General features: G+C 46.5%; 1 long non-coding RNA gene across 1 annotated transcript; it reads left to right on the top strand.

Annotated features, from left to right (window-relative positions):
- The first annotated feature begins 30,402 nt into the window (after positions 1-30,402).
- Positions 30,403-42,901, top strand: LOC119043299 (uncharacterized). Its single transcript, XR_005081386.2, has 4 exons — positions 30,403-30,528; positions 39,341-39,684; positions 41,611-41,728; positions 42,681-42,901. It is a non-coding gene; the product is annotated as an uncharacterized LOC119043299 (long non-coding RNA).
- Positions 42,902-72,089: the final 29,188 nt, after the last annotated feature.

The following is a 72,089-nucleotide window of genomic DNA, read 5'->3' on the forward strand; positions in this document are numbered from 1 at the left end:
CTTAGCAGAGCAGATTTCACAGGTTTATCTGGAAGCCTTTGTGAAGCCAGATTTTCCCCAGGGACACACTAGCAAGGCAAGGAGCTGCACCCCTTCCCATCAGGTATTCAGGCTTAAGGGGATTAGAGCCAGGAAGGGCTTCTCCCAGAGGGCATGGGAACTCGGGCTATGTCAAAGCCGGGGGTGGGGGGGTGGGGTGGTGGTGAGAGTCCATTGCTCTTTGTTACAGCCCCTCCAGTCCTTCCATGAAGGCCTCCCAAGTGGTCGTTTCTGGCCTAGGTTGCCCCTCCTCTGAGGGGTCTTACCTGTCAAGGACTTCCGACCATGCTTTGGGGACAGGGAGGAAACTGAGGCAGCATTTGCTGCTAGAGACAAGCTTTGTCTCCTGCGGCTCCCATTCCAGAGGTCACTGACTCATCCTTAGCCGCAGGGGGTAGAGTTACAATTCCTAGAACCAGGCAGAGCTGTCCCCAACAACTGGGTTCCAGTCCTCAGGTCTGTCATCCTCCAGCAGGCTAGAGTAAGCATCTGCTCATGCCTGTGATGAAGCTCAGGCTTCCTGAAGCTCCAACTGAAAAATGATAATCTGTTATTTCTGCTGAATTCTACTGGCCATGCAGTCACAAGCAAGGCCAGCCGACTTATGGACGAGGACGTGCTCTCTAGCTCTTTGGTGAGAGGAATGGCAAAGTCAGGTGGCCATGGCTGTGAATATGGGTATGTGTGTGTCACTCTACGATACCACCTGAATGAGGAATTCTCTGGTCGAAATCTGCTGTTACAATGTAATGGGTTGCTTGACCTTATCATCTGATTTCTCGTGAACTTTGCCTGCATCTGGCACTACTGGGATAACATCACACACGGTAAAGTGCTGCGGGGACAGAGCAAGCTGACGGCTCTGACCTTCAGCTCCCCTGCTGGTCCTGGTCTCATAGAGGGGATGCCTTGGGATTTTTAAAAATCCAGATTACTGACTAGCTTAAAAGAAAACCCACCCCGGTCCTTCCCATAGGGGAGTCTCTTGGGTTTTTCCCATAAGGTCTCCACACTCCCATGCCAGAACCCACCTTTTAAAAAATCTGGATGTAACTCAGGGCCCCGAACTCTGCTAGAAGGGCAGGCACATATCTGACCTTCCGCTCACATCCGGGATTCTCACGGGGATATTCAGTACTTCAACAGAGAGCATTTCAGGTGAGGCCTGTGCGGATACTCCTGGTCTCTCAAGCTCACTCCCCCGTCCCACCCTCCACGGAACACTCAGGGGGGTTTTCTTTCTTTTAGACTGAGTGGGGCTGATGGTGTTTGGAAGGAGCCAGGGTCTGCTGCCTTGACCCCAGCGGTGAAGTGGGGGTGATTGGAGCTTCCCGCACAGGGTGCTGTGAGGATCAGAGAAGTGACGCTCATCGTGAGCCCTTGAGAAGTCCTACCTCCTGTTTTATTCCTACGGCTCCCTGTTGACTGACTTGTCCTGGCTGCTCCCTGCTGCTCTCTGGGGAGGCTGGCTCACCTTCATGCCTCTCCTGTGCTTTGCTCCCTGGCATCTGGCTCGGGCTGCCCCACCACTTCTGCTCTTGGGGCTGAACTCCAGCCCAACACACAGGTCTGAGATCTTAGCTGCCCCTGGCCACTCCCTCGCACCTGCAGGGCCACCTCACACCTGGGAGGGGAAGTGCCTCACTCATTCCCATTGGGTCACCATGCGCTGTCCTGGGTGGGTTTGACCACCTGCTCCATGTTCTATTCCAGACTTGACCCCAGGGTGGGCCCTTAGAAAGATTCCTTGCCCCAAGGTGTCTCCTAATTAAAGAAAGAAAGACCTGCAAGTCATGTTTCTCTCATATAAATGTATTTGTTGAGGAAAATGATGACTCGGAAAGAGGCATTGTTCTTTGAAAACAGAGAGGAGGAAGTTCAGCAGAACCTCAGTGGCCACATCTGTGCCAGAGCTGGGGGACAAAAATGCCTCTGTGCATTCCACAGGCCCCACAGGTCCAAGAGCCACGGCCTGGGTGCTCAGGCAAGTGAGACCCCAAGCAAGCACCTCCTCCCTTGGACGTGGCTTCCTTCCCCCAGGACAGGAGAGCCAGGGCCCAATCATTGTATCTTAGTGCAGATAAGACTGCAGTCCCCTTAAATTTGTGAAGGAAATGGTAGGGTTTGGAGCAGGCCCAGGGAGGTACAGCCTGGCAGAAGGGGCGGTGGGAGGTGGGCGACGGGCCAGGCCCAGCCTCCTCCAGGGACACCCAGGTTTATGTGTTGGGAATGTATCTTTCCATCCAAACAGTGTCAACATTATTATGATCTGTGATACTAATGCTAGCTACGATGTGTTAATCACTAGCAGGTGCCAGGCAGTGTGCTCAGCCTTGTATACATGGCCTCATTTTATTTTCATACCTTCCCTATGAAGCAGTAATTACTATTTCCATTTTATAGTTTATAGGTCAGGTAACTTGCCTGCTGTTATGCCCTAATTAGTATAGCTAGCAGAACGAGGGATCAGACCCAGGATACGGGTTCAGGGTCCTTAATCCTGGTGGGATTTCCATGGCTCAGGCTCTGGGCTAGAAAGCCTGGAGCGCAGGGGTGAGGGAATACCCACCCACAACCCTAGAGATTGTCATTCAAGGCCTATTCTAACCATCATAACTAGGTAGCAATAGACAGCCATCGGAGTTTCAAACAGGGCTGGGGGGCAATCCAAAGAGGCTTCCTGGAGAAGCAGGCATTTAAGATGGACCATGAAGGAGAAGGTTTTCAACAGTAGAGAAGAATTCGAGGCAGACAGCATGCCTCTGTGGGATGCTAGGGGGGAAGATTGCAGAAGGCAGGTGTTGTTTAGCCACATGTTTCATGGTATATTTTGGTTGAAATGTGGCATGGAGAGAAGACTGGTGAGAGGCTGGAAAGCTAGATTGAGGCCACAGTGATGATAGAATTGAATGTCAGGACAAGGAACCAGGAACTGGGCAACAGAAAGGGCACAGCCACAGTTGGGAGGCTGTGAGCAGAGTCAACAAAAATTGGTTATAAGTTTGGAACTTCATTCTGTGCTGTAGAAAAATTGGAAAAAGAACAGATACTGACGATACCTAACCATAGTTGTTCAGATAGGACTGAGGAAACCTAAAATATTTTGAAGTTTTTTTTTGTTCTGTTTTTGTGAAGGAGCTGAGTATCCCTAGGCCAGAGATGTGAGCAAACCTCTCTACAGGGCAGGTTGGAAAGATAAGTGACCAACTCCTTTCTAACTCACTCAGACTTCCTACTTGCAAAACCTCCCCAAACTCTGCCAAGAAGACAGCTTCTCAGCCCACACTTACCAACTTAAAATGTTTACTCATGAACAAAAAGTCAGGTGCCCCAGGGTTTCTGGGTGGAGGGAGACAGCTCCTCTTGAAATGATTCAGTCTGGGCCTCCACTGGCCACATGGTCCCTTCATTTTCAGTAACAGTCACTGACACTGCTGATTTGCCTAGTGTCACCTGCAAATGCCCTGGTTCCTGATGCTGCTGTGGCCTCAGCTTAAGCTTCCAAGTCAGATTTGCAGCTGGGCCATTGCCTCAGCCACTTGGCCAGGGTGGTGGCAGGGAGGGGAGGCTGCTGACCGGGAGGAGGCCTTGGGCTCCACTCCTGCCTCAGTCATGACACTCACCGTGTGACCTTGGCCAGCCCCTTTCTCTGTCTGTGCAACTGTCTCCGCACCATGACCTGCGAGGGACTGCCCTTGCTCTGGACTTCCAGAAACACCCATTTCTGTTCCCACTTCAAAGGTCTTATCATCCGAGCACCCTTGCTATTAGTCAGTAAATATTTCCTTTGAAATGACTCACTTTTAAAAACATACCAACTGATGTCATTTTACCATTTCTATAAGTGATGCATCACTTGCTATAAATGGACATTGAAGTCTGCTATTCCAAGAGTAAATACACCACTGGAGACCAGTGCTGGTACCCTGCTGGGCCGCGAACGCACCACCTGGCAGCTCCTCAAACACCACGCACACTGGAAGCACCTGGGGAACGTCCTGATTCTGGGGGTCTGGGGCAGGGCCTGAGACTGCATTCCTAACAAGCTCCCCAGAGGTGCTGCTGGTCCAGAGTCCCCACTTTGAGGAACAAGTCCGTAGGGTTTTCTGGGCCTTATTCTATTCTCTGGGGTAAGGCAAGAAAGCCAACAAAAACACAGCAGCAACTCCTTCAGAAAACATTTGAAGTGAAATGCAGAGACCCACATCCAAACTTAGAAACAAAGGCTTAATATAAGGGGCAATCTAGAGAGATGTTATTTCTTTTCTCCCAAATGTATATTTACTTCATTTTTATGCAGTTAGAATTTTTGTTGACTCTGCTCACAGCCTTGCAACTTTGACTATCCTCCAAGCCTCCCTCCTCCAAACACTTAATTCAAAGACTTGAGCATAAAAAATAATTCCAGCTGGGCTCTTGATCATAAATCCTGCAGCCTTCCTCACAGCCTGGGCCAGACTGTTGTGGAGAGACAGAGCCAGGGCTCTGGCAAGTGAGGCTGTTGAGGGCTTTGCCTCTTCTGCCCTCCAGCAACACTCACAGTCAGAACCACACGCCAGCCACTGACTCACTGTGGCTCTGTGTGTTCATGTCATGTTTCCCAGATTGTCAGAGGCTCTAGTTGTAGATGGTGGGGATGCCTGGGGGAGGGAGGGGAGTGAGGCTGCTCCTCAGAGATGAGGACACCAGGGGCCCCTGACCAAGTGATATCTGAATCCAGGACAGGCAGCATTGACTTTGTAGGAGGTATGAAGGGGGCTGTTTGTGGTGGCTCTGTGGGGGCTTGGTGGACCACCCTTGCACTCCTTTTCTGAAGAAAATGGGCTCCAATTGAATGCAAAGGCACGTCCCCTTCAGAGTCATTCCTAGAGCCCAGATGACCTCCCTTCATGTCCAGCTGTTAGCAGGTCACTGAGGGCCTGCCGCCCAGGAAGTCTTGGTCTACTTGACAAAATCGAGTGCAATCTGCGTTGTGCATCTACTAGGCCCAGGTGCTCTAGGGAAGGAGAGGGAAGCCAGGGCTGAGGGAGACCAGGGACAATTGCTAGAGGAACATGAATGTTATGTGCCGAGCAGAGGCATGACTGGGGGCTTCCTGTCGGCCTCCTACCTCCTGCTCTCACTCAGCTCATCCTGCACTGAGCAGAGGAGAGACACAGTAGAATTCCATCTATCCTAAAAAACACAGGCAAGGATTGCCTTTCTTTCACTCTGTGAGCAGAGATGACAAGAGTTCATGTGCAGAGAAACTTCAATCTTTACGAAAAAAGAACATAATGTTCTCTCAAGTCAAGTCATTCTCTTAACAACTTGCCTGGGCTCCTTATTGTTGCACCATGAAGTAAAAATGTCATAAAGCCTATAGGGACTCATTCAGGATTTGAATCTGTCCTTGTCCGATTCCAGACCCCAAGTGTGTCCCTAAGTGATGGGCGAGGCTCCTACATCTGTGAGAGACCAAAATGTATGACTGCTTTCTGTGCTTGGCCAGTGGAACAGCTGTGTCAGAAGATCAGTTCTCCCATGAGGCTGGAGTATCTGGAGTGTTCTGCTTCAAGGAGGCAGGAGAGATGGGAAGAGGCACAAGAGGGGAAACCAGCCCGGGAATCACAAGCCCCTACTGCTGACTGTCCAGTGTGAGCCCCTCCATCTTCACGGAGCATTCATATCATGGCGATGGCTTCCATACTGAGTCCCTAGACCATGCTGAGTACCTGACACGCATTTTATCACCTTAGTTCTCCAACAACCCAGTGAGGTGGGTTTTGCTAATTCCAATGTTTAGAGAAGCAGACTGAACAAATAAACTCAAACATGTTTAGGGCTCAAGTTCCTGTTTTTGCTGCCAGGACCTGCTGTCTGTTTTATTTGAGGCTTAGGACAATCCTAGGAGGTAGACATCATTAGTCCCATTTTAGAGAAACTGAAGACAGAACTTGGAGAAGTTAAGTGACTTTGCCTAGTAGGCGAGTGGCCGAGTAAAGACCAAATGCCATTCTCTACATCTGACCAGGATTTCCCCTTGTATTTCATCAACAATTTTCAAGAGTCCATGGTTTATATGCTTTCTAAAGGGCTTGTCCTTATGATTGAAACTAGCCTGGACTGGGCATCAACAGGTCAGGGTCTCAGCCTGACTTTACCAGTAGTTGGCTTATGTGACGATGACTAGCCAGCTTCTCTGTATGGGCTGTGTTCACCTTCAGAGTTTCCTTCAGCATTAGAATTCTGCCCTTTCTTTACATTAAAAATATAATGCATATCTATTGTGAACATGATCAATAATACAGAAACATAAAAAGTAAAAACAAATAACAAAAAGCTAGGTCATCATCTTTTTCCTTGTAGAGGCAGCAATTGTTACTAGTTTGGTATTTCCTTCCAAATTTTGTGCTCTCTCTTTCTTTCTCTCCAAAAATAAACATACATAGGTTTATTATTCTACAATTTATCTTTTCACTTAAAATGTTTTAGTGATCTTCCCATGCTATCTTACAGATACGCTTTATTTTTTTTTAAATGATATACATTGGACATAATTCCTCATCAGTAGATCCTTCTCCTTCTTTAAAATTATAGTTTTCATAGTATGGACAAATATAATTAATTCATTTGAACACTTAAATTATTTCTATTTTTGATATTATAAACAATGTTTAAACAAGCACCTGTGTACATATCTCCTAACTAATGTGTGGACACATTTCTTTAACATACATTTTTAGAATTAGATCTGCCAGATCAGTCAACACACACACTTAAAACTTTGAAAGATGTGCCAAGTCACTCTCCAATGAGTCAGTTGACCTCCCCGTTCACAGTACCAGCCAGCAGCCTGAGGATGTTTGCGTTTGCCCCCTTTGGGCCTGAGTAGCATGTGCAGGTGTTCTAAGGTTCATATTTCACAGGAGACAGCAGAACCTCGGTGAGTGTCTCAGTGTCACACTGGAGCTGGGGGCAGTGCTGGAACCAAAGCCCCAGGCCTCAGACCCTGATTCCAAATGCTCTGCAGCCCTGGTCTGGGGGTTGTGGCGGAAAGAACTCTGACTCTGAGGTCAGAACTGCCGAGTTCAAATTCTTGCCATGCAGCCCGCCATTGCTGTGACTTTGGCCAAGATACTTAATCTTCCCAACTTCAGTTTCTTTCTCTATGAAATGAAGATGGCAACGCTATCAAGGAGGCTCTGTTGGGAGGGTTAAGTGAGAATGTATATAAGGGTCTGCCCCCTAAAAAGTGTTCTCTAACCTCTCCTCCCTTCTGCGGACTGAGAATTCTACTGCACTCTAGAACTCCTCTGCATTCTTCCAAGAAGGCAACTAAAAATTAGTGCTGAATATTGTTGAAAGGCTAGAATTTTGGAAGGTTTTGTATTTGTTTAGAAGTTACAAAAAGAGCTCTTTTCTGATGCACCAAGAACCAGAAGTATGGTCCTGAATGTTCAAGGGAATGTTCAAGCTCAAAGAGACTTCGAATTGTTTTTGATATAATTATGAAAGTGATTTTAGCAGAGGCTAAGTGGACTCTCAGCTTAAAACAGCTCTAGGGGCAAACACATTTCTCCGTGGGTTCACCAGTGGGTCATCCCCATTATTTGTAACCTTACAGTGCTTTGGGGTACAGGGTAATATGAGAAGTAACCGACTATTTCTGAAAAATGGCCACAATCATTCTCCTCACTGTGTTTGGGACTTTGGGGACTCCATTTCCACACTGGCTCAGAACTTGTTCATGTGACTTTCTTTGGACAATGGAACTTTAGCAAAGATGACAGAGACCTGAAAAGAACTGGAGCATTAGAGCTTGTCTTCCCCTGTAGTCACGGAGCACTGAGTCCACCATGCAAATAAGCCTGAGCTCACATTGTTCAAGAGACTGCAGGGAAGATAACTGAGCTTCCCCAGCCAACAAATCACCAGGTGTATGGGTGAGGCTCAGCCAGCACCAGCCAAACCATCAGCTGGCCACAGATCAGCCAAAATGGCCTAAGCCAAAATAACCTAGGCAACCTACAAAATTATAAGAAATGATTAATGTGCTTATTTAAAGCCATTACATTTGGGGATGGCTTATTTATAATCCAAGCTAACTGATGAAAATATTTATTGAATGGATATCTGGATGAACTAGTATCCCAGGGTTAGAAAAAACACCCTTGCTCTAGTGTACAAAAAATGTATCAGCACCATGGACAGAGGCGCAGGATCGCTGATGTCTTTGAGCCAAGCTCTGCATATGCCAAGCCCCGGGCTGTGATGAGAACAGTGGCTCAGGACACAGGGTGAGACAGAAGTATTAAAGAACATGCCCCTGATATGAGTGCTAGTGAGTCTTGCCAGACACGTATTAACTCAAGAACCCTCTCTCAGCCCCAGACGTAGTGCATGGTTGCTTACTCTATGAGAACATGTGAAAGGCTACAGGGCAGTTGCCAGAGCCTGGCCCCTGTTGTTTCTGTCGCCTACTGTGTGATGCACAACAGTATGAAGGAGCATGTGCAAGGCTAGTTCCATGTCTGAGGAGAGCTCCCAGTCTCAGACAAACCGGGAGTGTTGGTCAGTCAACTGTCTCCCTATGTTCAGGCAAATGGGAGGCTGGAGGAAGAGGACAGGGAAGGCAGGGGACTGAGCTGATGGCTGCCTGCCTAAGACTTTCTAGAAGATAATTTTCACTCAGTTTCCTAACTGCCTTCTCCAGCCTTTGCTCAAAGCCTGGCTTACCATTATTATCCTGGGGGAAGTCAGGGTTTGTGTCAAGGGAAACTTGGGTCTGTAATTTCATAATAACAATAATCTCTTGTTTTGTAACAGTGCCTATACTTTCTTAAATCCGCTCATAGTCACATATTATGTAATCTGGCTCAATCCTCACAACCCTATTGGAGAAAAGTAGAGGATACAAATATATTCCCATTATCCTGTCATTTCCTCCCCATTTATTCTCTAACTGTGTGAGCCAAGCTAGAGAGAAGCAGTCACAAGAGCAGAGACCAGAGTCCAGAATTCTGGATTCCCTATATCCTGAGAGTCTTTCTAACTACGTAAGTGCCCTTAGGATTCACAGGACATGAAATGGATTGTCTCGCCCTTATGTTAAAATTAGAGGTCAGGACTACAGTCTTTAAATCCTTTTAAACTCTGAATTTCTAGAAATCTATGAAGACTGAGGAGAGTGAGGCCCTTTGTTCGCTGTATGGGATGCAATTCGGGAATCCTCCCTAAACTGGTGCCCGCATCCCTGGTGTTTGTGCTGGCGGGACCTTTCAGAGTGAGCACAGATGGTAATTCCCACTTGCTGCACATTCAGGACAGTCTGGGTCTTATGGGCTGGATGGGGAGTTCAGGGGAGGGGATGCCCAGGTGATTCATAGGCTCATGTGACTCACCCACAGGAAGGGCAGGACCTTGGAGTTGACTGCATCCCAGGCCTCAGATGCACCCAGGCCTCTCCCCTCATCCCTGTGCCACTTCCCTCTGCACTGCAGTTTCAGTCACCCAGGCCAGCATTTCCCACAAGGCTTTACCCCCAGAAAGGAATGGGCTCTTTACTTATTTCAATTTGAAAATACTGACTCCTACAGCCAGACCAGTGGGAATGGTGTGATGGGTAGCATCCTACAGAGCTGCATGGCTGGAGTTGGGGTAGGAATATTTCCCCCAAAATGGGGAGTCATCATCAGGAGAGGAGAGATGGAGAGCAGATAAAGCAGGTGGCACTCACTGCAGGGCTTTCCTCTCCACTTTGGGGTTGAGGAGCAAATGCAGAGAGCTCAACCCCAGGGTCTAAGGTTTGATGATCAGGAAGCTGGAGCTGGGATTTGAACTGGACAGTCTGATTCTAAAGCCCATGATCTTTCCAATATAACTTCCTACCTATATTTCATTCTCACATATGGTGTCAGGGGTATGGAACACATGACTTCTTTGAGCCAGACCCAGCATAGGACTGTGGCAGGTGTGGGGACACATCCGTATCTAAGGGAGTTCTTAGTAAGGCAGCACTGTGCCTCACTAAGAGTTCTGGGCTGGGGATCCAGAGACGTGTGTATTAGTTTAGCTCTCCACTGCCTTGCTGGGTGACCTTGAAAAAGCCACTTTCTTCCTCTGGGTTTTACCATCTTCTCTGCCAAATAGAGATGACCATCCCTGAGTCCTTCCCATAGGCATTGAGAGGAACTAATGAGATAATTCTGTGAATGAGCTTTCAAAAGCTGAAAAGCCCACACAGATGTGAGGATAATTCTTATGATCCTGGGCCCCACAGGATTAGCTTAAATTTATGGCAACAGGTGGGATGAGGGCTAACAGAAATGTCCAGATGTCTAGCAGCCCTGCTCAAATAATGCCATGCAACCTGCTTTGCAGAGTGGCTCCCCGATTTATTTATTTATCAGAGCAACTCAGGCTTGGCTTCTTGACTCTTCCTTGAACTCCCGTCACCTCTCTCCCTGTTGCCCTGGGTCAGAGGCCAGGTTCCTTTTATGAGACTGCAAGGCTGGCCACACAGTTCATGCTTCCTCTTTTATTTTTTTCTCCCTCAGGCCAAGAAACAAGACACTGAACGTCTTTTTCTTGGGACTACCGCATCTTGCATACTTATTCATTTCCTGGGGGAGGAAGCACAGTCTGATTCCATGGGAGGCCATGAGGGGAATCACATGAAAAGAGGATTCTGTTGGCAGAAACTCTTAGAGACCCCTGGGTAAAGTGAAAATAACTGTTTTAGTTTCATAATGCAGGGCCCCTCAGAGCCTTTAATCCATTAATGAGTTTTATACATCATCAAGAAGGGGATATAACGGCCACATGTTTCTGCTTCTTCTTTTTTTTTCTTTTTTGTTTGACTTTTTCACTCTGACAGTATTTCTGGGATTCTCAAAGTTGTGCTGAACACACTTAGAGAAAGAGTGACCCAGTGTCATACCCTGATTTTACAGATGGGGACAGGGAAGACCAGACAGGGCAAGCCAAGACCTTGCCCTTTTCGCTTGCCCTCGGGCTCCTTCCCGAGCACCACCCCACTCACACCCACCCCAAGGAACTCTCTCTGATTCCAAGAGAGTCCACGTTGCTTTCCAGTTTGGAGGTCCTTGGAAAGCAGAGAATTATACTTCCCTGGTAAAATACCCAGGATAAGAGGGAGTGTGAGTTTGAATGTGGTCAGAAATACTGGGTGTGGGGAGAACATTTGATTTGCATCTTTACTGAGGACCAGACAAGAAGAAGTGAAGTAAGAAAACCCCAGGATAGGAACTGGGTTCTGCTCATGGGTCATAGGTTACCAATGGCTGTTTGTTCAACAACTACTTGGTGACAGCCTGACGTGGCCTCTGACAAGTTGAGAAGCAACCCAGGAGCTATACAAGGTGTGTGTTCTTAGGCCCACATGAGTAGTACTGGCGGTGAGGGCAGAGTGGTTTGCAATCAGGAGGGTGAGAATGATCGCAGCTTCCAGTATTGAGCACCCGGTGGGCTCCACGGATGACTAGAGCAGCTTTGCACATATTTAACCATCTCTTTCTCACCTCAACTCTGTGATGTAGGTGCTGTTACTATCGTTGCAATATTAGGATGAAAACAAAGCAAGAAAAAATTAAGGAGCTAGACCAGGGTTGTAGGGCTTATGAGTGGGAGAGCCAGAACGGATTTCTCCCCAGCAGGCAGCTGACTGCAGAGCCAGCACTTTTAAACCACAATGTTCTACTACTGCTATGGAGTATTAGAAGGTGTTGGGAAGTGCTTCTCTGATTGGCTATAAAAGCCATGGAGATGCTCCATGGATTATTGACATTAGACCTGGAATAAGTCTCATCAGTCATTTAGTCCACTCTTTTCATTATAAATGATAAAGAACAGGCTCAGGTAGGACATCAGTCTGACCAAGGTCAACAACTTCTGGCCATACTGGACTTAGTGGAATTCAACTTCCTGGCAACAGTGGGAACTGTGGTAGGCTCCTTTCCCTGGAGTCAAACCCCAGCCTTCTTGTCTCCCTCCCCACAGTATCTCTCAGCCTCACCTGGCCATACCTGCCCCATCTGGCATCCTGGATCCAGTGTTCATTGAGTCCCACACCCAAAAAATGGCCTCAGGGTCAGGCTGCCCCACCCCTGAAAAATAGAACTGACCCTTCCAACCCCATCTCCTCCATCCATGCCTATCTGTTGATTCGATTTTAAAAAGAAAAACAATGACAAGAACTGAAACACTTTAAAATGATTTTGAGATCAAATGACTTCCCACAAACACAATAAATTATTAAGATCCCTGCATCGATACCCTTTAGCCATTACGGGTTTTTCCAACTCAATAAACAAGATTTCAGGCTCTGTCCCTCCCACTTCCCTTCCTCAGTACAGGAGGACATGGACTGCTTCCAACACAGCCCATATTAAGCTGCGCAGGTTGGCGGATCTTTAATCTTGCCAAACACATGTTGAGAAGAATGAAACCAATTTTGTTTAGGAAACTAAGAGCTGAACTCAGCTGGAAATTAGCTATTTGGGTAATCTTGCCTCTTGTTCTGACCAAGGAGGCCATGAAGCTTTAAAGTGTAGCCCTTGAATGACCCAGACTCATTGGGTCCAAGGCGAAAGAGAGGGATGGAGGCCTCATTGGGAATTCCTGCTTCGAGTCCTTTTGATTCTCTCTTTTCAGCACAGAAAGCGGCTCCAATCCGGGCTGCTTATGGACCAAAGCTAATCTGGATGTAATTCCCCTACCAGCTCGCTTCACCCTTAGCGACACATAAATACAGATTAAAGAGTTATATAAATACAATTTTCTATTAATCAGTGCAAATCCAGCTACTGCAGGACATAGATTTCAGCTTTTATGTGAGGGATTTTCTTTTTTAAGTTCCATTTACAAAATGCAAGTCCTGTTCCTGTAATTTCTAATGCTAATGGCCATGGGGTGGCTGAGAGGTGTCACAGTTCCCAGGAATGTGCCCCACAGTGGCCCCAAGTCCTCAAGTTCTCAGCAGGAGACTTGGAACCACAGACAATACACATCTCTACACGGGGTGAAAAGAGTCTGGGCTTGGGGCCAGTCATTTCGGTTTCAATTCTGACCTGGTGCTTGACTGGCTGTGTGGCCTAGGACATGTTATCTAACCTTTCTGAGCTGCAATTTCTTCATTTTTAAGAAAACGATGAGACCTAGCTTTGGGGGTGTGCTACAGATTAAAGACTGTGTTTGAAATTGTGTGGTGTGCAGAAGGGATTGGCCTGAAATATTTGAAGTGATCAAAAGCAAGGAACTATAACTAAGACTACTTCACCCAGCAAGGTCATCATTTAAAATTAAAGGAGAAATAAAAAGCTTCCCAGACAAGAAAAAGCTAAAGTTTGCTGCCACCAAGCTAGAATCACAGGAAATGTTAAATGGACGTTTTTAAGAAGAAGAAAGAAAAAAAGAGACACATAAAATATATAATGGCAATAAATACATACATATTAATAATTACTTTAAATATAAATGAGTTAAATGCTCCAACCTAAAAACACAGGGTAGCTAAGTAGGTAAGAAAACAAGGCCTGCCCTGACTGGAGTAGCTCAGTGGATTGAGTGTGGGCCTGTGAACCAGAGGATCATGGTTCAATTCCCAGTCAGGGCACATGCCTGAGTTGCAGGCCAGTACCTAGCAGGGGATGCATGAGAGGCAACCATACATTGTTATTTCTCTCCCTCTCTCCTTTCCCTCTAAAGATAGCCAAATAAAATCTTAAAAAAAAAATAAGACCCATATATATGCTGTCTACAAGAGATCTACTTCAAATAGAAAGACACACACAGACTGCAAGTAAAAAGATGGAAAAAGATATTTCATGCAAATAGAAATGGAAAAAAACTTGGGGTAGCAATACATATATTAGACAATATAGACTTTTTGAAAAAGGCTATAATAAGAGACAAAGAAACACATTACATAATAATAAATGAATCAATGCAACAAGAGGATATAACCTTTGCAAACATTTATGCACCCAATATAAGAGTACCTAAATATATACAGCAAATATTGATGGACACAGAGAGAGAGATCAACAGTAATACAGTTTTAGTAGGGGACTTAATAACCCATTAAAATCAATGGATAGAGATTCCAGACAGAAAATCAAAAAGAAAACAGGAGTCCTAAATGACACACTAGGCCAGATAGATTCAATTGATATCTTCAGAGCATTTCACCCCAGTGCATCAGAATATACATTCTTTTCAAGTGCACATAAAACATTTTCTAGGCTAGACCACATGTCAGGCCACAAAACATGTCTCAATAAATTTAAAAAGATTGATATTATATGAAGCATCTTCTCTAACCACAATTACAAGAACAAAACTGAAAAACACACAAACACATTTAATAACACAAAATAACATGTTTGTAAACAATGAATGGGTTAAAAATGAGATAAAAAAAGCCTAAAGCTATCTTGAGACAAATAAAAATGAAAACACAGCAACCCCAAATTCATGAGATGCAGGAAGAGCAGTCCTAAGAGGTAAATTCATAGCATTACAGGCCTACCTCAAGAAACAAGAAAATTCTCAAATAAACAATCTAACCTTACACTTAAAGGAACTAGAAAAATAAAAACAAACAAAGCCCAGAGTGAATAGAAGAAAGAAAAGAATAAATATCAAAGCAAAAATAGTCTAAAATAACATAATACAAAGAGATTAATAAAACCAAAAATTGATTCCTTGAAAACATAAACAAGATTGATAAACCTTTAGCAGGACTCACCAAAAATATAGAGAACCTAAATAAATCAAATCAGAAATTAAAGGGAAATAATAACCAATGCCACAGAAATACAAAGGATTACATTAAAATATTACAACTATATGCCAACAAATTGGACAAACTATAAGAAATGGATAAATTTCTAGAAACATACAATTCCCCAAGACTGAATAAAGAAGAAGCAGAAAATCTAAACATATCAATTACAACCAACAATATCAAAGCAGTAATAAAAAAAAAAACTCCTAACAAAATCTTGTACCAAATAGCCTCACAAGAGAATTTTATCACGCATTAAAAAATAAACCTCACAATCCTAACACATCCTTTTCAAACTATTTTTTAAAAAAGTTGAAAAGGAGGGAAGACTTCGAAGCTCATTTTACAAGGACAACATTATTCTAATTCCAAAACCAGATAAAGAAACTACAAAAAAATAAAATTATAGGCCAATATCACTGATGAACATAGATGTAAAAATTCTCAATGAATATCAGCAAACCAAATTTAACAATACATTAAAAAGATTTTATACCATGATGTGGCAGGACTTATTCCTGGGATGCAAGGTTGTACAATGTCCACAAATTAATTAATGTGGCACACCATGTAAACAAAATTAATAATAAAAATCACACAATCATATCAACAAGTGCACAAAAAGCATTTGTTGAAAATACACCACCCATTAGTGATAAAAACTCAGAAATGTAGGAACAGAAGGAACATACTTCAAAATAATAAAGGTCATATAGACAAAACCCACAGCCAACATCATACTCAATGGGGGAAACCAAAAGCATTTTTTAAAAAAAAATCAGGAACAAGACAGGGAAGTTCATTTCTACCACTGTTATTTAACATAGTCATGGAAGTCCAAGCCACAGCAATCAGACAAGAAGAATTAAAGACATCCAAATTAGAAAAGAAGAAGTAAAATTGTCATTATTTGCACTTAGTTGACATGACACGGTATATAGAGAACCCTAAAGATGCCACCAAGAAACTACTAAAAATGATAAGTAAGTGCAGTAAATTAGCAGGATAAAACATAAATATTCAGAAATCAATTGCATTTTTATTTACTAATAATGAACTATCAGAAAGGGAAACTAGGAAAATAATCCATTTACAGTTGCATAAAAAATACCTGTGAATAAATTTAACTAGGGTGGTAAAAGACCTGTACTCAAAATTTATAAGATATTAAATGAAGGAACTGAAGAAGATACAAATAAATGGAAGAATATACTGTGTACATGGATAGGAGAATTAACATAATTAAAATGTCCATACTACCCAAAGCAAAAATTCAGTGCAATTTCTATCAAAATGCTGATGGCATTTTTTATAGAACTAGACCAAATAATCGAAAAATTTATATGGAAACACAAAGGACCCCGAATACCATAGCAATTGTGAGAAAGCAGAATAAAGATGGAGGTATCACGTGACCTGATACCAAACTATACTGCAAGCCTAGTAATCAAAGCAGCTTGGTACTGGCATAAACACAGACAGATAGATCAGTGGAACAGAATAGAGAGCCCAGAAATAAACCCACACCTATATGGTTGATTAACATATGACAAAGGAGGAAAAACATACGATGGGATAAAGACCGTTTATTCAGTGTAATTGAAACATACATTTTTATTTTTAATATGTTTTATTTTTATTGTTGACACTATTGTAGTTATCCCCATTCTCCCTGTGTCCCCCCTCCTCCAAGTTCCCTCTCCCCTTCCCTCTGGCCATCACCACACTGTTGTCTGTGTCTATGGGTTTGTATATATGTTTTTGGCTAATCCCTTCACTTTCTTTCACCCAGCCCCTCCCTCCCCCCTCTTCTCTCGCCTCTGATATGTGTCTATTCCCTGTGTCCATGCTTCTGTTTCCATTTTGTTCATTAGATTTCACATATAAGTTGTGTCAGTTCTTTACATATTTTGGAGATTAACCCCTTATCAGATGTATCATTGGTAAATAAGCTGTCTCATACAGTGGGTTTCCTTTTCATTTTGTTGATAGGCTCTTTTGCTATGCAGAAGCTTTTTAGTTTGATCTAATCACATTTGTTTATTTTTCCTTTACTTTCATTGCCCTAGGAGACATATCAGCGAAACTATTGCTCCAAGAGATTTTGAGATTTTACCACCTATGTTTTCTTCTAGGATTTTTATGGTTTCACAACTTGAATGTAATGTAAGTCTTTTATTCATTTTGAGTTTGTTCCAGTACATGGTGTAAGTTAGTGGTCCAGTTCCATTTTTTACATGTACCAGTCCAATTTTCTAAGCATCATGTATTGAAGAGACTTTTTATTCAATTGTATGCTCTTGCCTCCTTTGTCAAATATTAATTGACCATAGAGAGATGGGTTAAGTTCTTGGGTCTCTCTTCTTTTCAATGATCTATATGTCTGTTCTTAGGCCAGACTGTTTTGATTACAATGGACTCGTAGTATATTTTGATATCAGGTATTGTGATACCTTCAACTTTGTTCTTCTTTCTCAAGATTGCTGAGGCTATTTGGGATATGTTTTGATTCCATATATATTTTCGAAATTTGCTCTAGATCTGTGAAATACGTCAATTGGTATTTTAATAGGAATTGTGTTGAATCTATGAATTGCTTTGGGTAGAATGAACATTTAAATTATGTTAATTCTTCCAATCCATGAACACGGTATATGCTTTCATTCATTTGTATCTTCTTCAATTTCTTTCTTCAATGTCCTATAGTTTTCTGGTACAGGTCCTTTTTTAATTTAAAAAAAAAAGGTGTGTGGTATATTCCTGGTGAATCGCTAGCTGCTGTAGCTCTTTGCCTTTGAAGACAAAGATTCTAGAGGGTGCAGTGCAGGAACAGACAGCCAAAAGTTTCAGGTCTGAGTTTTTACTCTTTTTCTGGCAGAATTCTGCAGGTTAATTTTTGTCCTAGGTAGAGAACTGGGCTCACGGACCTGGGAAGAGTGTGGTCTCCCTGGACTTTGCAGCCTCCTTTCCTCATGGTCCCTGAACCGTTCCAGGTCTGAATGAGGCAACCCCAGTGTTTGATCATGCACAAGTTAACAAGAAAGCACAGCTCACAACAGCATCAATTGTGGCAATAATTATGGTGATGATAATGGGCAGAACATGCTAGGAAGAGTCTCATTATGCCCTTAAAGATAAACCTGTGTGGTGGATATCAATTCCGTTTGCATGTTTTACATGAGGAAGCTAAGACTTTAAGCTGTTGAGTCACTTGCCTTCTGTTGCAGAGCGTTCCTTAGACTGACTGCCATTTTCCTCCTCTGCTCACTGCTATAATGCTTTTCCCCACGGTGTGTGTGTGGGGGGGGGGTACCTACTCAAATTCTCCTCCCACCCAGGTGCTCGTTCAGCCACACACACAGTGGCCCACCAGTGCCCACATGCCCCCATACCTGCCTGCTCGTGGAGGGAAACCTCACTGTGAGGTTGGGTCACTGTGAGAATGAGTCACAGGAAGGAGAGGCCAGAGCAAAGAGGGAAAAGGTTAAGTGTGAGAATATTTTCTAAGCTGAATAAATGTAGCTATTTCAGACCCATATCTCATAACCAGATGTTAGCCAGGGTCACATGTTAGAGGGCCCTGAATCTTCTGTGAGTTCAGCATTTTGTGCGGATACATCCACATCATTCTCTGATTTTTCTCAGGTCTAGGCTGTGACTTGTGACCTCACCTATGACCTTGGGTGTAGCACAGGAGCACCAAACTGGAGAGCTGCTTAAGCGTTTGTAAGATTCCAAAAAACGTATCCACCTGGCGAACTAGCTGATGTGGGCTTGCCATTTATTACTCAAATTACAGGGGAGTGCCCAGACAGGGGCAGGTCAGTGCGAGAGAGACCGCTCCACCTTCCAGTCCAGAGCACATTATAAGGTTCCCAGACAAAGACAGCTTGGGTCCATGCTGCGCAAACCTATAGCAGCCCAGAGCTATGTTATATCAGTGTGCACGTGCAGAAGGAAAAGGTCAAGAGGCAGTCACAAGACGAGAGGCTACTCCCAAAAGGAGATAAGGAGGGAGTTACAATGCATTCCCAATCAATACACAGTCCTTCTGGCCAGGGGCCCCACGGCCAGCCCTCTTCGCGGGTGGTGGGAGAGCTGTGTACTAACCCCAGATTGGAAACGCCCTGGGCACCTCTTGTCCTCAATTTCCTTATCTGAACAATGTCATAGAAATCCCAAAACCCTAAACCTTGCTTATCTGCCTCAAAGGGCTATTATGAGGTTCAAATATGAAAATACAGAACTTGCTTTCAAACTAATTGTGGTATAAGTAGGGGTTATGTTGAGAGGAAAGAGCCCAAAGACAATGATGTCTTGAAAAGTGAGGCTAGACACTTTTGAGTCATGGAAGTTCTCTGTCTTGTGCATGACCCTCTGTCACAGTAGCAACACCAGGGCTGGAGTTGCCCAGGCAGCCTGGGACCCACTGAGTACTGTCACTTTAAACGTAGAGTGAAGTGTTCATTAGCTGGGCTATTTTTTCAGGTGTGTTCTAATTGTACTAATTAACTCTAAGGTAGATTTTAGCACTCCAGCCTCCATCTCTGCCTTCAAATGCCAAAACAAATCTTGCCATAATTACCAGCAATCCTTTTCATTACCGGCTGCCTAATTATCCTATTAATAGCACATCCTAAGAGACAGTATTTGCTTGGCAGGCAAATATTTGTTTTTAAATGAGCAAACACAAAGACAAACTGCTCTGTTTGCAGAAGGATTCCAAATGCAAAATGGTTGATATTCAAGCAAAAAATAATAATCTGAGTAAAACAAAATGCTTAATCCATTTGAAGCATTTAAGCATTCATATATATATTCTACGCTGGCTATAGTCTTTCCTTGCTGAATGGGTTGGGTCCTAGAAGCACTCCTTAAGACATTTCTGTGATATGGAGTTGGATGTCCTATTGGGTTGGGGCTAAACTCAATTAAAGAGGGAAATATAAAAACCACAACAGGTATGTAATAAAGTAATTTTAAAGCTGGAAGGAAATCTGTGCAACCTTGGGGCCAGGGGCTCCCATACATCACTGGTTATTAGTCACCTGGGGAGGGACTGTTCAAGATGTAGCTTCCCAGATCGGCTGATTCCCTCCCCGCTTTTTTCAAGGGCCCCTACGAGACTTCCATGTGTGTCCAGGTTTGGGACTCACCCATCTAAACCAATCCCCCTTTTAACAAAAGAGGCGATAAGTGACTGAGGTCATACTTTGAGGCGGTGACAGAACTAAAATCAGAATCAAATTAGCCTTGGGGGTTAAAATACTCATAATGCAACTTCCATATTTACTGAATTTTCCTTTATTTCAAAAAGAAATCGTCACCACACTGTGATGAATGTAAGCCATATAGAAGTGTTTTGTTAAAGTAAACATGAAAGCTCTAACTTACCCACCCACCCCAGTGCCATTCCACTCCAGTGCTTTCCTGTTACCCCCATGAATTTGACCACATACACTTGCTTTTGTTTTTTCTTTTAAACAAGAATGAGAGATCACACTACGGATTGGATTGAATCCTATGAAATTGCTGTCATGTGGCTGCTTTATAGTGTACAAAATGGCAATTTTACATGGTTCAACTGAAGACGGGGCTCTACATTTGTTGCTACATTCTTTCAAACAACTGCAGAGTGTCACATATGACGGGCAGTTTCCTGTTGTGAAAGTCTCTACAGGTGGCTGGTTTTATAAACACTGGAGAGTGCCACTGTGATGCGAGACCCTCCTGCGTGCCTCCACCTGTCCCTCTGGCTCACCTTTCCAGGCAGAGCCTGTGTCCTACCCGCTCTGGGAGCCCCTCCTCTGCTGATAGCTGACTGTGCCAGCCTCACTGATGGCCTTGCTCCTATAAGCCTCTCATCCCTGCACCCCTCCCCACCCCGCAACACACACTACCATTTAACTAGAGATTTTCAAATGTTGCTAGTGCTGTTCACTCATTTCTTAGCTTTAAATATTCAAAAATACACTGCTGACCACCACACCCACCTCATAACCCCTCATCAGCCCCACAGCCTCGCTGGCACAGTTCTTCCGGGGTGGTCCTAGCTCTCCACCCAAAAGCCCTTCCCCTGCTGTCTGTGTTCCTTTCTCTGCCTGGAATGCCTGCCCCAGCCAGCTCAGATGGGCACATGGTAGGAGCTCAGTTAAAGATCTTCCTAGGAACTATGTTTGCCTCTTTAAAAAGATTTGCAAGTTTTTCGCATGGCCCTCCTAAGTCCCAGTTACGCTTTGTGTCCAATGCATCAACTCAGCAGAATAGCTGCAGGATTAGATAATAAATACTTCTACTGTGTAAGAGACCGTTCTGCGTGGTGTGGGCCTAGCTCCCACTTGGAGATGCACAGGCCCCACGCCCATGGATAGGTTCTCCTGTGGGAAATCAGGCCTGCAATGTGCCTAGGCCACTTTGAGTCTTGCTTCTGGCTGAAACTCCCTCACCCGGATTTGCGGCAAACATTTACTGCAAAATAACTTCCTAAAATCCATGTTAAACCTTCCTAGGATCAGTGTAACCGGTCCAACCACTTTTGCCTTTTCATTTGCAAATATCCTTCTTCCATGATGTGATTAGTGGCATTGGCTCCTTTATATTCTGTAAAAGGTGACCACCTAAAGCAGCTTGTGCCTAGAAAATGAGGACCATCTTGTAATGTGCCCAGAAACCCAATAAAGGCCCCAGCTTTTGCTCCTCTCGAGAGGAGAGCCATGCTGTCCCATTTCCTCCACTGGACTTGGTAGTCCGTGTGAATGTCTCATTTCATCCACAATGATGCAGACACTGTGGGCCGGTGCCCGCATCACTGTGGTACCTACTCGGCGGCTGCACACAGGGGCTAATTCAATGCAAGTTGTTATTTCCATTCATAAAGCACATTTTTAGTTCTGGTTGGGTTTTCCACTTATTTTTTAAATCGTAAAAGACACACGGCATTATGGACAGTTTGAGAAATAAAGATAAAGGAAAAAATCACTTATAATCTGTAACACATTATTTTTGTTTAATTTCTTCCAGCCTTTAGAAATTTTTGTTTTATTGTGGTGAGATGCATTTAACATAAAGTCTCCCACATTAACTATTTTTAAGTGACAGTTCAGTGCTATTAAATATATTCATGACTTTGTACAACCACCATTACCGTCTATCTCTGGAACCCTTTTCATATTATAAAACCAAAACTCTTATACCCGTTACACAAAGAATTTCCCATTCGCTTCCCCCACTCCCTTCCTGTTCCAGCTCCTGTCTACCTTCCGTCTCTGTAAATATGACTACTCTAGGTACCTTACAAGAATGGACTCTACCATATTTATCCTTTCACTTAATATCACATCCTCAAGGTTCACCCATGTTGTATTGTAACCTAGACCCGATTTTAACAGTTTGGCTGTGGTTTGAGAGAGAAGTCTTTATCATGTTAGAAACATGTCCTTCTGTTCTTAATTTTCTCAGAGAGTTTTAAGGAAGATAATGTGTGAACCATCAGATAATTATTAACAAATTCTACATTTATTTCTTAAGAATTGGACATTAAAATGCTAGGTTACATCACTGAACCGCCTCATATCAATGGTTCCCATGTTCCTGGGAGAACGGTCCTTTTCAGAGACTGTTCAGTGTGGTGGTTTGTATCATCCCTCACATTTTTATGTCTATATTTACTTCACAAATTTGTGCATTAGAGCTTAATAATCCTGACTCTTTTCAGTTGTTTTAAAAACATATGTATCTTGTATTTCATAAATATTTCTTTCTTTCCATTAATTGTAATTGTATTTTGATGTTTTAATTGATTTTGATGCTTTTCTACTGTAATCCCTTTGTATTGTTACCTTTCTTTGTCTGAGTTTTTTATTTTGGTTTGTCTCCAAGGTGACTAAAGCAAGTTTCCAAATACATTATTTCCAGGAGGGTCATGTGGGTGATGAAATTTCTGAGGCTTGCACCGACTTTATGTTGACCTCTCAAGTGAAAAACAGGTTGTGCGGGTGGGCGTCCTGGGGCCTCACCCTTCTCTCTGATGGGGTGCACTGCTCAAGTTCCTGCTGGTGTCTGGTGCTACTAAGAAATTTGAGGTGACCCTGATTTTTTTATCCTAAATAGTCATAAGACATGTTTGAAATTTCAAAAACTGTGTCTAGAATAAGTCTTTGTAAACCTCATTACCAACTCCTGACAACCTTTATCTGTTTTTTTTTTTTTGTCATTCAGGGTTGTTATTATTATTATTATTATTTTATTTAAAAAATCATACACTAAAATTCCTTTCTGTTTCTTTCGGTGTGTTCTTTGAGCTTTAGCACATGCACAGGTCCTTATGACTGCCAGCACGAGCAGTTCTATCACTCTGAAAAGACTCCTCGTATGGTCACCCACCCTGACTTCCCGTATAACCCCGGTGACCACACCTGATCAATCTCTTCCGTCACTGTAGTTTTGTCTCTCGGAAAATGTCAAATCTATGGAACCATACAGCAGGTAATCTTTTGTGACCAGCTTCTCTCCTTCACATAACGTCTTTCAGATTGTTCCAGATTGTTGCATCTGTAAATAACTTGGGCATTTCACTGCTGGGTAACATTCCATTGTTTGGAGGTACCAGAACTTGTTCATCCATTTCACCCTGCTTGGTTTTCAGGGTCCCGTGGACATTTGTTTCATCATTTTATCTCTGATCTGCCTTTTCCCACTCAGTGCTGCCAGGTGCCTCCTTCCTTGCCTTCACCGACCCTCTCCACCCCGTCCTAGTAACCCTCTCATCCCACTGTGTGGAGCATCACCATCTGCTCCGGGAGTCCAGTTTCTAAATGGAGAAAGAGTGAGGAGGGGCGGGGGAGGAGGCGGTTCTTTGCTACTCTGGTCAGTGCAGCCCGGTGCCTTGAGACAGATGCCATTTCCGGGGTGGGCCAAATGCTCTTCTGACTTTCTCTGAGTCTCCAAGCTATTTTGATTCAAGGGTGGAGTGCAAACAAACCCATTTGGTTTCCTAGTTCAGCCTGGTGGACTTCACAGCCAGGACTAACTCTCCGCACTTGGGTGTGTGGCTACTACTTTTTTTAGTGCACAGGGTGACATTTCTTTATCAGTGGGGACATTTCAATTGCGAGTTGACAGGGCACTGTTGGGCCAGCCTGCTGTTAGCTTCGCCCGCAGCTCCTCCATCCTTCATGGCCAACTCCTTTCTCTCTACCCATGACCTCCTCACAGCGTGTGAGCGGATTTGTCTCGCTCATCACCTAAAACACAAACACAAATGAAAAGCAACAGTTACAAATTTAGAATTTTACCCTCTATTATGTCATTCATTTACAAAGAAAGGTCTTGATCATTTTATCCAAAGAATATTCTATACTTATCTCTACTTCTCCACATGTCTATTCTGTTTTCTCCCAACAAGTATCATTTTAAGTTTTAAATTTTATGAATTTATAGTTATCCAAATAATATGTGCTCTTTGTAGAAAACCTATAAGTTCAGGAAAGAGAAAAAAGTAAAAACAAAAACAAAAACCAACCCTAACAGCAACAACCTTCTCATCCAGAGGCAGCTATGAATAACATAATGAACACATTTATATTCTATTTTACTTAAGGACTTTTTCTTTATACATGATCTTGGACACAACTTTTGAGTATGGACTTTTTTTTTTGCTTCATATTACATCACAAAAATTATTCTATAGTATTAAAAAACTCTTCAAAACATACTTTCAATGGGCTCATAGTATTTCAGCCTATGGATGTACCATATTTGACTTAATCATTACCTAAACATTGGACATTGAGATCATTTCCAACTTTTCACTATCCTAAGGAACAGTGTGGCTTGCTTTGTCCATTTTTAGACCATCTTAGGATGGATTTCTAAAAGAGAATTATTCCTTAAACAAATATAGACATCTGTAAGACTCTTGACACACACATAGTTATTGAGAAATTGCCATTCTGCCCGGCCACCATGTGAACACACCTGCCCCAGGTGATCGGCTGGCCCGACTCTGTCCTCACATTAGTCTCACTAAAGTGGAAGGTGGGCGTGGCATTTTGTGGTTTTATTTGCAGTAGTTTTAGTTTGCCTTCTCCAAGTGTTGCCTGGTAACCCATGATATGGACACGCCATATTTTATTAACTATTCCCTCTTTGTTAGTCATCTAGGTTATTTCTAAATTTTCACCATCACCACTAATGTTGCACTGAATGCCTTGTACATAAGTTATTTACAGGGTTGATTTGTTTTGTTTTTCTCTGCTACATGTACAGGTCTTGCCCCCTCAATTTCTTCAGGTCTCTGCTGCTTGTCACCTGCCTGAGCACCTGCTACTCAATAACCCCTCTACCTGTCTCTCTCTGACCTCCTCCCCTGCTCTGTTTTCCTCCTGGGTTATCATCGCCTGGCGTGTGGCTTATTTATTCATGGCCTGGTCCTCACCATTGTAATGTAGCTCCATAAGGGCATGGATTTTTACCTGCTATTAGGAAAGTAACATATGTCTATTAAAACAAATTTATAAATGAAAAGTAGAATAAAAGATGCCAAAACACAATGGTTGCTACTTTGATGTTTCCTTCAGTCTTTTGTTGTTGTTTTAAGTTGAACATCAATGAAAATCATATTATATATATAATATATATAATATGATTTTCATATATATAATATATAATATATATAATATATATTATATATTATATTACATATAATATATAATATATAATATATAATATATATTATATATATATAATTCTGTAACAGCTTTGTCCAATGAATGGGTATCATACATCTTATACCACAGTCTTCGGAAGGCGTGTGTGTTTGTGTGTGTGTGTGTGAGAGACACCACTGACTGCTTTAACCCCTTGAATCAGGCTTCTGCTCCTGCCACACCAGGTGTCTGTACTGGAAAGGGCACTTCTGGCCTCCCAATCTCTAAATCCATTGCCACTTTCCAGTCCTCATTTGCTTGGCCTCCAGCCCCCTTGAAACGCCTCTTGAAGTGGGCTCTGTCCTGTGTTTCTATATTACCATTTTCTTTCCCTCCTTTCTTTTATTTCAGCAATAATCTGGTGGTGTCGAATTTGGTTTTGGAAGGCAACATTTTCACTTAACATACGCTCAAAGCCGCATGATTTAGCCCTTGTTTTTAGATCGATGTGGCTCGGAAGGAAGTTTTCAGTGCTAAGAATTTTAAAGACAACAATAAAGCATTTTGGGTATTTTTCCAAAGGGCACAAAGATGTTGCCTCTGCCCTTACAAATTCGTCCATCATAGGCTTGCTGCCTTCCTTTTTTTCTCTAGTCTATTCTTTTCTTTTTGACTGATTTTTCTATTGCGGCAAAACGTACATGAGACTTACCATTCTAACTGTCCTGAGTGCGCAGTTTGGTGGCGTTAAGTGCACTCTCACTGTTGCGCAGGCGCCCCCACCACGGCCTCCAGAACGGGGGCGGGGCTTCCACCTTCCCGGACGGAAGCTTTCCGTCCACCAACAGTGACTCCGTTTTCCTCTTCCCCTGCCTCTGGCGACTGCTGCTCTGCTCTCTGTTTCTGAGATTTGGACGATTCCAGGTACCTCAGGTAAGTGGAATCATACGATGTACAGCCTTCCGTGTCTGGCTGATTTCACTTGGCCTGATGTCCTCAAGGCTTGTCTCTATTTCCCCGAGTGTTTACTGTGCACCTGCTCTATGCCAGTTTCACACCCGGGTGTACAGATGAGATGGGGCGCAGGGCAAGGAAACACCATCCGCTGAGACATCAGTCATTAAGCCCATAAGAAGCATTAGCCTATTATATAATTTCCAAGCTCGTGCTCATCAGAGAGAGACATAAATAAAGGAAAGATTAGCCCTGGCTGGGTTGCTCAGTGAGTTGGAACATGATCCCAATATAACAAAAGGTTATGGGTTCAATTCCCAGTCAGGGCACATACTTGGGTTGTGGGTTTGGTTCCTGGTCAGGGCACACATGGGAGAGGCAACGGTTCTAAGTTTTTCTCTGACATAGATGTTTCTTGTTCTCTCTCTCTCTCCTTTCCCCTCTCTCTAAAATTAATAAACATGTCTTATAGATTCCATTAAGGGGAGATTACATTTAACACAGGGAGTGGAGGAAGAAAGACCTGGAGCATTAGGCGGGAGAGAGGGAGGCTTTGGTGGGATGAGGCAGAGATCCATCTGATTCACCAAGATGTCCCAGGGGCCTGTCAAGAATAGGGGGTTGTGGTGGAGGGTGACAGGGTCAAATCCAGACCCTGCGTATTTAGGGTCATAACATGCCATAGCTGGAGGGAGAAATAAGACACCACAGCCTCATTATGAGTGATTTGAACGAACAACATAATTTTTTACCTGACCCTCTAGGACCCAACCTTAGAGCTCTCTCGAGAAGTTACCAGTCACCAGTTGGCATGTGTCCTTTCAGTTCTCTTTCTGTGCTTTTCCGTGAATGAACCTCGACATGGTGAAACCTGTGTGTTTCTCCATGTGTGGGGGGTTTGTGTGTGCTGTAGCCGGCGTACAATTCTGTTCTCTGTGTTTTTCTGCAGCTTGCCTTTTTCATCCAGCCAGCACTACATCCTGGAGATCATTTCCTAGAGGTACTGACAGAGCTACCGGGTTCTTTTTAATGTTCCCAAAGTATTCCACAGCATGAAGACTAGTCTGGGTTTGGACGTTGGTTTGGCAGCTTTAACAAAGAGCAAATAGTAGAAGTTTAACATGGTAGGAGGCACCTTTTTCGTGCAAGAGTTACAACAGGTGGTGGTCTGGGGGGGCGGGCAGTTCAGCTCCACCACCCCGTGCAGGCACCTGGACGTTCCTGTTTGGTTTCTCTGTTTTTTTCCCAATACGTTGTCCCCATCCGTGTGGCAGAAGCTAGCTTACCACCCTCAGAGAAGGAGTCCAGGAAGAGGAAAGTGGAAATGCAGTAGCTCCCTGTTAAGGGTGTGATCTAGGGAACGTACACATCACTCTTCTCACAAGTCCATGGCTGCTTCTGTCTCAGGGCCTTCATCCTTGACTGCAAGGGAGGCTGGGAAGTGTAGTTTGCAGTGCAGGTTTATGAGCCCCACTGTTACTAAAAGAAAGGAAGGATAGACGTCAGCTCACAATGACAACCTCTTCCACTGTGGGATGTATCTTCATTTCTTCCATTATTTCCTATTAGTGGGTCTTCAGATGTATAAACAAAGACACTGAAGCTCAGGTAAGGTGATGACCCATCTGTGTTCTCCTGGTGAGCTGGGCAAAACTCAGGTCTCCTGCCCCCGAGTACAGTGTTTTTTCCTCCACACTGAGTGTTCATTAGCCAAGCCCCTGGTGCCAAGGGCAGCCTACCTGAAAGGTTCTCTTGAAGGGCAGCCTTTACATGGCTGGGGGAGGAGGCGACCTTCTGGCAGGAGAGGCCCCTATGTCACTATAGACTGACCAGGCAGATGAGTCCCTGACGTGCCGGTGGGCACTGCATGGTGCTGGGGCTTTGGCTGGGGCCACCTGTCTGGGTCAGACAGCACCCTGGGACAAGGTGGGCATGTGCCCCAGGCCCTCAGCTTGTGGAGAGAGCGAGCACACCTGTCGGAGCAAAGTCAGAAAGGCTCAGCAGGACTCAAGCTTCGCTTCACCATGGAGAATGCCAGAGCGCCTCGTGACTCACGATGTGCCTGCCTGGGTGAAACCACGCTCTGCCGGTGCAGAGCTGAGCCCCCAAGCCTCCTCCTGGGTTCCTTTGCACCGCCACCATCACCATCCTAGCTCTAGGCTCAGAGGTTGAAATGAAGCCTGTCCACACATCCAAAAGGGAAGCGTGGCAAATCATGCCGAGGTACACCATGTTGGCAGTACCTGACACATACCATGGAGAGAGCGACAGAACTCAGAGCCCAGCAGGGTCCCCGTGGACACGGTGCTGCTTCGCAAGCAGGTCCCAAGCCACACGTGGGTCTCCAGAGCCTGGATTCCTCTCGGCTGAAGGACACAGGCCACCCAGCTCCTGCAAACACAGTCAGCTGGGGGAGGGGACAGGGAGGAAAGAAAAGAAAGCTGAAAGGAAAATAGCAGGGGGGCAATTGGAATCGAGATGCTACCAGAGTTCACAATGACTCGGGGGAAGCTGGAGAGGGGGTCGGCCAGAGACCGAGACCTGTTATTGTGGTGACATGGGGGTGGTGTCCGGTCAAGCCCATAGAGACAGAGGCAGAGAGAGGCAGTGGAGGAAGAAACAGGGGACAGGCCCAAAATGGGAGAGGCGAGGGTGCCCCTCGGGGGGCTGGTTTTTAGGGGACAGTCCTTTAATACTGTTTGAGAACTCCCAACCCAGGGAGTCTGGCACCATCACCTTAGTCCACCAGAGACGGTCCACCTGCCAGGCACAGCAGTGGCCATTTTAGTGAACCCAGAAGGCGGTCCCTGTGGCCTAAAGATGGGTTGAGATCAGTTGCCGTAATTGTTCATCCCGACCCAGGAGCAGGCAGGTGACGTAAAATGGGAGAGAGGGAAAGGAGGGGTGGGGAAAGGGACAGAGGGACCGAGAGGCCTGCACTCTCCTATCACCCTGGCGGGGTCGGACCAGTCCTTCCCATCTGACACTCGTTCAGACACCAGAGTGTGGACCCCAAGGAAGAAGATAGCTACTAGAAAGGGCTCCGTGGGGGTTAACTAGGCTCAAAGTTTAAAGAACAGAGCCTAGTAGCCATTTCTGCCCAGGGGCCTCTCACACAAACTCAGGGAGGAGCCTGCACTGAACTGCCTGCCTGCCTGCCTGCACGCTGTTTCTACCATCTCAGCCGGCCCTTACGGAGGAGTTCCTGGAGTCCTATTTCAACCAGTAGGACTGAGGCTTTCCCCGTGGGATCAGAACTGCACAGCTACATTTCCCCCATCAGCTTCTTCACTGACCAATCATTGTTGCTCCATTCTGACCAGTCAGGACAGTGCCTTTTAGACCAATTAAACTTTCAGCATTTGAAGTCTTACTTTGAATGAGGATGAACCAGTCAAGGACCAGAGGTGGGGATTTCTCTCTATATGAGCCAGCTCCCCGCTGGCTCCAGGAGCACACTTTCCCCTCCCACCAAAGACTGAAGCATGTGTTTCCTCTGCTGAGTTGAAACACTGAAGATATGTCAAAGGAGCAGAGCAGACCAGCGCAGGCCAGAGCAGACTGGCACAGAACGGGGCTGACCGGGGCAGAACAGGCAGCAAGGAGCGGAGCAGCGTAGACCAGTGACTCACAGCACAGCTGTCTAGCCAGGGGGTGGCCTGGCCCCAGAGCTGCCTCACAGCTGTGCTGTATCACGATTGAACTGTTTTGCATTGCATATAATCTCCCTCTGTACTGCGCTCCAAACTGGGGCTTCCTGTTGGTGTGGAATTGGCACCCTTGACCATCAGTTGATAAGAGGTGTTTGCAGATTTCCCTCAGGAATCAACGAGCCTGTTTGTTTCAAAGTGGCTTTGGGACACAGAAGTCACCCTCAGGCCTGGCTGGTTTACAAAGAAATGAGAAGAGCTTGTGCCCTGCCCTGGTTGGCCCTGACCAGTGCGGAATGGCTCCGCCTCTACCTACACCGGGGAAGGAACCACAACAGGGTTTGGCAGCCTTGGGGCTTCTTGGGATCTCATCGCAGTTCGGGCCCTGCCTGCACAAAAATGGAGCCCCTGCTTCTCTGAGCCTGAGTTTCCCATCTGTACCAGGAGTAGGGTAAGCCAGAGCTCTGCAGAGCCTATGTGTGGCCAATGAGCCAGGGATTACCAGGCTCAGCTGAAGGGCAGACAGCTCCGAGTCCCCAGGCTAACAGGGGGTGGAGCTGCACTTCCAGGGGACCCACCCTCCAGGGGACCCACCCAGCTGCATCCCCAGCACTCCCAACATGCCTTCCGATGCTTACAGTGCACCCAGGTGCCGCGCAGAGCTACAGGCTGGGAGTCAGGGGTCACTAACTGAAATGTGTTAGGAAGTCAAGACTGAGAGTGTGGCCTCTGAAAGCAGACACTGTTGAATTTGAACTCCAGCTCTGCCACTTCCTATCTGCATGCCGTCAGGCCCTTGACTTAAACTGTCATTGCCTCAGCTTTCTCACCTGTCAATGGGCTAATCACAGTGCCTAAGTTACACGGCTGTTGTGAAGATTAAATGAGATCACGCGAGTCGAGTACTTTGCACAGGGCTAAACACATGGTAACTCCTCAGTGAATGCTCTGTTATAATGTTTAATATGTGGATGTGAATGTATGTGTATGTGTGGACAAATCTGTGAATAAAAGCTTATGACAGCCTGTCACAAAGTGTGACAGACCGTATAGGGACACGGCAAAAGTAATCTGCTTTCACCCTCCACCATCCCAGTCCTCTCCCCACAAGTGCTAGCTTTTAAGAGTTTGGATCTTGGCTATTTTATAAGCATTTAAATACAGGGTGGGGACAAAGTAGGTTTATAGTTGGTCACATGAAAAGTAATACAATAATCAATAAGTAATAATACAAGAATAAACTGTTTCACATACAACCGTAAACACACTTTTCCTAGCACTAAAAATTTAATTTTTTGTATTACTTATTCTGTTACAGTTGTTCTGGTTTTTCCCTTTTGCCTCTCCCACCCAGCCCACCCTTCTAGCCCATGGTCAGTGCCCTGTCCGTTGCCCACGTCCATGGGTCATTCATGCCTCCCCTTCCCCCCACCATTGCCCCGCCCCACAGCTGTCAGATGGTTGGTTCCTCGAGTGAACGTACTTTGCCCCTCCCTGTACATCTGCGTTAATATACAAATTCATGGTTTGTTTGGTTTACAAATAGTACATGTATTTTTCTACAACCTGTTTTTTTCCTTTAACAATATGTTTCCACACATACCTTGATTTTTTTTACATATATCTATCCCTTTAAGAAAAACCAAACTGCTGTGAAGTTTTCTACAGTGTATTAGTTTAACCTTCCTCTGCTGAGGAACATTAAGTTTGGTCCCTCTTTTTTTTTCTTATTATGGCAATACAGCAATAAATATCTCAGATATATTGCTTTGTACATATATGCAAGTATTTCTACAGGATGACTATTGAAAAATGTCTTGGTTGAAGGTTACGAACATTTAAAGTATGATATAGTACGCCAAGTTGCTCTACAATGATATTCCAATTTATACATCGTCCAGCAACACACAGGTGTATTTCTTCAACCCACCTGCACCCCTGTGTCCCACCCACCTCCCCCAGTCCTGGCCCATCTGGTAGGTGACTACTAGCACGCTGCCGTTGCTATGTTAACTTGCATTTTCCTGATCACTTGTAAGCGTGAGCATCTTCTCAGGGCTTCGTGGTGTTTCTTCTGTGAACACCCCTTCCACATTCTTTGACCCCTTTTCTACTGAATTGTTTGTCGATTTTCTGATTGAGTGATTTATATGTGTGGGATAATTATTTCCTTGTCTTTATTTCATGGGGCAAATATTTTCTCCTAGCCTGTCTCTTGTCTTTCAACTTTATTTTGTCCTCCATCATTTTTATGACAATTTTGTAAAAGTGGTCAAATTTGTCCGTTGCTGCTGAGTTCTGGGTCTTTTAAAGATACATTCTTTCCTCAATATTAGATTTTTTCTAATACTTTGTCTCACATCAACCCAACTGGAAATTTTTGTGGGACATTGTGTGCAGCAAGAAAGCCAATTTTGCGTTTTTTCCCCCCAGTGACTACTCTGTTTTTTCAACACTATTTATTGAACAGTCTATATTTTTCTCACTGATACAATTTGCACCTCTGTAGTAAAATCAAAAACCATTTATATAGGATCGAGAGCTCTCAGGCCAGATCTAATTTAAAAAGTACAGGAAGTGAGTCCGGCAGAAACGAGGTGGCTGTCTGCCCAAATCCACTCTTCTTTTCCCATTGAGCATTTCTGGCTTCTCTGGTGACTACGGTCATGTGACCAAGCTGCACCCATGGAATGTGAGCACAGACCTGTGCCCCCTCCAGGCCCGGCCCCTGGAGGCCTACCCCGCACAGTTCTCCCTCTGGGCTTCCTTTCCCAGGGGCTGGAACAATGATGACTCTGCTTCAAGTCTTGTGTTAAAGATGAGAGTCACCATCAGCTGGGGCCCCCAAGTAACCCTTCTTGTATAAAATGTCCACCCGGGATTACCAGATGAACAAGAAAACACCTTCTGTTGCGACTGAGCCGGAGGATAGAGAAGTCTGCTTTTTACAGCAATTCAGTTTATTTTTATTAATGCAGGTCCTCAGTGGAAGGTCCCTCTCCTCCCCATGGGTCCAGCCCTTTTGTTTTCCTCCCTAGAAACAACTGGTGTTACTGGTCTCTCTGCACATTTCTAAAAATACTCCAGGAGTTTACAAACAGTTACATATGCCTGTGTGTGTGTATTTTTTTCAACTGAGCACACAAATACCAGCCCACTATACACACATTCTGTGCTCCGCCTTTCTGATTAAACACATGTTCTGGAGGCCTCACCGTGTTGGCACACAGAGAACTTCCTCATTGTTTGGAGGCTGCGTGGCTTTCCAGGGCCGTGCGCACGCCACTGTTGGGAGATACCATCATTTCTTTAACCAGTCCCCTGCCGATGGACATCGGGTTGTGTTCAGTCTTTTTCTACTACAAACAGTGCTGCACTAACTTGTATAACCTGTTTGGTGAGTGAGTGTTTGAGTGTATTTGTAGGATAAATTTCTAGAGGTGGAATTTCTGGGTCAAGGGTATGAGGGTTTATAACTTGGGAAGCAATATTCCGCCGCCTGCCTCGGTGGTCTGGGCGGGTTGGCGGCTGAGCTACGAGAGGGTTTGTCTTTCACACTCTCACCAGCACGGCGAGGAAGCAAAACGGCCAATCTAACAGGTGAAAACCAGCATCTTGTCAGAGTTTTAATTTGCATTTTTATTTTATTAGAAAGGATGCACATCTTTTAGTAAATGTCTGTTCATATTCTTTCCCAGTTTTTTTCTTGTGTTGTCTTTTTTCTAAAGAAGATTCTGTTTATTTTAGGTTACTTTCTCTTTGTTTATTGTATGAGATAGAAGCAGTTTTTTTCCCACCAGATTGCCCCTTATTTTTTAAATTATAATGGCTTTGACATAAAAAGATTCTTTCTGTGATCAAATTCAGCATTTTTTTTTAGGCTTTTGAGTTCTTCTAATTCTTAGAAAGTATTATCTACTGTTAGGTTATAAAAACATTCTCCATTGATTTCCCCATAACTTTAAAAGTTTTTTTATTAACATTTAAACTTTGATTCATATGTTCAACCCATTTATGAAATATTTATTGGCCGTGGACCCTGTACCAGACACTGTTCTGGGCACCGAGTTGTCAGCAACCAAAGCAGTCAAAACCCCCAGTGTCACTGAACTTCCGTTCTGGAGGGGAAAGCAGAAAATGCACAATCTGAGTGAGTAAAATAGACTGTATGTTGGATTAGATGGGAATTTTATTTTAACATGGAGGTCTGTATCTAACTTCTTTTTCTAGATGTCTACTAAGTTACTTCCAATCATTTACAGCTATAATCCATGCCCCCACCTTAACATTTTATCTTTATCATATTTTAAGTTCATTTTTGTCTCCGTTTCTAGACTTTCCTTTCGGCTCCGTCTGTCCTTTCAATCCCGGCACTGCTGTTTTAGCCACTGAACTGCACACCTTGCTTGCCTATCTGGCAAAGCCAGACTCCTCACCTTCCACGCTTCTTTTCCCGACTATCGTTGCCTGTTTTTTGGTGTGTGTATGTGTGCTGTTTTGTTTTGTTTTACTATACGCACTTTAGATGCACATGTCTCTCTCTTCCAAATTGCTATTAATTACTACTTTAAAACTATAGATGAACTCGGAGAGCATCAGCACCCAATGATGTGTTTTCCATCCAGGAACACGGTGTGTCTTTCTGGTTGTTCACGTCCTCTGCTTTGTCCTTCCCGAGCAATTTAAGTCTCTTAATCTAGTTCTCACGCCCCCATAGCATTTACACATCTTTCCCCAATACCAAACAGCGCTGAAACGCTGGGGGAATCCTTTTTTAAAAAATATATATTTTTATTTCTTGTGAAAAGTAGGAAGGCCTGGCAACACTGGGGGCATGGCCTGCTTGGCACCAACAGATTGCCCACCTGACGGGCTCACCTGGCACAGGGAACCTGTGCTCCCGGATCACAGAGGCGGCTGTGCACCTGGCTCTCCTCTCGTGTTCCTGCCTGGCCCTTCCAGGTGTTACATTCGGAGCCCTGATCTGGTGACTTCTCCACTCTCTTTGTCATACACATGTGTCATTGTGCATCACTGTGATGCACGTGTGTGAGAGACGCATGTGTGTGTGCCTCTGGGTTCACAGCATGTGCCTCTGAAGGTCCCCGCCCTGCCTCACTTCCATCTGGTCCCTGAGCTGCTTGCTCAGAGGGTCCCCTCGGTGCTACCCAGGCCTCATGTCCTCACACTAACAACTGCCTCTGTCTCCCGTGGTCTGAGGCCCAGGCTCCGTGCGACCTGGCTCTGGCCACCGAGCTGATGTGCTCAGAGCAGAGGCTCCGGTTCATAGCACCGTGTCCGGGCTCCGTGAAGGGGCCCAGACACAGGCCTAGTTTTTATAGCTGCTCAGAGATGACAGAGTCTGGACATTCTGAGAAGTTTACACCTGTGTGGGAAACTCTGACCAATGAGAAAGAGAAGGTGGGAAGGAGAACCCCTTTTTATTTCTTCCCTGTTGACAAAATATTCCAAGCAGCAGAGGTTCCAAACAGCCTCTCCACATCTATCCAGCCTCTTTTTGTTCCTCAATTTAAAAAATGGTCCTAAGGTACACGTCATAAGATTTATTGTTCAATCTTTTTTTGTGTAAAGGTGCCCATCTCAGAATGCATAACCTTGTATTTACTTTCTCCACTGGTTTCCTGGGGCTGCTGTAACTATGTACCCCAAAAGGGGGGCTTAGAACAGCAGAAGTGAGTTCTCCCACAATTTTGAAGCCTCTAAGTCTAAAATTAAAGTATCAGCAAGGCCACATCCCCTCTGAACTTTCTAGTTTAGAATGCGTCTTTGCCTCTTCTAGTTTCTGGTGGCTGCTGACGACACTTGACATTCCTGGGCTTGTAGTTGCATGACTTCAATTTCTGCCTCTCTCTTCCCATGGCCTCTTTCTTCCCTGTGAGCATCTGTGTCCCTATCTCTTTCCTCCTATAAGGACACCGATTGCTAGATTTAAGACCCACCCCCATCCAGTGTGACCTCACCTGAACTAAGCTCCCATTTCCAAACTAGGTTACATTCTGGGGTTCGGGATGCACACGGGTTTTGAGGACACGATTCTACCTAATAGCGCTTCCCTCCTTCTGTGTTCTCTCTTTGCCCTCCTCACTCTCGTCACCCTGGGATCACACTTCTTCCCAGGGAAGTGTCTGCACGTGAGCTTGCTCTCAGGCTGTCCTTCCCAGGGAAACTGGGGTAAGAAAACATCCACATTCCAGGAGAAAATTATAACACATTGATTTGAATTCCAACCAGGAATCTGACCAACTGACCCACAATGTCTTTTTTTTAATACATTTTTTTGATTATGCCATTACAGTTGTTCTATTTCCCCCCTTCATTCCCCTCCACCCTGCACACCCACTCCCCCACCATTCCCCCCTTTAGTTTATGACCACGTGTCTCAAGTTCTTTAGATTCTATACTTCCCATACTATTCTGGCCCTCCCCCCTATTTTCTACCTACTGTCTATGCTACTTATTTTCTGTACCTTCTCCCTCCTTCTCCTCCTCCCACTCCCCTGTTGCTAATCCTCCATGTGATCTTCATTTCTATGGTTCTGCTCCTGATCTAGCTGTACTCTTTGTTTGCTTTTGTTTTAGGTGTGGTTGTTAATAACTGTGAGTTTGCTGTCCTTTCACTGTTCATCTTTTATTTTCTTTTTCTTAGGTAAGTACCTTTAACATTTCATATAATAAGGGCTTGGTGATGATGAACTCCTTGAATTTGATCTTATCTGAGAGGTACTTTATCAGTCCTTCCATTCTAAATGAAAGCTTTGCTGGATAGATCAATCTTGAATATAGGTCTTTGGACTTCATGACTTGGAATACTTCTTTCCAGCCCCTTCTTGCCTGTAAGGTCTCTTTTGAGAAATCCACTGACAGTCTGACGGGAATTCCTTTGTAGGTGACTGTCCCCTTATCTCTTGCTGCTTCTAGGATTCTCCCCTTCATTTTAATCTTGGCTAATGTAATGATGATATGCCTTGGTGTGTTCCTTCTTGGGTCCAACTTCTTTGGGACTCTCTGAGCTTCCTGGATTTCCTGGAAGTCTATTTCTTTTGCCAGATTGGGGAAGTTCTCCTTTATTATTTGTTCAAATAAGTTTTCCACTTGTTGCTCTTCCTCTTCCCCTTCTGGTACCCCTATAATTCGGATGCTGGAACCTTTAAAGATGTCCTGAAGGTTCCTAAGCCTCTCCTCATTTTTTTGAATTCTTGTTTCTTCATCCTTTTCTGTTTGGTCTTTTTTTCCTCCTTCTGGTCTACTCCTTTGATTTGAGTCCCAGTTTCCTTTCCATTACTATTGGTTTCCTGTGCATTTCCCTTCATTTCAATTAGTTTAGCCTTCATATGTTCCTCTAATTTGCGATTGAAATCAACCAGTTCTGTGAGCATCCTGATCACCAGTGTTTTGAACTGTGCATCTGAAAGTTTGGCTATTTCTTCATCACTTAGATTTATGGGCTCTGGGGCTCTGAGTTGCTCTTGAGCCATGTTTTGCTCTATTTGTGCATGTTACATGTGAGGAGTGGAGCCTTAAGTGTTCATCAGGGCGGGGCTACCCAGGTCACTAGTTTGTGACGCTGTATGTGGGGGTGGGGTCAGAGAGGGACAATAGCGGTCCCCTCTGCTGCTTCTCGTCACTGGGGCCTGCACAGTCTGTCTCACTGCTCACTCCTTCACCAGTTTATCTGCACACGAATGTGTGACCGCAGTCAGCCCTCAGTGGGTCCGCCTGCTACTCCACACCTGGGATCTGCCCACAGCTGCCTGCGCGCCTGGGTTGTGCACCCAGGTCGGTCTGGTGGATCTTTCCTGCCTGACCCTGCTCTGCTGCTGGCTCTTCCCCTCTTACCAGTTTGGCTGAAGGGTTTGTTGTTGTCGGACTTCCATATAGTTCAATTTTCTGTGGTTTGGCTGTGTTTTTGTTGCTAAAACTTTGTTGTTTTTAAACTTGATTGTGTGAGAAGGCACAGTGCTTCCACCTATGCCTCCATCTTGGCGGAAGTCCACAATGTCTTTCTTTACTTTCACAAACTTATTACACGTTGATTTTATATTATGTTCTGTGAAATCATAAGAAAACCCAAGGGGAAATTTAGGCTGGATTAAGGTTTCTCAAAACTTACACTGTGGACCTGAAAGCTCTATATATTTTCTTATAAAAAGTGCAGTAATGAGCAAAAGGAGGAGATGGGAGGCCTAAGAGAAAATAAGACATAAAGGAGACCAGGTAGAGAAGATGGCAAAAGGTCATATAATTTCGTCTAGCTAGTCATTGGACTAAGGTTTGGGAAAAATTCAGAACTGGCCAAAGCTTGCATGCTGGTATGGTTAAATACACCTTTTAATTGACCCTTACCGAGAAGAGTGCTTGACTACGGTCAATTAAAAAGAGCGTGTCACCCTGATGGGACTCCAGTGATTGGCCACAGGACTCCGTCTCACATGCCAACCAGTTTAAGTTTCAATCAAGTGGATGAAGACAGAACAACTGCTTGCCAAATTCTCTGATGACCTAATGTCAAGGACTAGCCATGCGCGCACATCTTGACAGTCTACATAGAAGGGGAAAGTCCAGCAAGATAAAATTTCATAAGGGTAAACATTAAGACCTATATTTGGGGCCCCAAAGCCAACCACACAAATCCTGGCTGCACATTCAGAATAAGCAACAGGGGTGGGGGTAACAGGAAGTCAGCTGTTAGCAGGGCTAACTGTTAGGAGGTAGCAGTTAGCTTAGCACAAAGAATGGCTAAGAACAGAGCGGGTGTAGCAGGGTAGCATTAAAAAAAACACAGCATCCTTGCCCCGGCTGGTGTGGCTCAGTGGACTGAGTGCCAGGCTGCAGACCAAAAGGTTGCTGGTTCCATTCCCCGTCAGGGCACATGCCTGGGTTGTAGGCCAGGTCTTCAGTTGGGGGCACGTGAGAGGCAACTGATCTCTCACACTTCGATCTTCATCTCCCTCTTTCTTCCCCTCCCTTCTCCTCTCTCTAATAAATAAATACAATCTTAAAAAAAAACACAGGCACGCAGCATCCAAACATGGAAGCACATGAGTGTGTGCTGTCCAGAGACACCTGGAGCCCAGCGCCTGACCCATGGGAAACACAGCAGGGGAGGGGGCCTGATTCTGCCCCAGGAGCTGCCTTGGAGAGGGACACTTTCCCCAGGTTCCAGGTCAGAAATCTGAACACTCTCCACCTGGAGAGCTGGTTCTACAGCACAGAATTAATTAACTGATTAATTACTTCAGCAGATACTAATTGAACTGCACCCTGAGCCATTTGTGGACTAAGTGGGAGGCCCGCGCGGTGAAGATGACAAGTCCAGGCCCCCACAGAATCGAGGTCCAGCAGAGACGGCAGCTGCGGAGCAGAGATTGCGAGGCCCACAATTGCAAAGACGGGCAGGGCGCTCGGCTCGAACAGCAGGGCTTCTGTGCTCCGGCTCAGTGCGGGTTTCCCTGAGGCCACCTGAATGCTGTCACCTGCATCCATCACGGCCGGCTGGAGGTTACTCGCAACCGCCTTGAGCCCATTGCTTTTCCAGGAAAACGACCCTGAATTCAAATGCACTTTCACACCCAGCCCTGCAGTTCAGGTTGGAAGTAATGGGAGGGGATGGTACGAGAGGCCAGCAGTCAGGGGGTCGGACCCAGTTTTGCTACAAACTCTCTGGGCCACTTCGCCCAAGTTCCTTCCTCTGTTTCCTCGTCTGTGAAAGAAGGCTACTCAGACCGAGGACCGTGTGGGTGGACTTCAATTCCACATTTCTTGGTTTCCGTGTTAAATAACAACGCTCACACACATGCCTCACATATCCATGGCTGACCGTCACCGGGTGTCCTGTGGCCTCCCCGCACCCCTTGCTTTCACTGTTTCAGCCAAGCACTTACAGGGTCTGTGGCTCAGGGAGGCAGGACTCCGCTGGCTCCGGGGACCCCCTGGGCCTTTGCTTAGGGAGCTACAGGGAGACAGGGACCTGCAAAAGAAGTTTCCCCATGGAGATAGCCAGGACTGCTCGAAATGAACCAAGTAGCCAAATTCGCAGGGTCTAAGGAGAAAGTGTTGGGCCAGTCCCCCTCTTTCAAAGGGCTCACCCCTTCTCAGTGGCTGAGATGTGTGTCTGAGAGCCATCCAGCACCGAGAGGGGCTGCCTGGCTCCCTAGATAACTTCCTTCTGGGGCCCGGGTGCCCTTCGGAATCAACCAGCACATACACTCACTGAATCCAGCAGCTGGAAACTTCTCTAAAAGCCATCTGCTGGCTCCAAATCCTCCAGCAGAACCCAGGACAGCGGAGGCTGCCGTCTGCTCTCCTCACAGCAGACGCTGCTGAAAGCACTGGAACCCTCTGTGGGGAAGGATGAAGGGAAACTGATAGATGCTCTTCCTCCCGTCCCAGGTGGAGGAGTGGAATCTGCCGTGATGCTCAAATCTCTTCCAACCTAAAAAAAAAAAAAAATCCCCAAACTCTATCTGCACGTCTGTTTTCAGCAACTACGCTATTTCTCTCTTTCCTTTATAGTCGAACTTCTATAGACCTGTGTGCACTTGCCATTTCCACTCCCCCATTCCCTCCTTGATCCACCACCACCTGGCTTCCATCCTCACCTATGGACACGGCACCCGCACGGTCACAACACCTTCCTGTGGTCGGGTCCCTGGGAGCAGTTCCACTCTTGTTCCCTCGGCCCACTCAGCTGCATTTGACCCTGTGGTCACCACCCCTGTGCTGAAACCTTCTCTTGGCTTCGATGACACCTTTCTCTGTTGATTCTCTCTCCGGCGCTCAGATCAGCCTCCAACTCTTTTGCAGTCTTTCTTCTGCAGACCAGTGCTTTCAAATCCGGTCTGCAGAAAGATTATGTTACATTGTATCGTCTTCATGCGCCGTCTGTTTGACTTTGCTGATGGACTGTGCTCATCTCAACCTCTCAGTGATTACCTCAGGGATCTAGAACATCCTATTTGCCAAGTAAATAGATAGATACAGGTGACCGAACACAAGCATGGACACGCTGAGCCCTACTCACCACAGCTCACCCAGTGAAAGAGGGCAGAACCCAAGGCCAGTGTTCTGGCACTTTCTTGGCAAGCATCAGAAATCCTCCAGGAGGTGGTGGGACATGAGTAGAACCAGGCTGGTACATACACAGTCCTGCTACGCTCTTATTCTTTTCAGAGTCTGAGTTTTCTATCGTGTCCTGGTGACCACAGTTAAGAAGTTAAGGAGAAAGATGGCGGGCAAGAGGATCGTTAGAGGAGAGGGACGATAAGATGAAGGGGAGAGGGAAGGCTGAGCAGAGAAAGGGTCGCTGGAGAGAGCGTAAAGGAGGGAGAAAGAATAGGACGCACGGGCTAGAGAGAAGAGGAAGACTGCGTGTGCTAGACCTCGTGTGTGCCAAACTGTGTTCACAGGCCACAACTGTGATGATGCAACCATTTAAGTTCATCCGAAGGCTCAGGATACTGTGGACACTGGGCAGCTGGACCACTCTTCATTGTTCTCCTTTTTTGTCCTGTAGCGACACAAACACCCTCCCACCTCCCGAGCAGAGCCACTTGGTTGCTCCCTCCTCTGCTACAGTCCTGCCAGTACTGTTGCCCAGCAGCTCTGGGCCCATCTGTCTGCTTCCCTGGAATGTAAGCGCCTCCTTATCTCTGTACCGCCGACCACTAGGTCATACTGGGCTCCTGATAGGTGCTCAAGGGAATGTTTTTGTTTTCTCTCATGGTTAAAGGAATTAATGAATGAAAAGCCACAGATTCTGCCCTCCAGGGGCTTAAAGTTTCCCTGGGGATATGAAACAAAACAATATGAGCTCAATTAGATCAGTTGCTGACTTGTGTATCGTCAGATGCCCGAGGCTGAGTTAGCTTTCCGATTTCACTTCTTACCAATCTGACCGTCACAAAAAACTGGGTCCCATTTTTTTGCACATAGCCGTCTGGTTCTCCCAACACCATTTGTTGAAGAGGCTATCTTTACTCCATTTTATGTTACTGCCCCCTTTGCTGAATATTAATTGCCCATAGAGACTTGGGTTTATTTCTGGGCTCTCTGTTCTGTTCCATTGGTCTACGTGCCTATTTTTATGCTGGTACCAGGCTGTTTTGATTACAGTGGCCTTGTAATACAGTTTGATATCAGGTATTGTGATCCCTCCTACTCTGTTCTTCTTTCTCAATATTGCAGCTGCTATTCGGGGTCATTTATGGTTCCATATAAATTTTTGAAGTGTTTGTTCTATGTCTGTGAAGTATGTCATTGGTACTTTTAATAGGGTAAAAAACAGAAAACCGTACTTGAACAATAATTAAATAAATTTAAAAACCACTGGGCCCCATCCTGAAAAGCCCCAAGAGCTCAAGAGACAGGCATTTCTATACCCAGCAGCCTTTGTTACTACATTTGTTATCCGTAGTAAGTTTAAGTCATGAAAAATTAATAGAAATAAGTGCTATAAAACAGGTTTTAAATGTTCAGTGCATATGCTGAGCACTTAATGTAAGAACTTAAACGATCTGTTTGTGGGTATTCATCTCCTACAGAATAGGAAGCTCTTGATGAATTTTTATTTTCTTTTTCTAATAGTGATTACGAGCATGTATCCTGGAACCAGGCTTCCGAGGTTCGAATACCAGCTCTACCACGTACCAGCTGCGTGACTTCAGTCTCCTCATTGGTCAATTGGTAAAAATTGGGACTGCAGCAACACCAGTCAATATGGCTATTAGGAGAATTCAATGAAGTAACATTCAACGAGAGTCATTATTATTCTTATCATCAAGCTCTGTCTTCGGTATCCAGCATCATGCCTTTCACTCAGAAGGCCTTCAGTAAAATGTTTGTTGACTTGGAAACATAAGTAAAAATATCACTTGTATTTGGAGTTTAAAATTGTAATAATACCATTAAACATAGATTTTTGTGAGTTCCGCAATACAACACAGAGACAATGAAAACAAAGTAGTCGTCAAGGAACTGGAAGCACACGTGACTGCTCTGGCTACACTAACTGCTAATTCCAGGATCTGAAATGGATCCGGGAACCACCAGGGCTGCCGATGGCTGACTGGGAGTCCTCAGCCAGGTGCGCAACTGCAACACTGTTGCACCTACTTGAACTGCTGCTGCACCCCCGAGCTCCAATGCGTGCTCCTGGACAACAGTGGGAAGCGGATGGGTGGGGACTGGAGGCCCTGGGGAGGCCTCCTGGAGCAGGCGGTGATAAGCAGGGCTCCGTGCTTTAGGAGGCAAGGAATAGACCGAAGTCAGGGGGCTGACCTTAAGGATACTCGCATGTACCATGGTGAAGAGGCTGAGGAACTCTCCACTCCCAGGAATAATCATGTCCAGCAGCCTGGTCATCTCTAGGGACCAGCTAATTTTATCTCCTCCCTCAGAAGAATAGTGGTAAAGTTTTACTCCAAGCTTTACCATTAAGGTGAAGCTTCCTCTGGGTCTCGATATCTTGCTGACATTTTCACCTGGCAGTTACTCCAACGTGTCCCCGTTCAAATTCCAGACGGGAAAGTCTGATTGACTGCCCCAATCCTGATCTCCCCCCTGTTCTGCCCATCTGGAGCCCCTTCCTCTAGTCCTCAAGGTTCAGGTGGGAACAGGTTCTTGCTTCCGCCACAGTCCAGTCTGCTTCCCTTGGGAGGGGTGATGGTTCAAGGTAGAGTCCCTACAGAGGGCAATGAGCAGGGCAGGCCAACAGCATGACCGGTGGGTGGATTCCTAGAGGAGAATGGACAGGGAGGGAGGAGGTTCTAGTGAGGGGACTTCGCTGGTCTTTCTCTGGCTCCCTGGGGCCTGTGTGCCCTGTGAGGGCAAACACTCTTCATTGTTTCCACCGTCACTCTCCGGAAAGAGAAACTGCTGCCTGCCCCCCGCTGTGCCTCTGCTTCTGTCTCCCTCTGGAATCTGGGCTGGTGTCTCTAACAGTGGGCGGCTGCCTGAGGATTTCTGCAGCCTCAGCTCTCTCCAACGATGTGGTCTGGAGTGGGCTTCAGCAGGGAGTTCTCGCCTGCCCGGGGGAAGGCACAGCGTGCACCAGCAGCCTCCGCTCACATGGGCCTGCTGCCCACCACTTGGGATGGGAGGGGCTTGTTTCATCTTTGACAGGCTCAGGGAAGTACCTGCTTATGGCTCAGACTATTTCTTCACTCCCTCCCCACAAAACAGGCACATCGTATGATCATACCGCCCCTCACACCTTGAAAAAAGTAGGAAAGAAACAGGAAATAACTGTCACAGGGAGAGCTTGGCCTCCTGCTTTTCATGCCTTCCCGATGACCTGGGTGTAGGCTTCTCCAGCTCCCACAGTGTGCTGGAGGCGGGGCTGGACTGGGGGAGAAGCAATTCCAGTGAGACGGCCTCGCCTGCCGCAGCTCAGGGGAACGTGCTGTTCTACCTACACCCCGATTTCGAGAGGGTGTGTGTGGCTGAGGTTTACCTTAGTCGGGTCAGTCTCTCAGGCTGAGTCTGTCCCTTTGATCTGAGAGTCCTCGGGGTGGGGGAGACCCCCATGCAACACAGCAGATCCGAGCCCCCAGGGGACCCCCGCTATCACGGATGAGCCTGGTGCTGAGAAGTATCCAAGGAAGCAGCTGGAGGGGGAGGCAGAAGCGCCCGCCTTCTTCCCACCCTGCACAATGGTCTGTGGCCCAAGGCACCCTCAGCTGGGCAAGGGCTGGGCCTGTCTGCCTTCCATACACACTTTCAGATTGCTCTTGTGGCTGAGTTCACTCCCAAGGTCATTGCGCCTGTTCTTTCAAACATGAAATCTAGGATTTATTTACTCATCAAACATGAGCTAGGTGTGAAGGGACGGAGATGAACAAGGCCCCAAGACCCTCTCAGGCTCACTGTCAAGTACCAACTAGCCTCCTGGGTGATGGACAAGGCAGGGGTGCTCTAGAGGCACAGGGTAGGGGATCACCCCAGCCCTGGGTGGGAGGGGTCAGGGGGGGTTCCCAGCCGAGGTGCCACAGGTTAAATCTTAACGAACTGGTAAAGGCTAACGTGTGGACGAGGGCCCTTGAAACCACTTGGCACCGGAAGCCCAAGGCCATGTCCACCTGTGGGTCACAAGCCTGTAGAAGTCCCTGAGACCAGTGGAGCCAATTGATATCACTCCAAAGAAAAGGAAAAAAGGGGCAGAATCAAAAGGAGCAAAGGGTCCATTAAAGGCCTACAAAACACGTTATGATATCACCCAGTCAAGTGCACACCTCTGTCTTCTACACTTACACATAGAATATATGTTGCATGGCCTGTGGGGACATGGAATGGGGTCGACATGGTTGGGGCGAGGTCTCCAAGGACTGCCTGAGGTAGAGGGGTAGGGATTCTAAAGCAGCCTTGCTGGGTGGGCCAGAGAAGAAGAGGAATAGTGGATTAAAGGAGCAACACGTGCCAGGTGAGCCCTTGGGGAACTATGGGGCGGAGGGGGGCAGTGCAGCACACCCTGTCTGGGGGAGGTCCTGGGGGAACGGTGTGCCTGTATATGGGGCGGGTGGGTTGTACAGAAAGGGGCTGAAGAGGCAGGCAAGGCAGGGAACCCACGAGAAGATCTGAAATGGCCCGAGACTTCCCGAGTACCCGCGTTTCCTGCCGCCCTGGATCAGAGGACGCAAGGCATTCCAGCGCCTCCTGCGCGCCCCTTCACAACCACAGCCGGCGCCTGTGAAGATAAACACGCATCCCACAATTCACCATGGTTTGTTTTCCCCTCCAACTCCAGATGGCCTATCTGGGGACGGCCAAGGCCCCTGGGTGCGGGTGGTTGCCGGTTTTGATGAGCTGTGCACATATGGGTACCCAAACATCTGGAGCGGCCATGTGCTGCTCCGGGCAGGCCAGCCCTGGCCAGCCAATCACGGGCCCCGGGGCGCCGAGGGCGCCGGCCCAGCCAGTGAGCTCCGATAAATTATTCATGACCGAGTTATTTGTGGTGCAAGGGGTCCATCAGCTACTTTGATTAAAAATCCAATGAGTAATGAATATGCAAACGCCAGCGACTGCTCCCAGCAACAGATTTGTCAAATTGTCTATACTTCACTGAGATAAAGGAAAATCTCCTGAGGTCCCGAAATTGAAAAACCGCACCATCAAATCACAGCATTATCTTAATTATCAAATCTCCTTGGCCGTACAAATAGCCAGTGTGAAGCTGAGCAGGGTGACGACGGAAACAAATTGAAAGAGGGACATAATATTTGTCCCTGAAACCAAGGGCCTGGCCACTGAGAAACAGCCGGGTGGAAGAGAAGTGATTTTAATTCACATGGTGACTCCACAGCCATTTAATTATTTTAATTAGGCTTAATTAGTGGTAAATTTACAATGATATGCTTGATACCTGGCATTAAATCTTTCATGCATAAATGTTTTGTTAAAATGAGAAAAAGGCAAGTGGCATTTTGCCAGCAATTACTGCTGAATGTTCTAATGAAAGATGAGGCGCGGCGGTGATTTATGGAGACAGGCGGGCTCCAAACTTGCTTGTCAGGCGCCCGCACACCATCGCTCATGTGCCCCCACCTGCACCACCACTGTCCTTGTCGCATCAGGGAGCACCTGCTTTGGGTGTTGGGAGCAGGGGGAGGTTTAGGGGTGCTGGCTCTGAGCCCCAGAGTCCTCTCTGTGTGTGAGGCTCTCCAACTCGCCCTGCGGCGAGGGCTTCGTCTGTGGTGTGTCAGAAGCAACAGTGACAGGGGTAAAGTGACGCTGAGCAGGATCCCTGTGTGTGGCCCTGGCTAGTTTGTGAGTGCCGGGCATTGCTCTGTGTCCTCTGCGCCTGGGCAGGGGCCGGTGCCCAGCAGGCCCACAGGATGAGTTGGCTGGAAGAGATGGGAGCCTCTCTGTCTTTGCCGAGCTGTGCTGCAGCCCAGCCCAGGACTAACTACCTGTACTACTAACCGCTTGTGATTACTACTACTTGTTTGCAAAAGAGGCAGAGTCTAAGCCACGTCTTGCTTGGAGCTGTAACAGGTCACACTTCGTGCAGACTGGGTTTGGAGACCCTGACAGGATTCCCCGCCCCCACCCACTCCTTGCTGCTGTGCTCAGGGCCAGCGTCTGCCCTGGTCCTTCCCACCTGCCATTCCTTTACCAGGGAATGAAGACAACTTGTTCCGTGCACTCAGAGAGCAGCTTCAGCTCCTCATTTTCCTCAAAAAGAAGAAAACACAGCCTCAGAGCCTTATGGATAGAGTGGAGATGAGGAAACAAACCACCTGTTCTTTCACATAAACCCGTATCACTCTAACTCTGTCTGGTCTCACTCCAGGCCACGCACTGCTTCAGTCCCTGCCACCAGTCAGAACCCCCATGTGTGTGAGGACAGGCCATTTGCAGGTCCGGGCTTCATGTCTGAAGTCCTAGCTCAGTCCCACCGCAGACCTTGCCCCGCCTGCTGGAGGGGAGCCTGCTTAGCATATCAGTGCTGTCTGCCTCCTCCCGCCCTCCCTCCTCTCAGTCCAGCACTTGATCCCTAGTCACCTTGCCTCCCCAGGCTCCTCAGCACTCTGCCCCCTTCTCATTAGCTCATATTCCTCTTAATTCAGTGCTAATGCCTTTGGCTGTGACTTAACCATTTCCCCGGAGAGTCCTGATTTTATGTTTCCTAAGCCCATTTTGAATCTCTAATCTATGGAGTTATGTTTCCTGGTTTCAGCCTCCTAATGGGCTTTCAGAATTTTCTACCTCAGCTTATCATTCCCTTCACGAGAAAAGATGTGATCCTTAATGAAACCTTTCTTATTTTTCATTAGTTTTTCACTGTACTCATTGAAAGAAACATTTACGCAGTCCGGCCACTATCGATGTCCACTCGGATGGAAGGTCCATGAGGGCAGGGACCTCATCAGTCTTGCTTCCTATTTATCTCTGTCCTGCCGTAGTGCTGGGCACACAGCGAGCGCGCAGGGAGTCTTTGTTGAACCAGTGAATATTTAGATCAGCCCAGCGTGTATAATCACTTCTTCCAGGGAAAAGGTATTCAGGGCTCCATTTTCAACGTGAGCGCCTGTCTCCTGCTGCTCACAACACTGGAATTCAGTGTGTGTTTGTTGGATGGAAAAAACAGACACATGTGACTCTACGTATTCCAACTGGGAAAATATCGACACCCTGAGATCATGCCCCATATTTTTCCTGTGGCTTTGTTTCCCCTGCAACAATGACACAACCTCCAAGATGCACTGCACTCCTCTTTGCAAAGCAAAGATTTTTGGGCTGACAAGGCTGCATCATGTCGGGGCCAGAAGGCAGGAGCCCCAGGCTGCAGACAACAGGGAAAGGAGACTTTTCACATGAGGAAGAAGAGCCGTGAGACTGTGGGCAGGGGGAACCAGGCCCCGCCCCCAGATGTAGGGGTTTGGAGCCTCAGAGGGTCATTTCAGTACAACATGGAGCAAAGTCACACAGCCCACTCCTCTTAGGAGGTCAGACCACGGAGCTGAGGAAAACTCTCCTTCCCTGTGGAGTAAGTACCACACTGGCTGGTCTCCATCTGGTCACCCTGCAGTGGAGTCACCTACGCAGGCACCGAGAGCATCCAGTACCTTTTAGGGTCCTGAGAGTCAACATGCCTTGGAAAACAAGGATTATCAGATTTTCGAGGACAGTCTTTAACTTGAAGGACTGATGTCAATATGAGCCAATGGAAAAAGGACTCAGGAGAAAGAGAAGCAATGTATGCAGGAAAAAAAATACTTCAAATAAAAAAGTAAATTTCAGAGAGATAAGCAACATATTGTTAATGCAACAAAAACAGGATGTTATACCAAAGGAGGAATCAGGGAGATCCTGGAAACTGAAATGAACATAGCAGAAATTAAAACCGTGATGTTTTTTATTATCATGACTTTTAGAGGGGGAAAGCGTGTGTGTGTGTGTGTGTGTGTGTGTGTGTGTGTGTGTGTGTGACTGTGAGGGTGCCTGTTTGTGTGTGTGAATGGGAATATAAAAAATTGTATCTTCATCTTCCATAGGGATGATTTTAGATTTTTTAAAATCAAGAACTAGAACTGTAAACATTTTACTTCGAAATGCAAAAGTAAATACAAGAAGAAGGAGCTAAAAAGTGAGACTCGATTGCCCTTAGGTCCCAGGAGTCAGGGCCGAGGATGTGGGGCATGGTTGCTGCCTGTCACTAGAAGCCTCGTGCAGCCATTTGACAGTTTAAATTATGATACTTGTATCACCTTGTGAAAACGCAAATCAATTTAAAAATTCATGACAGTGGCATTTGAAATCTAAACCATGGGCTGAATCTAAGCTCTGCCCTCCACTTTCCCACGTAAACTTAGGTAAATGCCTCTGTTTCCTCGTTTACAGAATAAAGACCGAACTGCTTGTTTTTCAGACTGTTCTGAGAATTCTGTCATACTGTAAACATGAAAGCAAGATTTCACCTGGAAATCTCCATGCGAGTGGAGCTAGTAACGTTGTACACATTTCACCGGCTGCTGGATGTGGCCAGCAAAACAGGCTGCCGTGGTTGTGCTTGTGGGATGGCAGTGTCTAAAAAGGCAAATCCCTTTTGGTTGTAAAGACTTTAAATGCCTCATTTTGTGACAGATTGGCTCATCAGAAATACTAACGTATCTGGATGATTTGCACACCAGCCGCCAGTTAAATTTGCTGCCTTCTAAACTAGTTTTGGGATATCTCAAGGACAGGCCCAGCCCCAAACACATTCATGAAGGCCGCCAAGACTTTCTTTGCCACACCCACTCCCCACTGGCCTGAAGCCTCTCTTGCCTCCACACCATACACCCAGTACCCTGTCCTTGTTTCCCCTCCCCTAATCCTCCTTCTCCAATCAAAACCTGCTCTCTGAGGGAAGAACCTAAACACAGGGGAGGGTTATAATTGGATGATGGCAGCTTATGTCAAATTGCCCCTTTCCCAGGAGAATATGCGTTTAAACATGGAATAAGGTATTGAGCTCAAGAAATTAAGCTCTAGTGGTGAATTAATGCAGAAACTAGACCTTAAAGAATACTAAAATATAAAGTATATTTTGGGAAGTGAGACATCCTAGTCCTTCTAAAATTATATCATACACATAAATAAAGTTGGAATCTCTATTTTCACACACAGACAGCCCCCCTGATGGGCTCTGCTCTGAGGCCCCAGACAGAGTCTATGAAGTTCAAGTTAACAGAATCCTGGGACTTCCCAGATAGTGCTCAGAAGGAATCTTCTCTAACTGTCTTCCTCGTACAAGCCTTGTCATGATCCTCTATGCCAATGGCCACCTTCTTCCTTCAAGACCTATGTTTCTGTGCTGGTCTTATTATTAGAAAAGACTTCCTCTTATAATATGTCTCCTCTAATTTTAACTCATTGGTCCTGCTTTCATTCTCTGAAACAAAAGAGAACAGAAAGGGGAGCTCCTCCTCAGCGATAGCTCATAGTTTATGTGAAAACATCGCTTTGGTTGGCATTTTCCAAAGGGCGTCCCATTGGACACTCGTTCCCAGGGATGCAGCTAAGAGGTATGTGAGGAAATGGTTGGGTAGTCAGACAGGTTTGGAGAATGCTGAGCTCATTGAACTTACTCCGGTTTCTTTACTGAAGGACTTAGGGGGGCCTTTAATAAGCTAATGCACCAAACCATGTCCTGAGAATGGGATGTAAATGCTATGCTTTCCAGACTCGTGTAACCTTAGACTGCTCCTTTCGTGGGTGTCTTATTATGGGATTAGTGGCGGGGAGTGACCGGTCCTGCAGGGCGGGCTCTGTGTTGGGAATCACCGTGTGCAGAAGCCAGCCTCTACCGACTCACAACAGCCAAGCATGCACACCTGTTCTCAGCGCTGCATTCAGTGACAGCACACTAGGAGGATGAACTCAGCCACAGTGGGAGTGTCTCCATCACAGAAACTGGCAAATGCTGCAAATCAGCATTCTGTGTTCCTGGAGGGCTGACTGTTAAACACTTACTGACACAGCACTGAATCAGAGACCTAGGGTTAAAGCCAGCAGACACTAGTGCTTGGATAAGTCATCCTTCTTCTCTGGCTCTCTGCCCCTGTGAACTGAATCTGTGAACGCAACAGTCCTTTTACTGCTTTAAGAGGCCCCGTAACTCCTCTCAGAGTCAAGGTCTTTCTAGGTTCAACATCACCAGCCCATTTGCCCATTCTTCATATGTCACGATTTCCAAATACCTCACCAAGTGGACTCTATGCAGTTTTCTATTGAATGGAAGCCTCTGGAAGGAGACACCATCCTCCAGATGTGTCCTGAAGAGTGTGAGCTGATGAGCTATAGATCATCCAGGTAAGAGCCAAGAGGCATCTGGAGGGAGAGAACTTATGCACACAGCAGTCCAACATCTTCAAAATGGTACATTTCTGTCACCCCGTGTGGCCACTCCTGTCTCTCTCACTCACACCAGGCATCCTAGGATGCAGTGTGAACCCTATCTATTGTGTGACCTTGAATAATTAGACTGTGCTTCACTCAGTTTAGTATTTAGTTTTATGGCTACTATCAGGATTAAACATACAAAGTGCTAAGGATAGTGTCTGCCACATAAGTGCTCAACAAAGGACAGCTTTCACAATTTGTTGTTGTTTTTAATCAATTACAACACTTTCCCACTGTTCTAGATGCAATGATGTCCGGCCCAGATCTTCTTGGCCTGGCCAGCTGTCCCGCCCCCCAGCTGTTGTGAGTGTCTGATGCCAACAGCTCACAGCTGCCTTCTTCTCTGGATCATCTGCCCCAGCAGATAGAAGTCTCTTCTCCAGGAGATACCTAGCAGGCCACAGTCTCCTTCCACCTTCCCTCAGGGTTTGGCCACAGCCAGTGACTGACTGGCACCGAGATACAAAAGCCTTAGCTCACTGAGGAACAACTTCATGATATCATTCACACTTCAGAGCTCCGTGTAGATCTGGCTCCTGCTAGGCTGCAGCTGAAACCACGTTTGTGTTTAGTTTCTTCTGTATTTCTCGTTTTCTTACAGGTTTCTCTGGAGACCACTCCTCTGTCAATGAACACAGCCTTAACATTGTGTCTTATATAGATGCAGCCTATGATCAGAGTTGGCATGAGACAGAAACCTGTTGCTCACTTTTGCCCCAGGTCTTGCCCTTTTCTTGGCTTGGCTGGAAGGCTGTATGGGGCCATCGCATGCACAGGGCTGGCATGAGTGAAGCACAAAGGTGAGACTGAACCGTTGAGCTAGTAAAGTAGTGAGAGATGAGGCAAGACAGCTAAAGCAGGACTAAGAAATACTGGACCTTAAGTGCTAAGCCAAGATGTTTAGCCTTGATTGAAAACACCAAAGATTTGAGTCGGGTCACCAATATTCTAGTGTCAACTCTGCCTATCAGTAGCTGTGTGAATAGGAGACATGATTATATACTTTACCTCTCAAGGTAAAGACTATATGAGCCTTTGTATATTTTAAAGTGACTGTTATTGACACTTGTTTTTGTTTTTCTCAAGCACCTATTTTCCCCTTTCCCGATATTGGCATTCATGTGGTTTGGGTAGGCCTGTGCCAATCTTTTCCCTGAAGGGTGACTGAGTCATTGTGATTGGTCTAGAAATGGGCATGTGACCCAAATCAAGCCAATGATAGTTATCCCTGTTCCAGAAATGAGCCACTCTCTGCTTCTGGTCTCTCTGTCTCCAAGGCCCAGTGTAAGCCTGGAATTTCTAGGGGCCATTGATGGCCACCACATAGAGCAAGCTGTTCTGGGAATGACGTCAACATGAAGAAAAGCAGAGACCCCTGGTCCTGGCAACATTGACTTAGGTAATCCGGAATCCCTCCCTCGAAAAATTCCTTTAAAATTATGACCAAATTATAAAAAATATGTTGAAGATGCCTAACTGAACTTGCAATAAATATAAGAAATCTTAAAGAGTTCAAAATGAAGATGAGACAAAAATCAGAGCATTTGATGTATAAATTAAGGCTGTAACTGTCTTAGGTTGGGAGTTGGCACTATCATTTTTGTAACTCGGGCTGGAGACTGGATCCTCACACGGAGCAGGAGACGAGGCTTTGACTCTGGGCTGAGTTTGAAATAATGACCCTGCACAAATTGGGGTCCTTTAAGCCCTGTGTTTAGAGCAAGAGCATGCTCTAAGAAAAACTAGAAAGACATCTTCCACAGGGAGAATACACAAAGGCTCTTGGCCTTGGCTTGAGCTCTGGAGTTGGGGGAGACCCCCCGATAGTTTATAATGCAAATGTCTGTCTTGTGAGAAGCTGATGCTATCTCCATGGTCTGGGAATCCCTAAATCTATAGATTAACATAAAAATGATGCTAGGATGGATAGGGATTAGGTGAAAGCAAACCCAGACTCTTTGGCAATATATCGTCAGATCAAAGGATACTCCACAGAGAAAGCTCCATTGAAAATAGCCTTATAATCCTATCTAATGCAACACACAAGGAACTACCTACCTGAGTGAGTGTGAGGAGACTCAACAAAGAGCAATATTAGACCCTAACACATTTCACTCACAAAACTCCAGGCAGCAGAGCTATGCTTGAAATAAAAAATATATATATAAAAGGAGGAATCAATAGCATACAAAATGAGAATATAGCTTACATCTTGCAAAAAACCTGATGGAATTTATTATCGAAGGATGATAAAAGTATATTTTTAATAACCTTACTGTAGCCTACATGTAGAGTGCTAACCATGAAAAAATATAATCATTAACATTTAAAAAAGTGAATGAGTTAAAGACTAGATTAGACACAATTGAAAAGAGGATTGGTGAACTTGAAAATGTTCTAAGAAAATACTTAGCATGTAGAGAGTTAAAGAGAAAGAGATATGAAAAAGTGATTAAGACATATACAGGATGGGATTAAATGTCCCCCACTCACCTAATGGGAGTTACAGAGAAAGAATATAGGAAGCAAGAGGGGCAATATTACATAATGTAATGAATAAAAATGTTTCAGCCCTGGCTGGAGTAGCTCAGTGGATTGAGCTCGGGCCTTCGAACCAGAGCATCGCAGTTCAGTTCCCAGTCAGGACACATGCCTGGGTTGCAGGCCAGTTCCCAGCAGGGGATACACAAGAGGCAACCATACATTGATATTTCTCTCCCTCTCTCCTTCTCTTCCCCTCTAAAGATAAATAAATAAAATCTTTAAAAAAAGAGAAAGAGAAACACACACACACAAAAAGAGTACAGTTATGCACCACAAAACAATGCCTCAATCAATGATGAACCACATATACAATGGTGGTCCCATAAGATTTTAATGAAGCTGAAAGTTTCACATCACCTAGAGATGCCATGTCATAGCAAAATGTATTACTCACAGCTATTAATATAAAATACAAAAATAAAGAATGAAATATTTTTGTACAGTTATACAATGTCTTTGTGTTTTAAACTAAGTGTTATTACAAAAGAATTGAAAAGTTAAAAATTAAATAGTTTATAAAGTAAGAATGCTATAGTAAACTAACATTAATTTATTATTGAAGAATAAAACTGTTTAATAAATAAGTGTAGCTTCACCAATCCTCTCTTCAATTGTGTCTAATCTGGTCTTTAACTCATCCACTTTTTTAATGCTAATGATTATATTTTTTCATAGTTAGACTCTACACTTAGGCTAATTCATAATTAACAGTGTTAATTATGAATGAAGCTTGCAGGACTGGAAGTTGCTCTGGGTGAGTCAGCGAGTGAGTGGTGAGTGAATATGAAAGCCTAAGACATTACTCTCTACTCTGGTAATACATTATTATAAACAAGCTATAAGGTGAGCCCATGTCTTGTGACGGGTTGAGGTATGTCATGATACCACCACTGTGGTCCAGGAATTCCCAGGCCTTCACATCACTCACCACTATCCACTGACTCACCCAGACCAGCTTCTGGTCCTGCAAGCTCCATTCATGGTAAGTGCCCTTTACAAATATACCATTTTTATCATATTTTTATTGTATCTTTCCTATATTTAGATATGCTTAGGTACACAAATACTTACCATTATGTTACAGTTGTGTACAGTACTTAGTAGAGTGACGTGCTGTATATACAGGCTTATAGCCTAGGAGCAATAGGCTATACCAGTGATTTTCTTCCTCTCTTTTAAAAAAATGATCTCATTGTCTATGTATTTATTTATTTTTATTGTTGCTCTATTACAATGCCCCAATTTCCCCTACCCTGCCCACCTTCCACTCCCACAGTCAATCCCCACCTTTTTGTCCATGTCTATGGGTCATTCATACATGTTCTTTAACTAGGCCCTTCCCCTTTTTTCCTCCCTTACCTCCCTCTCACCTCCCTTCTGGTTCCTGTCAGCCTGTTCTTTATTTCTATGTCTCTGGTTCTACTTTGCTTGGTTGTTTGTTTTATTAATTAGGTCCCACTTATAAGTGAAACCATACAGCATTTGTCCTTTACTTCCTGGCCTATTTCACTTAGCAAATGCTCTCCAGTTTCATCCACGCTGCAGCAACGGGTAGGAGCTCCTTCTTTCTCTCTGCTGCATAGTATTCCACTGTGTAAATGTACCAGTTTTTTGATCCACTCATTTACTAATGGGCACTTAAGCTGTTTCCAGCACTTCGCTGTTGTAAATAGTGCTGCTATGAACATTGGGGTACATAGGTCCTTTTGAGTTGTATACCAGCAATTTTCAACCAGTCTGCCAGAAAAAAAATTTTAAATGTATAATACATGACTATTTTAGTCAGGAGCACTGACCTTTTCCCCCTCAGATTGTCAAATTAAAAAATGAGAACAGCCAACACAACAATAGTCATCCAGTGTGAATGAGTAAAAATTATACCTATTTTGGGGGGGGTTCACCTCATTTTATTAAATTTTTAATATTTGTTTTTCTTTTTTAAAGATTTTATTTATTTTTAGAGAGAGGAAGGGAAGGAGAGGACGAGAAACATCAATGTGTGGTTGCCTCTTGCACACCCCCTACTGGGGACCTGGTCTGCAACCCAGGCATGAGCCCTGACTGGGAATCAAACTGGTGACCCTTTGATTTGCAGTCCGCACTCAATCCACTGAGCTACACCAGCCAGGGCTCAAAATTATACCTATTCTTTTTTGCAAAAATATATGTTTTGTTGTGCCACTGAATTTTAGTAATTCGTTTACATGTGCCGTGAGATGAACAAGGTTGGAAATTGCTGAGCTGTGGCATCTAGCAGGTGTGCAGCAGTCTGCACACCATCTAGGTTTGGGAGCCCAGTCTGCGATGTCTGCCCAGTGACATCACCTGCCAGGGCACTTCTCAGAGCATATCCTGTCATTAGGCAATGCGTGACTGTATTGTGGTCACGTTAAATAATTATGGGATACAAAACAATGTGGCTCTAAAGTACTAAATAAGACTAACATTAAGATGAGAGGGGACTGAGAGTTGTTGCACTATTCTAAGGTCTTATATCGTTTGATGCTATGGCTCTCTATTAACCTCAGATTTCATTAAGTCAAGTGTGCATGTTACAAAAATAGGAAAACCCATAAAACACTGTAGAAACTACAAAACAGTGAAAGAAAAATAAAGGAAGAAAGAAAAAAGATCACTCGATCAAGCAGAAAGGAGAAAAAGAAGAGTAGAAAAAAGCAGAGTAAAAAGTACAAAAAATAAAATGGAACAAATAGATCCAAATAGATTGGTAATCACAATATATTTTAATGATATAAAATTTCTGATTAAAACACAGAGATCATCATATTGAATTAAAAAATATTCAGCTCTATATTGTTTATAAGACGTATGTAGTTCACAGGGACACCAAAAAGTTGAAAATAACAAAATAGAAATTGTTGTCATGAAAGAAAGCGGACCAGAGAGATAAAGAAAAGGAGATGTCCTTGATGGCATGAGAACCCGGCCTCCGCCCCGTGGACACTCCGTTACGTGACTTGCAAATGTCCCGTTCCTCCCGCCATTCCATAAACTTGTCTGAGTTGGAGGTTTTCACTGGCAGCCAGAAAATGACTAACCCATGCCGACAGAGGTGCATGCACGCAGCTTGGGGGCCTGATTACCTGGGAAGGGCCAGAGGAGAGTCATGGTTTAGAAGAACTTAGTCTGGTGGTGAGAGGAGGAGAGGACTGGAGAGGAAAGAGGTTGAAAATACCAGCAGGCAAGGCGGGAGATGAGGGGGCTAGGTGAAGAAAGTGCCAGTTAAACTCAACAAGAAATCCGAGTTGGAAGTTTGACTTCATTTAACCTTGAAAGTCTTCATTCGCAGAGCCCTGGAGAGCGTGCTAGTCTGCAGGACACTGATGGAGAGGCTGCTCTGTCCCGAGGAGAGAGCCTTGTGAAACACTGAGGGGTGCTCGGCCATCCTAACAGAGGTCGTGAGAACACACCCAAACAACAACAAACATATTTCAGCCACACCTTAGATGGAAGTGGTGAGGACGTCTGAAAATCACTACCTCAGGAACAAGAGCTCAATAAACGTAAATGATGATATGTGCTGCGTCTAAGACTAGATGATTTAGACAGTTCTAAGCAGAAGCCCAGGAATGTGGGCGCCTGCAAATGTGATACACAGGGGGGGGTATATCTGCTACCTTTCTGAGCTTGATTTTTCTTATACATCAAATATGGCAATTGGATCAACACTCTGACATTTCTTTTCACTTTGAAATTCTGTGTTTATCTTTAAAAAATTGTTTTCGAGCATGAGATACCCGAATAGAGGAGTATGCGTGGTTCTTCCGGTGCCTCCAAGTGTGTGTGTGTGTGTGGTCAACAGCCTGAGTGGTTTGTCTTCCTCGCAGCACCTCCTGCGGCTCCGGATGCCTCCCGGTGCGTGTGCACACCATCGCCTGTTTGTTCCTTCCTCCCGGTTCTCCTGCTCTTGCTGCCCCCCTCTCCTCTCCCCATAACTCTGTGAGACGCATGAACATTTCTCAGTTATGTGATGTTCTCAGCAGGAGGATGGAGCCAAATAATGGTGTTTCTAGTTATTACTCTGATGAATCACAGGGGAACAGCCTTCACCAAGGTAGAACGGCTTGCATAAAATATGTTCATTCAATTAAAAAAAAAAGAAATTGAAAAATAAGATACTGCCAACATGGGGCTCTGAGTTATGTAGGGTTTATGCAGTGATTCCATTTGCAATTCAAGCAAGAAACTCACCAGAGAGGCACCTGGGAGCAACCGCCCTGGAATGGGGGAAGGGTTTCCACTGCCAGCAAAAAAACCTTGTGCCTCCAGATGAAGTTTCTGGAACAGGGAAGGGGGAGGTGTACACGGTCTCCGGCCTCCCCAGCCCAGTTGAAACAAGAGGTTCTGTGCTGCAGGTGGCGTGTAGCACAGAAGCTGTTGGCCGGTGACCTCTGCTGCCCAGGGGCCCATGTGGCTCCCTGCCCCATCTCCTCAGCTGATTGGCTGTGGCATAAACACCAGCTCAGAGACTCTAGACTGACCTATAAAGTGGCCTGGCACAAAAAGATGTGTGAGCTGGTTGGATTATGTTTCTCTCTGACCCTGGAACTATCCTTGGTCTTGGTACCAAGAAACATGGACAGAAAGAAGGACTGAACGGTGGAGGCCACGAGGGAGAGCTGGGCTGTGGTGGCCACTTACACACTGAAGTTTAGGAGCCGGCAGAGAGTCCAACAGCCAGGGGTGGAAGTCAGGAGCTGGCCCTCGGGAAGCGGGTCAGAGGAGCTATGTGCCAGGCAGTGTTCTAGAAGGTGCAGAGAAGCAGATGTCTGTCTCTCCCTGCAGCTATGTTTTAATGGACTGTCCCCGAAGTGCTGTTGTGGCCAGCACCTCTGGCCTGCACAGCTATTCCATCACATCCATGGCCCCCAAGCCCCAGACAATGATACTTTGGGAACATTAGCTTCCTCCGTGGCAGGATTGGGGTTGCAAGTAACAGAGCTGAACCTCGGGCAACACAGGCAAGAGAAGAGTAAGGCTCATGGAGCTGGGGAAGCTGAGAGGGCAACTCCATAGAACTGAAGAAGGAGCTTCAGGAATCAGACCTCTTGCTCAGACCTCTTGTGCTTGACCACTTCTGCAGACAGACCACACAGAAGAGGGAACACAGCTGCCCTTGACCCGCACACACTCTCCCGATTCGGGCTCCTCAGCGAAAAGCGCAATCCCAGGGAAGATTTTGACTGGCCTAGCTGGGTCAGGTGATCCCCGGACCCGACACTGCCGCCAGGGAACAGGGTGCACCACCAGCCGGGCCCGTCTACACTGCCCCCGTATGGCCAGAGAGTCGATGTCTTTGTAAGACAAAGGGAGATAGAGGAAGAAGCGTGAGAGAAGTGAACAATAGTTACCATAGTTAATGGAGCGTCTCAAAAGAACCCCTCAAATGGTCAAGGCCAGATTTTGGCCCCAGGCCCCTAAGTCACTACAGGCCTTCCCAGAGCTGGAGAAAGCCTTTTGTACCATGCAACTCTGAGTCTATTTACTAATCGTCTCTGAGATGGTGGCTGCTGGAATACATTAGGATAACTGGATTGTGAGATTTTAATGACATAACATTGAGACCTCAGGAGGCCTGAGGCTTGCAGTCGATCAATTCGCATACCTTTCACTCAGACCCAAGTGACTGAAAATCATTTTGCTCCCGGAGCTTTTAAAGGTCAGGAGTTGAATGCTTCAAGAAAATCTCTTTCTCTATCACAGGAAACCTCTTGCATTTAGCGTCCTGTCAATCACGAGCAACCCAGGAGGCCTCAGAAGGGGCGTGTGGGGAAACTGTGGTCTGTGTGCCTTTCTTCATTGTTTTTTTTTGGCGGGTGTGTGTCTGTGTGTCTGGCCATGGGGAGCCCAGATAAGCCTGGGTTGTTCGAATTTACTTGTCTTCTCCCAAGCCGGTCCGTGGCGCCAAACTGGAACTTTCAGAGCAATAATGCTCCTCCGCCTTCCCCCACCAAAGAGATCTGCTTCAGCTAGTGTCACAGTGTGGGAGGGAGACGGGGGAAAGCTGGGGTCCCCACCGAGGTGAGGGCATTCCCCAGTCCACCCCGGACCCCTAGTCATCTCTTCAAGAAAACCCTCCTTTCTGTATCTACGGCTATGGCTCAGGGCAGGTGTCCAAAATGCAGATGAAGCCCCAGAGCCTCTGGGCCCCAGCTTGGCAGGGAATCTGAAGCTATGTGTTCCCCTCTGCTAACTGGCCTGCAGCTTAATGACATGCAAATGGAAGGGACACTGTCTGTCAAAGGGGCCTAATCCCTTTGTTCTTACCTGCCAGCCCAGCAGCCTTTTCTGAACCAGTTTGCTGTGTGGACAGCTGCGAGGGGGCTGATGGGGAGCTCTGGGCAACACACTGGTTGCCTGGCAACTGTGGCAGCTCTCAGAAGCCTCAGGTGGCAGATGGGCCCTCCAAACCCTGCACCACAGGAGTGAGGTTTGTCTGCTTCCCAAGGATTTGGGGTTCTGTGGAGAGCACATGACCTTGAGCAGGGGAGCCTTCTCTGAGCCTCAGTGTCCACGCCTCTAAAATGAGGTGTTTGCTCTTCAGGCGGTGTTTTGCTGAGGAAGAGAACGAGACCTAAAGGCCGGCCTCATTTCCAGTCAGTCTGAGCAGCCCAGTTCTTGTCTGTATTGTAAGTTGGGGTTCTGATTTAAAAACAATTTAAAGATCCATTGGCCAACATAAATATTGGAAAAGCATGAGATGCGGTGATCTGCAGAGCCTTCTCATCCTTTGTCGGCTGTGGTTCGCCTTATGGAGACGTTGTAGAGGGACAAACTCAGGTAGTCTCATCTTTCCACGTCAGTGACGGGAAAACCGAAGCACAGAGGGTGAAGTGAGTTTCTGAGTCACGCGGCTGGTTGGCATCATGCTGAGATCAAACTGCAGTCTACAGATGCTGGATGGGAGCTTTCCGCTGCAATGCCCTGTAGTACTGGCAGAGCAGGGTGGGGGAAAAGACCGGGCCTCAGCTGATTCCAACCACACCTGACACAGGTGTAAGAGGGTCAGACTTTGGTACTCAGATTTGGTTAGCCATTGGATGCAGACTGTGAGGCCAACACGCATGAACCTTGGCTTTTTGGGCAATTCTGTATGTGTGTGTGTGTGTGTGTGTGAGAGAAAGAAAGAGAGAGACAGACAGACAGACAGACAGATGGACACTAGGCGATCCCCTGCCCGGTGCTCCCATGTAATGGTGTCCTGTGGAGCAAATGTCACCTAGCCGTGTTAACCAGACACCGCCTCATCCATGCGTGCACTCAGCAACTGCTCAAGGGCACCTGCGTGGAGCTTGGCGCCCCAGGAGGGACTCCTGGGAGCTCCCAGTTCCCTCCCTGCCACTGGGCCCTATAGTCCGTGGGCTCCGACACACATCTGACACCCTCTGGCAGGCCTCTCAGGCCTTGGTTGTAACTTCAGGTTCACCCTGAGGTCAGTGTATTCCTGACTCAGCGTCTGGGCTCCAGACTGAGCATAGCGAATGCTGTTGACTAGTCCTGAGCCTCGCTCAGGTTCAGGGAGATTCCCAATTAACTTATGACTCAGTTAATCCTCATGGTAATCCCTTCAGACAGGGACCATTGTCATTCCCACTGTGCATCTGAGAAAATGGAGCTCAGGGAGAAGGAAAAGCGCCAGGACTAAGGTCAGCCGGTTTTTAGGGGCACAGGAAGGGGAATGAGGAAAACAGCTTTTATAATTACAAATCCGTTGTTTCCTCTACTACATCCAAGCCTTCTTTTGAAAAGATCTCTGGGGACAGGTTAACCAAATGGCCACAATTCCTTATTCTATTAATACCATAATGAAGGCAGCTTGGCCGAGTGAGAAGATCAACAGGAAGATGGGCCTGTGTTCCCACTCCCTTTGTGGCCACCGTGGGCCCCCCGGTCCTCGGTCCTCCCGCTCGGAAAAGAGGAGGTCAGGCCGGCAGCTCTGTGGGTTCCCTCCCAGCTCCATTCCTGCAGGTCACCAGGAATTTCTCAGCCAAGCTCTTGGCTGAATGATAGTTCGTGGGACTCTGCAGAAAATGAAAAATCCGCAGAGAGATATGAATTAGACTGTTTTCTAACTGAAGCTGAAGATGCCAGAGGGGATATTAACTATCTGTGGGGTTTATCGATCTCTCGGTCCCAGGCTACCGGGAAAACAATCAGAGGTCAACATGCAACACAAAATGAAATTTGCAGCTGTCGGATCAACCATTTGGAAATATTCCCTTGCCCTTTTACCTCCACTCTCTGTCAAGAGAAATCATTCTTGGAAGCAGAATCGACATGGGGCCGGGGAGCTGGGCGTTGTGCAGGCCAAGGGCAGCCACAGACTCCAGTTAGCCTGGCACTGCCCAGAGAACACTGTCCTGGGCACCCGCAGGCCGTCCTGCCCACTGCTTACTCTCTGTGGGACCTGGGGCAGGTCACCCTACTCTCTGGGCTTTGTTGAGACCTTTCCCCATCTGAAAAGTCCCATCCTGGATGTAAGTCTCCAAAGGAGTCTATGTGAAATCTCCCTCCTTAAAAACACTCGGCGTTGCTAATAGACATATATAGGTCTCCTTCTTCCCTTACGAACCCATCTTCCAGCTCCTGGCACCCTATCCTGCCCTTCACCCCAGACCTAGTTCGTGCCCAACTGCTAGTGAATTCTCAGCCCAAATGCCAGCTCATAATGGCTTAATGTTACTCCATCTAAGAGCACTTACGTTTTCACGGGAACTTGGGAGACCAAAAGCCACAATGAACTTGCAAAGATAGGGTTTCAGATAATGTGGCACCTGGGAGTAGGGCGCTGTTTTGAGATGGGGTTGGAAAGCTGTGTTCTGAACTCTCTACTCCAACACACCCATCAATGCTTGGGGAGATTCTAAACTGAGAAAAGGTTAATGGTTTTCTTTCCTGCAAAGACCCAGGGCCCTCCTATCTCCAGGAGGCTAAGACAGTATTCGGCAGATCCCCAATTTTTTTCAAAGGGCTTCATGTTCAGAGAAAAACATTTGGGGCGATTCTGAGCTGGTCTCCTTTCTTTACTTTGGAGCTGAAGAGTCTAGGGCCAAGGTAGCTTGTGCGAGGCAGAGATGGGGCTGGGGCTTGGGTCTTTGCTCTCATGCCTAGCTTTTCACGCTGCCTCCCTGCTTTGCACTGAAGATGGCTTAGTCTGATCTTGCCAAGGCCCACTTTGCAGAGAGCTTGCAGAAAGCCCCTCTCCTGGACTCAAGGCCTCTTGGCACACCCTGCTAGATGGAGCTGGCTATTGTCACCCTGCTGTTCCGCAGGCCCAGTTGCAGGAAGTTCCAGAACTCCTGAGGGGACCCACCAGAGTGGAACATAAATTCATTTTTGTTTCCTCCTAGCTGGATTAGCTCCATCCTTGAAATGTGACTTATGAGTAGCTGTGCAAGGCAGACGGCACCTGGGGTGCTGTTCTCTGTGCAGCTGGGCGGGCCGGGCCAGCTCTGCATCTCCACATGGCCTGCACCTGGGACCCACGTTCCTGGCATTCCCGCCCAGGCAGCAGAGACAGACATATACGACTGCTCTTGGCTGCAGGCTGGCGTAACTGTGCAGCATGGATATGAGCAATGGGAACCTTTCTGACGGCTTGAAAACGAGGCAGCGTTTTTTACCCTGCAGTCTCTCTGCCCACTACAGGCAGCCCCAAACATACATTCGCAACCTTTGTAACTTCTCACGTGAGCCCTTTTTTTTCTGATCTTGTCATTACCTCTCTGAAACCAAGACTTCATCCAGCTCCCTTTAGCATTGCAACAGTGTCTAGTGGTTCTCTCCACTTCTGCCGGATGCATGTTCCTCCAAACAGGCCCTCTCTGCTCCAGCCACTCACAGCAATGAGCTCTCACTCCTTGGGGCTTGACTGTCCCCACAGCCGGCTCCAAAGCTTTCCAGTAGTGGTGATTGATGGTCACACAGTGCTGCGAATACACTAAACGCTACTAAATGGCACCTTTTAAAAAGGTGAATTTTATAGCATATGAAGTATCTCTCAGTAAGGCGGCTATTAAAATAAAAAGAAAAGAAAAAACAACATCCTGGGCACCACCTTTGTTTACTGCATTGTTTTTCAAACTTTTCTGTCAAAGCAGAAAAGGAGCCTGAAGTTGCTCGTCCCAGTCATTTCCTGGTTCACTCACTCACTCAGCAAGTATTTGGTGTGCGTCATTCATGTGTTAGAAACGCAGTGACAATCAAAACCAGTGTGAGCTGACCCTCGGGCAGCTTAGGCAAGAAGCACGTATGAAGCAGCACGTGCATTTCCTGCACCAGCCAATAATGTGTCAGTGATCATTTTAACGCAGCATATTTCCCCCCAACTCCTCAGCAGATATTGCTGGTCGGAAAAGATGCTCTTGGCTGGAGCAGAGCTTCATGTTCCCTCTGCTCCGTCACCAGGTTCCCTTGCGGGTAGAGGGTGCTGTGGTTCACTCTCCAACATCTCGCCCACTCTGTCTGCTTGGGTACCTTCTTGAATTTGAGGGCTGGTCCTCAGCCCAGAGGAAGTGCCAGACTGGGGTAAGGTATGTTTTTGTCTTTGCCAGTGGTTGGTTTGGGGAGGGGCATGTGATCTGATTTGGGTCAGTGAGACATGAGGCTAGGGTTTCTCAAGAAGCCCCTCTTTGCTCTCAGGAGAGTGATGGGCAGCTGTGCTCTCTTGCTCTCTTGCTGGACATGACAAGGAAACTCTTTGTCCGAACTGCAGCTTGAAGACCAGTTTTTTTTCCATTAGAACTAAGCAGAACTACATGGACCTGAAGCTCACACGGTTGTGTGATTCAACATAAAGTAAGCTGGGTTTGTGTCACTGAAGCTGAGGGCACTCTAACAACTGGAAAAAACGACAGACCGAAGTCAAGCTGCTTACCCAGCTTCTTCAGCCTTCTATAAACAGCTCCCTACCCACCTCCTCAAATTTAGGTGGTTTAGCAGCTCCATTAATGATTCCTCATCACGCTGTTCCTTCAGATCACTCACTGTTCCTTGAACCTACAGTGACATTTTCTCCTCTGCCTTCCTTTGCCTGTCCCCTCTGTATAAGGGGCATGTCTGGAGATAGTGGGGTCCTGAAAGCACAGGCAGCTGCCCAGAGCAAGACCTGCTTATTGGGACTGGGCTGGTCTGCTCTGTCTGCAGGGAAGCCTGGGGTCTCCCACGGGGCCTCCCTGAAAAGACCAGGCCCCAAAGGTGCATCCACTGGAGAGACAGCCAGTGAGTGGAGCAGGGGAGAGAAATGGGACAGATGCAGACAGGCCTTGGATGAGAGGTGGGGAAGGAGACAAGCAGGGGGACAGTCAGAGGATGTTAGAAGGAAAGGTAGAGAAAACAAGAGAGGGTAGAAAGAGTAGGGAAGAGGGGAGACGGAGAATGAGCAAGAAGGAGGGGGAGAAGGCGGAGAGGTGGGAGAAGGCCAGGAGATGAGAGGAAGCCGCAGGGAAGGGGCGGGAGGGGCAGGACCCGCGGGCTGTGAGAGCCCAGCAGGGCTGAGCCAACCGCACGCCGCACAAGTGCACGGCTGCGTTCCGGGGGGAGCAATTTTATCAACAGCACTTTACTGTACAAGTGATTCTCATCACAGCTGGTGCTGGGTGGGCTGGGAACAGCAATAAAAAAACAGTTTTATTTAAAAAAAGCATCCAGGTTATTTGAAAACACTGTACACACTCGCCCTCAGGCCCTGGTAGGGGAAGCCAGGGTGCGCAGACTAGTCTACAGGGACTGGGGGCATGGCCCCGGCACAGTGGTGAAGAGGATGGACCTCCCCCACTCCCTGCCCCCCACACACACGGGCTATAGGGGGAGTGCACAGCTATTAGGATCTCCATGGAAAGGGGCCGATCTGAACTTTTGGCTAGGGCTAGAGGTCAGAGGTCAGCACCCCTGGCAAGGTTGGGGTCCAGAAAGAGAGGAGGTTCCCATGGGGCCCCTGCTGGACTCGGGGCCCTGTGCCAGGTGCACCCACCTACATGACTCATGTCCTCAGAGGCTCTCTCCAGCCGACACGGAGCTCATCCGGCACACACAACCTCAGGGAATGAGGCCACACGCCGCAGAGGACCAAAGGAGGCTGGAAGGATCAAAGAATGTCAAAAGAATTGTGAGGTCGCAGAAAGTCACATTTTAAAGGGACTGCAAAGACTGTCTGCAGAGCAGTGTGGCCCTGCACTGCTTAGGGCCCTGGGGTTCCGGGGCAGCAGCTTGCCGGGGAGGTGGCGGGGGCAGGAAGGTCACTGTGGCTCTGGCCCCACCTCACTTTGATGTCAGCCAGAGAAATTCCGTTTTCATTTTCTGCGTTGTATAATACCGAGGTTTTACCACATGTGTGAAATGAATTAATGCAAAGGGAAAAATCCGTCTGGTTCAACCTATTTTGCAGATGGAGAAACGAAGGACCTGAGAAGAGGGTGCAATCTTGTTTCAAGAGATTGTCTCCATGAATTGTTTTTCTTCCATTTGTCTAGTGGGGATGCGTGGTGACCGGGGGCTGGGGGGAGCCAGCTGAGGGGCTGTTATTCATGCAGAGATGGCAGCAATGCAAGCACCAGACCCCATATTCAGCCACTTCCTGCCGTCTTCTCCAGCTATCAGGGGTCTTGCAGACCAGCAGCCTGTGCATGGCTCACGTTTCATTCCATAGCATAGTAATTGATTTTAACTACTGAGAGGGGAGGTTTTATTGTCTCCTGGTCCTTTTTTTCCCCCAAACCATGTGACTCCGTGGTGGTTTACTGAGACCTGGAGTGTTTCATAAACCAGGGTGGATTTAAACTTTACCGTCCCCTGCCCCCCCACTTTATTGCTTCTGCTGGGTGACAGTGTAAATATTCCCGTGGTTGTTAATGCTCCCTCCCTAATGTGAACAGGGAGTAAGGTCTATGAACAAATGGTTTGCTGTTAATGGGCTGGAAAATGTAACTTTTCGGTCTTTCATTGAAATGAAACAGAATAGCACCTTGCATTTGGAGATTGGGGGGAAGTTCTCAAAGCCTGGCTTAGCAGCCATGACCTTGTTGATCCTGACAACATCTCGGTGAAGTAGGGAGAGCAGGAAGTCCACTTCACAGAAAGGAAAACAAAGACCTAATAAGGACAAAGTGCACACAGTGCCGGCGCCAGAATTAGTGCTTTGACTTCAGGAAAACTGTGTTGAACAAGGCAACTCTGCGCAACCCCGCCTAGGGGGGTTATATGGCTACTTAATTCTCTCCAGCCTGGGAGGAGCTGCAGTCTTCAGGATACAGGTAAGGATGTTAAAACCTATGGGGACTGACTGCCATCCTGAAGGTTGAAGGTCGAAAGTTCCCAGGCTGGAAAGCAAAGGAACAGGTGTGCAGGCCAGGCTCCCCAGCACTGAACCTTAAATGTGGGGCCAGTCCTCGCCTGCCAGGTTCTCTGGAACCACCAGAGGAGAAAAAGCACCCTGATCTCCCTTGTACCCAAATGAAAGGGAGTGGACAAGGTCGAAGAACTCCTTTCCATCTGCTTGCCCAGGAGAGCTTGCCCATGCCCCGGCACCTGTGTGAAGAGGCACGACCCCAGATGTGTGACCAGCCCAGCCACTGCGGACCCCTGGATGCAGCAGCAGCAGGGATGGGGGAGGCCTCCCACCTCACTTACCCTCCAGGCCAAGACAGGCCCAGCTTCCCCAGTAGGAGAGGAGCAGTTTCGTTCCTCTGTGTCCTCTGTTCGTCTTTGTAATGGTCTGTTGGCCAAATTAACACACACCGAGCATCTACTATGTGCTTCCGCATACCAGCTGCCTCTAGTTGCTCAGTTTCCTCCCTTACAGTTCCCCTTCTGGTGATTACTCATGTTCTGGACTTTCTCTGACCTCTGAATTTCACCAAAACTTATCCTTCTGTGTTCTATGTCTTTGATACATAATTCCTTACCAGCAAATCTGCTAAATGAACTTAAACTCAGCCCTTACTGAAAGGCTGGTCATTAATACATATGTTCCTCTTGTAGTTAAAGAAGTAAAAGCCCACTGAAATAACCCAATCCTGAAAGACCTGGACTGAGTCCCACTTTATCACTTACTGGCTGTGTGATCTTAGGCAAGTCGATTAACCTCTCTGAGCCTCGACTGTCTCCGCTGCAAAAAAAGGGAGGACTCTACTCCATGATGGTTATAAGGAACAACCTCCTTCCTTTGTCATCTCAATGCCCTGTGGCAAAGACAGCTAATGGGGGGTCCCCTTCTGACATACTCCTTCCCTGCCCCAGAGCGGACGAACAGCAGTCTGCTGCTCTGTACCCTGAAAACATTTACTACTAGAGTCTCCCCGGTTTGTCAGCACATCCAGCGGGGGAACTATCACCCACACGACATTGGTAGAGAAACCGTGGGTACTTTTATTTTCCCCAGGCTTTCTGCAAAGTCAGTCATGTTAACTACTAGCTGAGTGACTAGATTTGGGCCCTGTCCGGACACCAGAAGAAGAACTACATTTCTAGGCAGGCGCCCTGGTTAGTGACCTTTCTGTTCTGTATCTTGACAATCGCCAATTCAGGGTACTAACCCTTCAAGGCGAGCTCACATCTCATTCCTTCCAGAGCATCCCCCAAAGTCTACTTCTGTTTGGAGCAAACATCACTGTTTCGGAGGGTTTGTTCTCTGGTTTCCACCCATTTGGCTCCCTCAGTCATTCCCTGACTCAGCCAGGATCTGGCACTCAGCACAGGTCTGCCCAAAACAGCAAAAACCTCAACTCGAAACAGGGGGAGAGATGCCAGGGCAGTGTCATAGCACCAGCGGAAGAAGAACTGGCCAGCAGCGCGGCCAGTGGGTGCGAACCAGCCACGGTGAGCACAGCACCTGCTCGTGTGTACGTGCAGGACAGGGAAGGGGTGTGCGTGCTTGAGAATAGCTGGTTTTCTTACAGTGGTTGCATAGGTCCTCTGCATATGTCTACGCTTCACTTTTGTTGAGTGAGTGGTTGAATGCCAGTGGATGGTGACCGTGGGATCTTACTTGGCCTTGAAGTACTAACAGATTTAGTCCACGGTGGGCGGTGGAAACAGAAGGTCAGCACGGTTCTTGGGAGTTGGGGTGAATTATTCTTCGTAAAGACGATTGGGTGTCCACCCTGAGGGGGGAGCGTATTCTCGAGAGACAAGGAGACAGAGTTTTACAGACACTAACTCACAGTCGCAGAGACTGTTAGATAAATGAAGGGGTGGAGACAGATGCAAAACACAAATCTAAGGAAAGAACTGTGAAAAGTAGGCTCGGTCCCAAATGATCAAGAACAAGATGCACATGATCTTGAGAGGTTTTATGGAGTGTGTAGGAAGGGGGAAACAGAATTCTGCCCTCAGAGAGCCTTGAAATTAGTTCACCATGGGGCAGGATGCTGCCTATTTGAAGACACAATCTCCAACTACCCTTCAACACACACACAACTGGCAAAGGAAAGGTTTGACGGCACGAAACAGACCCCTCTGTGCCTTCAAGTACACCCAAGCATCGAGACTGATTTCTATCCCTTCACCCAAGCCTCTGTGACTCCTTGACTTCCCTTCCTCTGACCACACAACCAATTATTACTTATTTTCATGGTAAATATTTGTGGGCCACTTCTCATCTGGATGGGCTGCAAGCCCCCTCAAGCTAGGAACATAGGTTAGCTGTTAATGCACCCCCTGCAGCTCTTTGCAAAGGGGTTGGTGCTCAGAAGATGGTTAGTATAGACTGGTTAAGGAGGGAAAGAGTAGAGCCAGGTGTTTGAAACAGGACCCAGTGTTGAAGGGATAGATAACCCACATTTCACTCCTTCTGTCTGGTGATTGTGTTTGGATGGGGGTGGAGGAAGAAAGCAAGTGGGGAGAAGAATGCATGGAGTGTGGAGAGACATGTTTGTCTGTCTGCCCCTTCCTTGGAGAACCCACCTTTCTTATTCTGAGTCTGTGATTCAGGTGGGCACGTGATGCACCTGTGCTCATGTGACTGGGCATGACAAATCAGAGTTCTGTACTCCTCTGTGTCCAGTGATTGGTTCAGAGCTAGGGAACTGGGCCAATCAGAGCCTTCTCAGGATTTTGCTGGACTATTGAAGGAAGAGGCGCTCAGGAAGAGCCAGTGATGAGGATGATTCAAGGCAGTCAGTGACTGGTTTTGCCAGTATGGGGAGCAGTATCAGGAGATGGAGCAAGAGGCCCATGTCTGGTGTCTTGACAGAACCTGTGATTCAGTAGTTCTTGAAGCCAGCTTGCTTCTTGAATTCCCTAGTGTTATAAACCAACAAAGTCTCTCCCCTGCCTGCTCGCTCTCTCTCCTGCTCTTTCTGCTTCCTCCTCCTTCTGTCCCTCCCTCCCCCCTCTATCTTTCTATCTCCTTCCTTCCTATCTTTAAAAAAACAATTAAGACCAGTGATTTGTAATAGAAAGAAACCTGACTAATACAGAGAGTGAACAGTCAGTGTGATTTACTCAGACCCTGGTTTCAAAAATAACTGTTAAGTACCATGGTGAAAATGAGTGATATGCTGGCACCTGAGATGGGAGGGGGCGGACTTCCTTGAAATATAAGTAGAGAGAGGCCTCTTTGAGTGGCAGAAAGGAGCCAGCTATGGGAAGATCCAAAGGATGGCATTCTAGGTGGAGGTATCTGCAAGGACAAAGTCTCTGAGGACAGAAGGAGCTCAAATTATTGAGGCACAAATGAAGCCACCATGACTGCAGCCAAATGAGCAAAGGCAAGATTGACAGAACTGGACAGAGGTGCAGGGCTTGGAAAGTCTTAAGAAAGAAGATGGGGAGTTCAGATTTTATTCCAGGATGGACACTGCTGGGGAGCAAAGTGATCTGATCAGGCCTGGCTGTTATGAGAAGGGCCCGTAGGGAAGCAGCACTAGAAGCAGGAAGCCACTGGGGAGGCTGATGAAATACTGCAGCTGAGTGGGAGATGGTGCCTTGGACCACGGGAGGTGGAGGAGATCACTGCATGTACCTGGGTCCGAGAGCCCACAGGAGTAATTGGTATACTGGATGTAGGAGAATGAGAAATGAGATATTTCTTGAGATGATAAAGACTAGGGTAATAACAAGTTTGGAGCATGGTGCATGTATGTGTACCAATGAAAACAGGTTTTTGAAAGTTAAAACAGCCTGGCTGGTGTAGGTCTTCTGCCACTCAGTGGATTGAGTAGGGGCTATGAACCAAAGGGTTGCTGGTTTGATTCCTGGTCAGGGCACATGCCTGGGTTGCAGGCCAGGTCCCTAGTAGGGGCCATGTGAGAGGCAACCACACACTAATGTTTCTCTCCCTCTTTCTCCCTCCCTTCCCCTCTCTCTAAAAATAAATAAATAAAATCTGTAAAAAAAAAAAGAAAGTTAAAACAGCCAAACACTGCCTCTAGGCTGCTGCATTTTGGAGGGCAGGGGCTGGGCTCAGCCTGGAGACTGGCTCAGAGTGGGCTGCATGACTGGGTGGGTGGCTGGGTGGGCAAGAGGCTGGGTGGGTAGATTTGGGGATGGAAGAGCACAGGGAAGTGTGAATGGGTGGGCAGATGGATGGATGATGGATTGATGGGGATTGTATGGATGACATACTGCATGTGCTTTGGATGCCAATACCAGATAAGAATCGTCCACTGCAGGAACTGAGAGACTTAACTACCTCCCACTTGGACTAATAGTCTTTCTTAAGTAAACACTGACTACACAAGAGGCTCAGTGGGGGGTTGATTTAAAAGGCAGCTGGGTTTGGGCACCCTGGAGCCATAGAAAGGTAAGGTGGAAACTGAGACACTCCATGTCCATGTCTGGAGCCTGGGAGCCAGAAGTGGATCTTCCTCTCAGCACCTGTCACCGCCTGGGGATGAAAGGAACGGGCGGGGCCTCCTCTAGCGCAGTGTTGCCTTCTCCTGGCCTGGCCCGTGAACTTGCCTGGAAGGACCGGCAGGCTCCTCTCTCAGGTCCAGGCAGGGAGCAGCTGTCATCTACACTGAGAGTGTCTGCGGACAAGCAAAGGGAAACATCCCCTCTAATCGGACACCGCAAACGGACTCTGTGAGGACCGAGGTGATGGTTCTA

Source organism: Artibeus jamaicensis, unplaced genomic scaffold (genome assembly GCF_021234435.1).
Source record: "Artibeus jamaicensis isolate MK-2021 breed Jamaican fruit bat unplaced genomic scaffold, CSHL_Jam_final scaffold_286, whole genome shotgun sequence".
Classification (NCBI taxonomy): Eukaryota; Metazoa; Chordata; class Mammalia; order Chiroptera; family Phyllostomidae; genus Artibeus; species Artibeus jamaicensis.